General features: G+C 34.2%; 8 protein-coding genes across 11 annotated transcripts; 5 read left to right on the top strand and 3 right to left on the bottom strand.

The window, feature by feature from the left end:
- Nucleotides 1-2,421: 2,421 nt before the first annotated feature.
- Nucleotides 2,422-3,093, bottom strand: LOC129941650 (uncharacterized). The gene is made up of 2 exons (XM_056050342.1): nt 2,940-3,093; nt 2,422-2,862 (listed from the first exon to the last, which is right to left on the bottom strand). Exons 1-2 carry the CDS (start codon nt 2,956-2,958, stop codon nt 2,579-2,581), a joined length of 303 nt encoding a protein of 100 aa, XP_055906317.1. The 5' UTR covers nt 2,959-3,093; the 3' UTR covers nt 2,422-2,578.
- Nucleotides 3,094-8,623: 5,530 nt separating this feature from the next.
- On the top strand, nt 8,624-9,162 carry LOC129945298 (uncharacterized). Its single transcript, XM_056054954.1, has 3 exons — nt 8,624-8,857; nt 8,915-9,112; nt 9,154-9,162. Exons 1-3 carry the CDS (start codon nt 8,726-8,728, stop codon nt 9,160-9,162), a joined length of 339 nt encoding a protein of 112 aa, XP_055910929.1. The 5' UTR covers nt 8,624-8,725.
- Nucleotides 9,118-13,888, top strand: LOC129940695 (uncharacterized). 3 transcript variants are annotated; one of them, XM_056049118.1, is made up of 6 exons: nt 9,118-9,550; nt 12,121-12,247; nt 12,314-12,510; nt 12,612-12,836; nt 13,053-13,167; nt 13,239-13,888. In XM_056049118.1, the coding sequence occupies exons 1-6, from the start codon at nt 9,173-9,175 to the stop codon at nt 13,355-13,357; spliced, it is 1,161 nt and encodes a 386-aa protein (XP_055905093.1). In that variant the 5' UTR covers nt 9,118-9,172; the 3' UTR covers nt 13,358-13,888. The 3 variants fall into 3 exon arrangements, with proteins under 3 accessions (XP_055905093.1, XP_055905092.1, XP_055905094.1); XM_056049117.1 differs by having other exon boundaries at nt 12,121-12,253; XM_056049119.1 differs by lacking the exon at nt 12,612-12,836 and having other exon boundaries at nt 12,121-12,253.
- Nucleotides 13,889-21,263: 7,375 nt separating this feature from the next.
- Nucleotides 21,264-22,005, top strand: LOC129941529 (uncharacterized). Of its 2 annotated transcripts, none has more exons than XM_056050199.1 (2): nt 21,264-21,412; nt 21,498-22,005. In XM_056050199.1, the coding sequence occupies exons 1-2, from the start codon at nt 21,397-21,399 to the stop codon at nt 21,770-21,772; spliced, it is 291 nt and encodes a 96-aa protein (XP_055906174.1). In that variant the 5' UTR covers nt 21,264-21,396; the 3' UTR covers nt 21,773-22,005. The 2 variants fall into 2 exon arrangements, with proteins under 2 accessions (XP_055906174.1, XP_055906173.1); XM_056050198.1 differs by having other exon boundaries at nt 21,268-21,412; nt 21,495-22,005.
- A 12,704-nt stretch (nt 22,006-34,709) lies between these two features.
- LOC129940929 (tetraspanin-33-like) lies at nt 34,710-36,785 on the bottom strand. The gene has a single exon (XM_056049457.1). The coding sequence runs from the start codon at nt 36,458-36,460 to the stop codon at nt 35,585-35,587; it is 876 nt and encodes a 291-aa protein (XP_055905432.1). The 5' UTR covers nt 36,461-36,785; the 3' UTR covers nt 34,710-35,584.
- Nucleotides 36,786-38,699: 1,914 nt separating this feature from the next.
- On the top strand, nt 38,700-47,144 carry LOC129945288 (zinc finger protein 260-like). Its single transcript, XM_056054947.1, has 9 exons — nt 38,700-38,991; nt 39,061-39,875; nt 44,859-44,993; nt 45,062-45,172; nt 45,248-45,337; nt 45,814-45,866; nt 46,554-46,710; nt 46,779-46,889; nt 46,965-47,144. The coding sequence occupies exons 1-9, from the start codon at nt 38,863-38,865 to the stop codon at nt 47,053-47,055; spliced, it is 1,692 nt and encodes a 563-aa protein (XP_055910922.1). The 5' UTR covers nt 38,700-38,862; the 3' UTR covers nt 47,056-47,144.
- Nucleotides 47,145-55,872: 8,728 nt separating this feature from the next.
- Nucleotides 55,873-57,238, bottom strand: LOC129939849 (transcription factor Ouib-like). Its single transcript, XM_056048023.1, has 4 exons — nt 57,017-57,238; nt 56,393-56,955; nt 56,185-56,319; nt 55,873-56,115 (listed from the first exon to the last, which is right to left on the bottom strand). Exons 1-4 carry the CDS (start codon nt 57,131-57,133, stop codon nt 55,890-55,892), a joined length of 1,041 nt encoding a protein of 346 aa, XP_055903998.1. The 5' UTR covers nt 57,134-57,238; the 3' UTR covers nt 55,873-55,889.
- Nucleotides 57,239-59,276: 2,038 nt separating this feature from the next.
- On the top strand, nt 59,277-68,085 carry LOC129942804 (transcription factor Ouib-like). The gene is made up of 6 exons (XM_056051879.1): nt 59,277-59,478; nt 59,571-59,738; nt 59,802-60,178; nt 60,262-60,396; nt 67,709-67,819; nt 67,901-68,085. The coding sequence occupies exons 1-6, from the start codon at nt 59,365-59,367 to the stop codon at nt 68,016-68,018; spliced, it is 1,023 nt and encodes a 340-aa protein (XP_055907854.1). The 5' UTR covers nt 59,277-59,364; the 3' UTR covers nt 68,019-68,085.
- The last annotated feature ends 605 nt before the right edge of the window (nt 68,086-68,690 follow it).

The raw sequence follows: 68,690 nt of genomic DNA, 5'->3' as shown, positions 1-68,690 counted from the left end.
TCATTCTTTGAACTTAAATTTTGACCAAGACAACTAGTTGGTCAAGTGTCATGGATTTCAAGTTCAGAACTTAGTTTAATAATTCACTACATTCATTTGATCGTGCAAAAACTACCAAAAACAATTGTCTACAAACAATTTCTCGGGCAAGCTAAAATTCAATCTTGGCTTAAATTTGCATTTTAAATAAATATTATTTTCTCTTTTTCCAATTTGACAAGGAACCCTTTTCTACAAAACATTAAATGGAATTGTGCAGAAAATAAATAAATTTCAGCTTTTAATTAAATAAAAAAAACATGATCAACTGTCATTTTGACATACATAAGTAGGCTTGTGTTGATAGTTAGGGAGATTTTTTCTTCTTCTAACTCTCCACTCAAACCTTCCAATTAAGGCAACTTTAATGAAAAGTTGACTGAAAAGATAGTCAAAAAAAATCTCGTGTCTATTTCTGTCAAATTGACAGTTGATCATATTTTTTCATTCAAGTGATAGCTGAACTTAATTAGTTTATGATTTATTTATTTTCTGCAAATACATACATACAAATCTTACATATGTTGTCTGAACCTGCCCAATGGTTGCCTAAATTGGGAGCCAATTTTTTGGCAGCTGGCCAATCAGATATTAAAAACTTGTCTTACTTTCAAGTCCGGTTATTACTACTGTTTACATGTTTATATTTAAAACAATCTGCGAGCTTTGGAAAATAGGGAAGGATTTAAGAGGAGATACCGGCGCACATTTAGTCTTAAATATCAAAATGGAGGGAAAACAGAGTTTGGTAAAGCATTAAACATTCTTCTTGTGCGGTTAAAAAAGTATATACATATACTTGACAGTATGTGCGAAATTGAGATCAAGGGTAACCTGATGGGAATGAGGTGCGAGTATGGCGGCTTTTATTTTTGAGGGTGGGAATGTAGTTGATGACTAATTCAACAGAACATTGTTAAAATATCGATAAAACATACATAAATATAAGCGTTATATTTAGGTTAGGGACAATTCAAGGCTTAGTATACAATTTTTTGCATTGTTGAAGGAATGCCAAGCTTAAGGTTTTTGGTTGCAAGTTATACTCATGGAGAGTGGCATCTGAGGTGGATTAAGCTTTAAAGACATGAGACAGCATTGAGTTTTTGGAGCATTAAATTCTACACAGTTAATTATTTCCCAATAAACAACGCTGTCGAGATCGGAATTAAATGAATGAACGATCTAGAAACGAATATGCAAAGCTGAGGGTATTGCCGTCAGCGAAACGGTTTAATATATTAGAACTGGCAGACAAGAGATTCTTTATGAATGTAAGAAATAGATTCGAAGAAAAAACAGAGTCCTGGGGAATAGCACAATTCATTTTATGAATTTCAGACTTGAAACCACCCAACACAACTTGTATTGAACGGTTAGGAAGGTAGCTTCCAATCTTAATAAGATTAGAGCTTGGTGCCAAAACTTTATGAAATGCCTTTGAAATATCAAGTTCAATAATCTTACTGTTCTATTAGATAAACCATCAAATCACCGGTGGACTTATTACTAAGCAAGCTATCCTCGTGGTCATTAAGAAACTCTAGTTCTTCGAGATATTTCTTAAGCTGATGGTAAATCAGCCTTGGAAGAAGAGCCGTAAGTCAAGTTGGACAATAGTAAGAGGGGAAGGGACAAGCTAGAAAAATGCTATTTTCAATCCACTCGGAAACAAAGCTTTGTCTGACCAACGTGTTTTGATATAAACCTAAGGAATTTGTATCTACATACATTTATTAACTATTTTCGTTTGTACTTAAGGCGTAAGGTCTTTTCGTCGAAAACCATATCGACCAAATTAAATATGTCACAGCACCCGAAACAATTTTGTTAACATTTTGTTGCTGTACGATTTGGAAAACAATAAATGAAAAAAATGTCAGATCGTCCAACACCTCGGAACGTGAAGAAACCGTACTTAATATTTTTGGCTTTATTTCAAAATAAGGCCAATTTTCAAAGTAAAAAAAAACCGAAATGGTTTGCTTGTTCAGAGTGTGAGCACCTAGCATCATGGCGTATAAACATGAACTATGCATGAATGCTGCCCCCCCTGCAGCAGTATGTCTTCCCATACATACCTCACTGCTTATACGCGCCACAAAGCACAATCATCCAAAATATTTTGGGCGTTATGTCATGTCATTTTATGATAAGGGTTATTATGTCATTGGGTTATAAAACAAAAGAAACGATAGAAATCATAAACTTTGTAATGTCGAACATAAATGTGACAAAGCCTAACCCCTAAACAAGCTTAACAAAACGGCAAAACTAAAATTTAGACATCAGTTCCAATGGAATCGTCGTCTTCAACACCAAAAATGTTTCAAAAGTTTTTAAATAAATAAAATATCTGTTTATCACATGAAGAACACTGAATACGATTTGGAAGTATTTTATTTAAGAAATTAGCTACACATCAAGACTCGAGTATAAAGACATAACATATTAATTTGCATATCTAATTTTTGATAATTTATAATTTGTCTAAAGTTTGCAGCAGTAAAAAAATTATCATCATCATCAGCACCATACTTTACAATTCGGTGTGCTGAGATGGAAATTTCTTCAATACAGCTTGATACAAGCTGTAGAAAATATAAAAAGCTACACTTATAATTCCAATTAATGTAGCACCAAATGCAAAACTAAGAAAGTTTCCATCAATTATTCCGGTCGATGATCTTCGAGCTCTGGACCATATTTCTTCAGTACTTGCTGTTGAAGATGATTTCTGGCTGTTGCGCTGTTCTGCCATCAAACGTTTCATTGAACTCAAACGCTCTCGCAGGACTTCAACAGATTCAGAATCTAAGTCTTCTGCAATAAAATTCCAATTCCATTCAATTTGTGTTTAAATTAATTCAAAATAACAATATAATATAAGTTTAACTTACCTGATACAGGTTCAGGCATATTAATTGATGAAATAAATAAATTTATACAGACGCGAAAAAGTAGAACGTTGAAAACAATGGTTTCTCGAAACTCGAAGAAAAAATATAAACAAATTCCTATAACTTCTATCTATGTAGCATCCATTGCGCAGAAACGTTAATAATTCACAATCAGCATTTAAAAATGTCTCTCTTTCATTTAGCAATTATATAATTTTAAATACTACACAATTTATTGGGGTTTAATACACTTGTACAAAAATAGGAGACATTAGTTCATTTTATTTTGTACAAGCACAAAAATCTTCTTATTTTGTTCGAAAATAAATTTAACTGTTTTAACTTCCCACAGGAAGTTATTGTAATGTGGACTTGAGAATTTTGACATTTCTCGACGTTTCAAGGTCCCTAGAGTCGAAATATAAGATTTTTAGAAAGTACGTACGTTCGCGATGTTTTTTTCGTCGTTCATAACTCTAGAACCAGAAGAGATATCGACTTGAAATAAATTTTGTTACACAGATAATAATGTAGAAAGATGCAGAAAGGACTCTCAAGAAAATTGCGTGGGTGGTTTTTTTTAACATAGTAGTTTAAAAAAATTTGAACATTTTTATTAACCCTAAATATCTCACGAACAAATAACTCTAGAGACTTTAATTAATTTTTTTTATTATATATTGTAACGTGATACCAAACAAATATATTTTTGGAAAAAAAATCCAATTAAAGTTTTTTTTATAAATCAAAACAAAATATTTGTCACCTCAAACGTTTCACGAATAAAAAATGATTTTATCTCCAAAACAAACGTTTTTAACATCTGGTAAAATTTTGAGAAAAATCAAATTAACAGTTAAAAAAATAAAAACCTAAAAAAACATTGCTCAAAGTTACTAAAAATTCAACAGTCCGTTTTTTCGTAAAAAAAATTAAATATACAAAAACTACGAGTAACACGCAAATTTGATAAAAATTTTTGTTCGGCTCTTGATATCTCTCAATTTGATTTCATTCGTCAAAATTTTAAGAAATGCTACTAAAATATATAAACATTTGTTTTTGACTTAAAATCTATTTAACAAAACTAGATTTTAAAATAATATTTTTGGGTTGGGTTCGAATTCCTGTATTTAAAATAATGGATCTCAAAATACTGTATGTACAAAATACTGTATGATGAAAATACTATAGCTTAAAATTCTGTATCTTAAAATTCGGTATACAGAAGTTCTGTAATTCTTGGGTTGGGTTCGAAATCCTGTATGGATCATAATACTGTATTTAAAATACTGTATCTCAAAATACTGTATTTCAAAATACTGTATGTACAAAATACTGTATGATGAAAATACTATAGCTTAAAATTCTGTATCTTAAAATTCGGTATACAGAAGTTCTGTAATTCTTGGGTTGGGTTCGAAATCCTGTATGGATCATAATACTGTATTTAAAATACTGTATCTCAAAATACTGTATTTCAAAATACTGTATGTACAAAATACTGTACGATCAAAATACTGTAGCTCAAAATTCTGTATCTTAAAATTCTGTATATAGTCATGTGGTTCCAATTTATGTTATTTAAATGAAACACACATTTAATTATTTTGGAACTTTTATTCACTTATTTAAATTTTATAAATGTAAACAATGGCGGATCCAGAGGGGGGAGTCGTAGGGATAATGACCCCCCCTGGGAGATAATTTGTTTGCTTTTTCGTAGGAATTCCCTTCCATTTAAAACTAATTGTATTGTGTTAATGGATATGACCCCTATTTTATTTTCAATTATTTATTTATTTTTTTATATGAAAACAATATTTGTATTTTACTTCCTTAGACTTTGTTGCTAAAAGTACAACTTTTAGCTGAGGACTGGACCAAGAACATAATATGAATCGGAAATTCAGCATAATTCATCAACTTTTGACCAATTGGCGATCCACGGGGGGGGTCATATGAGCCATAAATCTTATAAAGTTAAGTTGTATAAGTAAAGATTTCAGCTATATATTTATTAGTAATTTATCGACATTCACCAAAAAGTGGTTTGCTGACCAAAATAACTAAAATTTTTGTTTTGAAAAAAAAATTTATTTTTTAATTATTTTTATAAAAATTGTTTCTAAGAAAAAGAGCAAATATTCAGGTTCTTAAGAAGAAACCTTGAATAAGAGATTATCAATTTTATATCAAATATGACATTACGACGGTAGATAAGTCGAAAAAAGTGGGTACCCCCGATTTCATCCGTCTGTTTGTCTTTCCTGGCTCCTACAGTCCAAACAATTGTGTTGATTGAAATTAAGGATTTCAGCCGATTAGCGTAAGGCGTTTAATTATTAAATTAAATTAAATTAGACGTTTCAGAAACTCTTTTCACTTCAAATCTTAAGAGATTCAAAGCTTGTATATCAATAGATATGACCCGTTTATTATTTTCAATTAGTCATTAGTTTACCAAAAGTGTCACTTTTGCTGTTTTGGGGACATTTATATTATTGAAATTCGTGTTTATATATTAGTTCTAGAGCATCCAAAGCTCTAAATCTTCTAAGATCTTTTGTATTCAACAGAAAATCAATTTTGAAAGCAATATAATGCACGACTTGGTCGCTAGAACTGGTTAATTTCTTCAAAAAAGTCTGTTTAAAAATATTTCCTATATTTTAAGATTTAAAAATGTACCTGCAAGATAAGTTGTTTTTGTTTTTAAATTTAAATGCCATTTTATTTCTCAAAAAACCAATATTAACTTAATTTTTTCGAAAATCATTATAGTGGGGTTTTTAAATGTACAATTTTTAAATTTTCTATTTAAAATATTTTTGGTATGCAGTTGTTTAGTGCTTATAAATGTACATTTTACATTTAAATATCGTTAAAAATTTTCTCTTCTTTCTGAGATATCAAGTTTTGTAAATAATGACATTTTTGATCATCAAAAATCATAGTCAATTTGTGAATTACTTAAAACTTAAACTTAAAAACGAAATAACGGCCTTATGAAGGGTACTCTTTTAAGCCTAAAATTTGTATGGCGACTGCTGTTATTTTTCGTATTAAAAAAAATGAAACAAAAAACGCCTTAAGCTAATCGACCGAAAATCTTAATTTCAATCGGCACAATAGTTTAGTCTGTAGGACGGAATGGAAGGACCCACTTTTTTCAACTTTTCTATCATCATAATGTCATGTTTTATTCAATACTTGCCATTTAGTTTCTATGTGTCGTAAATAAAATTACTTCAATGTTCACTATTTATGGGCATCAAAAAAATAAGATGGAACTGAAGGCTAGTTTCAGGAATTTAAAGGCAACTTAATATAAATTGACGAATTATTCAAGATTTATTCTTAAAAACCTGAATATTTCCTCTTTTTCTTAGAAACAAATTTTATGAAAATATTTTAAAGCATTAAAGCAAACCGCTTTTGGTGAATGTCGTTAAATTAAAAAAAAAAATTTTAGATCTTTACTTATAAAACCTACCTTTATAAACATTATGGCACATATACCCCTCCCCCTGGATCTTGCATTGGTCAAAATTTTATGAATTTGTGGTAAGATTTTGGAATAGGGCCGGATTTCCGATTCATATTATGTTCTTGGCCCAGTTCTCACGTAAAAGTGGTGCTTTTTATAACAAAGTTCTAGGAAGTAAAACAGAAATTTTGTTTTCATATTCATTAACTCAATACGATTAGTTTTGAATTGAAGGGAATTTCTACAAAAATAAAATTGCCAACTCAACTCAACTCGTAGTCGTCCCAACAATTGCACGTCTCACTCTCGTCGTTGTTAAACAGTATGCATAAAGACTTGCATTTACACGCTTAAAAGGCGCAATTGACTCAACAACTAAAGCCTCTTGTTTGCCATTGCGTCATCAATGGTTAGATTGCTTAATCCTGTGTGAACTAGGATCTCGCGCAAGACTTGCATAAAGACTTGCATTTACACGCTTAAAAGGCGCAAGTGACTCAACAACTAAAGCCTCTTGTTTGCCATTGCGTCATCAATGGTTAGTTTGCTTAATCCTGTGTGAACTAGGGTCTCGCGCAAGAAACTTCTCCATCTAGCTCGTTCCCTAGCTAGATGTCTCCAGTTGCGCACTACAAGTTCCGTGAGGTCACTTTTCACTTGTGTTTCCCAAAGCGCTGGTTTCTATACACTCTACGTGACCCAGGCAACTCAGTCGTTGGTCTTTAATCCTTTTGGTTAAGTCTACGTACAGACCGTACAGCTCGTCGGTCTATCTCCTCCTACACTAACTTTCCTTGCCAACGTGGTCGTAGATTACGCGAAGAATTTTTCTCTCGAACCAATCCAAGGTGGTTTCAGCCGCTTTTGTTGTAGTCCATGCTTCTGCACTGTATTGTAGAACGGGGATGATTGTAGAACGGGGATGATGAGGGTTTTATATACCGACACTTTGTGAGCTCGAGAGAGGGCTTCTCTACTCGTACTCAATTGCTTTCTTAGCCCAAAGAAATAGCGGTTAGCAAAGGACATTTTTTGTTTGATTTGAGCACTTGGTATTGTTTTCAGCGTTTAACGCGGACCATAAACAGACAAAATCCTTTACGAACGTCGTCGGTGTTGTATGTCCTTCTTGATGACAGCATGCACTTTGTTTTGCACCCATTAACCGCTCTACCCATTTTTGCTTCCTCTTTACATGAAGCTGAGTTCCTCAGATTATGTCAATGTCATCAGCATATGCTAGTAATTAGACAGACTATTTAAAGATAGTGCCTCTAGTGTTGACGTGAGAGCTCTGGGACTATTCTTTCAAGGATGGTGTTAAGGAAATCGCATGACAGGACATCATTATTTTGTCTAAAGCCTTTTTTGATATCAAACGGTCGAGTTTGGCAAGGATGCCAAAACTAGACATGGCTCTATACAGTTAGTCTCAATAGGACGGTACCACTTGCCACACAGCTAAAGAAACAATTGCCCTTTTTAGCGTAGTATTCAACGGCCGTGTTATCCTACGTGGTGGCTATGTCAACGTGATTTGAAACTGTTGTATTTCTTTCTTTGGAGTTATTTGCAAAAAGGTGCACGTCAATGACCCAACAAAAAAACTAAATGATGGTATAATTTGTCACACGTCATAGAATCTCAATTATGCCTCAGCGTCATGCAAAATTTGGACCATCGGATGAAGGTGTGCGGCGAGGTCGCGAGTTTGGTTTCATACATTATTGAACCATACCTATATTATCATAATAAAAAGAAATGGTGGTAATTTTCTAAATAATTTGGTTTTATTAAAATCAGCATCGACACTTAGAATCTAACGCAACCGATATGACGTATAAATGCTTCAATGTTCGCTTCCAGTATGCTATTTAAAGCGGACTATTCGCTTTAGACATAAGCCTTAACATAGCTCCACAAAAAAAATCTAGATTTGTAGAATTGCACGTTCTATATAGACCCAAGAAGATGTTTGACACTGACACGAAACGTGCTTTGCGACCTGGTTTCTAGGCCTTTTAGCTCTAGAGTAAATGCGCCCCTGAGTACATGCTTTTTTAACATATATGTAATATATAAAATACATATGTACATGCATTTACTCCATAATTGTTTTGAATAATTGTTTCTTCTTTACAACAAAACAAAAGAGTGATGAATGAACATCTTTGTTGGGTGTGTGCGAAGATGATGTCATAACATTCTTATCTTCGTTTATTTTACATTTTCAAAAAGCAGTATTGGATCATAAATTCAAAAAAGCCAAAAATCTAAAAACATAAACGACTAAAAAATGTTGAATAAATTAAAGAGATCTTTCAAAGCCAAAAAAGATCCTCAACAATTTCTTCAATGTGGAATTGGAGAGAATAAATTCAAAATGATTTTGCTGAATGAACCAAATCCCCAAATTAATGCTCCTGAGGTAAGAGTTTTTTTTATGATTTTGTATTGTGTTGTGTGCAGAACCTAAACTTTATAGGAGAAACCACATTTCCTGCCATCTGGATTCAAACCAATATCTGCATCGACTCCAAAGAGATCTCGAGAATCATTTAAAATTATTGAAGAACCTTCACCAGTATTAAGTCGAGTATCACCAGCACCACGTCTTAAAATGTCACAATTTATTGGTCAGATTCCTCAAAAAAATGCTAGATCATCATTTACGTCATCACCGGCTTCATCGAATAGCTTTGAAAAGCAAAATATTTTAAGGAGTTCCATTAACAATTTTCATATGAAACCTCGTAGGCGGCCGAAGCGTAGTGCTTCCTGTGAATCATGGGATTCTTTTCAAAAGCCGTTAAGACATATTTTGAATAGGACAACAGTTAGAGATTTAAATACCACCGAACAAATCTTAAAATTAATTTTTGACTTTGATGTAAATTCGAAAAATAACGACAGCATCGATGAAGCTTTTCAAACGTTTCAAAACTACATCAAAGTGCAAGCTTTAAGAAAGGCTTCGGAAACCGTTGTTGATTGGAATACGTTGAAACAAACATTCTTGATGGACACCTCTCAGACCGAGGAAAATTATGTTGATAGAAACAGTGATGTTGTGTTATCACCACCGCCACCGCCGGAAACGAAAAGTGCTGGATCATTTGAGGTGAGTATTGCATGATGAAGCAGAATAAGTATAATTTTATATGTAAGTCCCATATGTAGCAAATTGACCCCTGCTCGTATATCATTCAAAAGGTTTAAAAGAATGCAAAAAGTTATATAGTCCAGTCAAAATATGCAACAAATTAATCAAAACTAGAAATATTTGCACATCGATCAAAATGAAAATTGGACAGACGCTAAGGACATCGTTCATGGGCAGGTTTACCAACTATTCTTTGAACATACATTAATTTTGACAAAGACAAGTAGTTAGTTTTAAGTGTCTTATCATTCTCTTAAACAACTGTTCAGGCAGCATTTCTAGGAATCGAACAATTAAGAAGTTGTTTGCATAAAAAACGAAATGAAATCTCGAATTAGAGGAATTGACAAAGCCTTAAAGAGTAATTCCTTGTTTCTAAAAATAATAATGTAGGTAGTTCTCTTATATACATTGCAACAAGCAGACTAAGACTGACCCTTAGACTTAGACTAAGACTAAGACTAAGACTAAGACTAAGACTAAGACTAAGACTAAGACTAAGACTAAGACTAAGACTAAGACTAAGACTAAGACTAAGACTAAGACTAAGACTAAGACTAAGACTAAGACTAAGACTAAGACTAAGACTAAGACTAAGACTAAGACTAAGACTAAGACTAAGACTAAGACTAAGACTAAGACTAAGACTAAGACTAAGACTAAGACTAAGACTAAGACTAAGACTAAGACTAAGACTAAGACTAAGACTAAGACTAAGACTAAGACTAAGACTAAGACTAAGACTAAGACTAAGACTAAGACTAAGACTAAGACTAAGACTAAGACTAAGACTAAGACTAAGACTAAGACTAAGACTAAGACTAAGACTAAGACTAAGACTAAGACTAAGACTAAGACTAAGACTAAGACTAAGACTAAGACTAAGACTAAGACTAAGACTAAGACTAAGACTAAGACTAAGACTAAGACTAAGACTAAGACTAAGACTAAGACTAAGACTAAGACTAAGACTAAGACTAAGACTAAGACTAAGACTAAGACTAAGACTAAGACTAAGACTAAGACTAAGACTAAGACTAAGACTAAGACTAAGACTAAGACTAAGACTAAGACTAAGACTAAGACTAAGACTAAGACTAAGACTAAGACTAAGACTAAGACTAAGACTAAGACTAAGACTAAGACTAAGACTAAGACTAAGACTAAGACTAAGACTAAGACTAAGACTAAGACTAAGACTAAGACTAAGACTAAGACTAAGACTAAGACTAAGACTAAGACTAAGACTAAGACTAAGACTAAGACTAAGACTAAGACTAAGACTAAGACTAAGACTAAGACTAAGACTAAGACTAAGACTAAGACTAAGACTAAGACTAAGACTAAGACTAAGACTAAGACTAAGACTAAGACTAAGACTAAGACTAAGACTAAGACTAAGACTAAGACTAAGACTAAGACTAAGACTAAGACTAAGACTAAGACTAAGACTAAGACTAAGACTAAGACTAAGACTAAGACTAAGACTAAGACTAAGACTAAGACTAAGACTAAGACTAAGACTAAGACTAAGACTAAGACTAAGACTAAGACTAAGACTAAGACTAAGACTAAGACTAAGACTAAGACTAAGACTAAGACTAAGACTAAGACTAAGACTAAGACTAAGACTAAGACTAAGACTAAGACTAAGACTAAGACTAAGACTAAGACTAAGACTAAGACTAAGACTAAGACTAAGACTAAGACTAAGACTAAGACTAAGACTAAGACTAAGACTAAGACTAAGACTAAGACTAAGACTAAGACTAAGACTAAGACTAAGACTAAGACTAAGACTAAGACTAAGACTAAGACTAAGACTAAGACTAAGACTAAGACTAAGACTAAGACTAAGACTAAGACTAAGACTAAGACTAAGACTAAGACTAAGACTAAGACTAAGACTAAGACTAAGACTAAGACTAAGACTAAGACTAAGACTAAGACTAAGACTAAGACTAAGACTAAGACTAAGACTAAGACTAAGACTAAGACTAAGACTAAGACTAAGACTAAGACTAAGACTAAGACTAAGACTAAGACTAAGACTAAGACTAAGACTAAGACTAAGACTAAGACTAAGACTAAGACTAAGACTAAGACTAAGACTAAGACTAAGACTAAGACTAAGACTAAGACTAAGACTAAGACTAAGACTAAGACTAAGACTAAGACTAAGACTAAGACTAAGACTAAGACTAAGACTAAGACTAAGACTAAGACTAAGACTAAGACTAAGACTAAGACTAAGACTAAGACTAAGACTAAGACTAAGACTAAGACTAAGACTAAGACTAAGACTAAGACTAAGACTAAGACTAAGACTAAGACTAAGACTAAGACTAAGACTAAGACTAAGACTAAGACTAAGACTAAGACTAAGACTAAGACTAAGACTAAGACTAAGACTAAGACTAAGACTAAGACCAAGATTTTAGTCGTAATTATGATACACATTAATTTGTTTGTTTTATTTCAATTTATTTTAAAATTAAATAAGTAAAACAATTAATATCCTTTTAAAGGTTTTGGCCACATCACATTCTTCTAAGTCTCTTATTACACCTACTCCGTTTAATTGTGAAATGAAATCTATGGCAAATCACATGGAACCAACAACAACAACTGTTGATGGGAGTGTAGAACCTATTGGTTTGTGTATGTTCAAATATTGGAAATGCATAATATCAAAATTCATAATTTTATTCATTTACACAGTTGGTGATTCTAATTTAACCGAAAATAATATCAGCATCAACTCTGTTTTGGATTTTAATTCTTCCTCATCAACTGAAACTAACGATGATTTGAGTATATTTAATAATGTTGACCCCATCAAAAGTAATGATTTATTAATGTTTTCAAAGAATTTGGAATCATTTAAGAAAAGATGTGAAGTGCGCAAACTTAAGACGGTAAACTTAAAAAATTATATATTTTTTGAAATTATAGAACTTACTACATACAGTCTTTTAATATATTCTGGGAATCTGATGCAACTCTATTTTCGAAACAGAAAAAACCAAAAAAGTCGTTTTTCAGATCTAAAAAAACTAATTTCAAAAGAACAGCTTCTCCCTTTTTGAACAACGAAACCTTTTTGAAACTAAAGAATTTAAGCAAGAATAGCAGACGTTCTTGTGGTTCAAGAACGAGTCAATTTGAAGAAGATTTTCAAATGAGTAAATTTGAAGAGGATTTCCAACAATTTCTAAAAACTTCCATACAACAAAAAAATAAGGTATTAGAAGAGGTTTGCCAAAATTAATGCAAAGATTGAATTCGCCGTCATTTTGTTAATATAAATTTTGAAGTGTTGATAAGCAATACCAAATTTTTAATCATCCAAAACTGTCAACTTAACATTTTTATGTTTTTAAAATTTCCAACGTTTAATAACAAAAATGACGTCAAAATCATTTAATTTTTTTATTTATTTTATTTTTTTATTCTATAGGTTCCCAAAATACAACTTTTTACACAAGCTAAACCTTCTTCAAACAATTTAGAAAAACTAATTTCAAATGATATCATAACAAGAGAAAATGTTAAACCTCAGCCAAGAACTTCATGTAAGCTTTACAATGTTTTTAATTATAACTTAAAGCACTTTCTGTTTAAAATAAATTTCAAAACTTACCAGTTATAGAGTCATTTGAAACTGATAACATCTTGGAGTGGTTTGAGCAGTACAACAAAAAAGCCGAACAAACGGTTGATGATTCCAATTTGTTTTTGAGAATATCAATTGATAGTTCATAATAAGACAGAAGTATTTGATAAATGAAGAACTACTTACCAACAAAATCAAGAAATACAACTTTTTCCTTATACTTATTAATTTCGAATAAAAATGATTGAAGAAAGAAGTATTATGAGCCTATAGGCGACTTGATCAAATGACGACCTCTGGGGGTAATCATGATAAAAACTGGATGATTTATTTAAGTAAATAAGATAATTGCCATTTTGAAATCATGATGACCATTGCATAACAACTTTATTTCCACTTGACTTAAATCAGATGAAATTCAAAAAGAAGATTGTTTAAGTAGAAAACTATTGGATGTGGTGATCAAATAATGAAAGTAAGAAGCTTGTTCTAAATTTGTTTATCTTTGGTTAATTTTATATGCAGGTCATCTTTGAATAATTTTTTGTATTATTTTGCTTTTTTTTTTTAAATAAGAAAAGACTTTATTTAATTTAATTAACATTTTCAATATAATACATATTGGTTTTTTAAAACTGTGAACATTAAGTGATTTCCAATAAAAAAATGATTAAACTGTATATTTTTTTTTAATATCGTAATTCGTCTAGAATTTCAGAGAAAATTTGTTTCTGTTAACTATAAAATAATGGTTACAGTTGGGTTCATGGTCATTCAAAATAAGATGTCCAGATTCTCTTTTTAATCTATTAAACTCTTAATGTTTTTGGCCTCTGATATTATTATGCACGAATTGAAAAAAAAAAGAAATTTAAAAAATACCATTTTCCAAAACAGCTGACAACGTTTGCTTATCACTCCAAGAATCTCAAAGACTAATAATATACTACCGAAATGTAAAGCGTGACTTGTGGACTTTCAATTGCAACTGAAGAATCAAGCCCTAAATAAGACTCCTACCAAAACTTTTGGTGCAACCAAAAAAATAGGGTTCAATTCCAAATCAATCTTAATACTTCCCTTCAAAGTTATCAGCAATATAACCTGAGTCAGTTAGAAGACATCATGCCTCTTATCCGAAAACGTTGTGCAGCATTAGGAAAATACTAGAAAGCTTTATAGTGGTTTGATCTAGAGTGTAAAAAGGGCAGAAAATTATCATTTGAAAGGAGCTTATTGTCGCTGAAGCGATGATCTCAAACACCTATTATAAGGTTCCCAAAAAAAATAAAAATACTTTGAGACAGAAGCTAGACTGTTATCAAATTGTATGAACTCGAAAGACTTCTGGAATTTGGTGAAAAATTTGAATGCTAAAACCTTTAAAATCCAAAACAACTGACAACGTTTGCTTACCATTCTAATAAGAAATCGTCTAAGCCTTCGATAAAAAGAGCGAATAGGCTTGGGCTCACCGTACAACCTTGTCTAACGCCTGATTCCGTTCTGAACCATTCCGACCTTCCTGCACCATTTCAAACTGCTGCTTTAGTATCCATATATAAGCTTTGCATGACTCTTTCAAACTTTAACGTAATTCCCATACCAAAGAGCTTACAGAAAAGACCTTGTCTATTCACCGTGCCAAATGCAGACTTTGAAATCTACGAAAAGCACCTATAACTTTTTCCTTCTTCTTATAAATGAATCCGCAATGCTTTTCAAAACAAAGATATGATCGATTGTTGAGTAACCGGATCTAAACCCTGCCTGAAATTCTTTCAACAGCTCGTTTTTATCAATCCATTTACTAAGCCATGTTTGCAGAATGGCTCTAAATATTTTATAACACAAAATTAAAAAAGATATTCCTCCATAGTTCGACATTCCTTTTTTATGGATCGGAAAATGCTTGGTGTGCTAAATTCGTGAGTAGTCATGGCTGTTTCCAACACCTGGTTGTAAACTGTAGTAAAATTGCTTATTAACTCACCGGTTCCATACTCAAAAAATTCCGCTGGTATCCCATTGAAGCCTGCCGCTTTTCCAACCCTCATTTTTTTTTATTGCTGCATCTACTTCTTCGTTGGTTATATCTGTGTCCAAAACTTCATTATAAATACCCGAGTGCGTAAAATTAAAGTTTTTCCTTCATGAATTGGGTTTAGCAAATTTTTAAAATGTTCTGCCAAAAGCATGGGGCTCGACTTGGGATGGATTTTAAAGGTTCTACCATTCAAATTTTTCACCAAATTCCAAAAGTCCTTCGAGTTCATAGTATTTTGATTTTTTTGGGAACACAAGGTCTTTTGGATAAGATTTGTTCATGATCTCTTCTAACTGACTCAGATTATATTACTGATAACTTTGAAGGGAAGTGTTAAGATTGGTTTGGTATTGAACTCTATTTTTTTGGTGTCACCTTAGTTTTGGTAGGAGTCTTATAAGGTTTGATTCCCCAGTTGTCATTGAAAGCCCACAACACAAGTCACAAGTAATGGAAGTGATCCGAAAAGGGGACATTTTTAAATTTAAACTCAATTATTTGGTCGTTCCAATTACCAATAATAATAATTGGCTTAAACAAAATATGCCAATTTGTGTTTAAATAAAGATTCCATTTTAATGAATCAGTTAATAAATATTTTCAATACCAAAATTTTCCTTGTTAATTCAGTTAATGAAAACACAAAATCTGACAGTTTTTATATAATTTTGTGTAAACATAATAAAATTATTTGTGATAATGAGTAATCCATTGTTATAAACTATAATAAGATGTTAAATATTAAGTATAAAATTTCATAACTAGCGTTAGTATTAACGTTTTCAAATAAATGACAAAGTCGCTTTAAATAAAATGTTTTAAAAATAAAGTGTGAATTCATAAACGCAATTGTTCAAAGTCAATTGTTCACAAACGAAAATGTTTTCGTCCCCTTTCACCTCAACTGTTCATTTTTGCAACGACGCATAAACTGATGCGCAAAAACTAAACAAAAAAGCCTCAAGCCTAAGAAAGTGATTAGTTATTGACGCTCGCCGTTGATTTATTTGGAAGTAAGAAGAAGGTAAACCAAAGTAAGAAATTTAAGGGGGTATTCTGGTCTAGAAATAAAAAAAATCGATTTTTTTTTCTTTTCATATTTTCATAGTTTAACTATTTAAGAATATGTCTACGAGAGGATTTTCCCAAATTCAAACTATTTTCGGAGAAATAAGTATTTTGCTGAGCAGCCATCTAAATCGGTTGCGCTGCAACTAATAGAACAAAAGACATAATGGGGTACTTTAAACGCGTTTTTCTCAGAACTGTCTTTTTGAATCTGATACCCACGATTTCTCAGGTTCTGCCGAACCGATTTACTTGAAATTTTAAGAGATTCTTCTTTAGGGACTTGTCTACGTCCGGAACTACGGCCATCCCCAAATTTTCATTTTTAATATTTTTAACAAATCGAAGAATGTTCAAAAAAATGGTAAATTTTTTATATTTTTCTTTAGACAGCCGCCATTTTGTAAAAAGAAATGTTTGTAACTTTTCCGTAGTTCCAGACATTGCGACATTATTGTAGATTAATAATCTTTTTTAGTTTTTGATTTCAGATTTCTAGGAGAGTTAAAATCGTGGGTATGGTCACGCACCAAATTTTTGAGACGCACCACTCCATGAACTGATAACTAACGGAATTTTGATTTTTTTTTTACTTTTTTATTTTTTTTGTATGCTTCTAACGTGAATAAATAATGTATAAAAAAATGTATGGTAAAATTGTTGCTTGCTTTTTTCTACAGCACTTCAAAAATTACCTAAAATTCATGTCTCTAGACCAGAATACCCCCTTAATAGCAAATATTTATTGATGCTGAATCACTTCACAAAAATTTTAAGCTTGTGAATTTACGCTTTATTTTCCTTTTTATTGGATGCAGAGATAATGTCACTAACTTCTATAGGTGTTGCATTTCCTTTGAACCGGGTAGGTTTCAAAGGCCTATCAAAAACCCAACCACAATCTTGCGGTCTTAAATTGACGCAGCATGTATCAGTTGCATGTAGCCACATAGAGCTTACGAAAAATCTGCGTACAATTCTTTCTTGGAGCGATATCCAGTGTAGACATCATATTGAAGTCAATAAAAGGACAGTAAATTCGTGGATGTAATTCATTTTTTCATTGATAAAAACATCTACTGCATCATTTAAAGACGCAAATATTTTCCGTATATCTTTCCTTTTGACAAATATTTTGAAGGGCTTTACTTTGCCTTTGCTATTAAATGCAGCCTTGTATTCACATCCCTAAATGCGTGGAAAGCTAGGTGATCGAGACATAGGGTCGTATGCAAAAAGATGAGATCAAACTCTTTACTCACTCTTTTGAGAACTTTCTTAAGGTTGTATGCAAAAAAAAAATTACTGACCGAGTTAGATCTCACTTGGTGAGTTCAATCTCAGAGGGATGAGATCGATCTCAAAACGAAAGCTAGCCATGAGATTGTGCTCGTTTTCATATGCAAAAAGCTGAGTAAACACTTGGTTACATGAGATCGCTCTCACAAATTGTTAAGCATGGATCAAGAATTGGATTATATTCCAACATACTGTGGAAGAAATGCTAGAAGCGCAAAGGTTATGGAGCTCGAAGTACGAGTTTCCTTATGCAATTGGTGCTTTAGATTGCACTCATGTCCAAATAAGGAAACCTTTGATCTATCATGAGGAGTACATTAACCGTAAGGGATACTACTCCATTAATGTTCAAGCTTCATGCAATGCAGAAGAAAATTTTACAAGTGTTGAAGTTTGCTGGCCAGGATCCGTACACTCCCCGTATTTTGAAAAACTCTTTCCTATACATTCTTTTGTACATAGAATGCTTGAAAATTTTTACCTGGTATTTTATTCATCGTTGGATTAGGTTCTGCGTCAATTAAAATTAGTAATTCTTTTTATCAGTCTTTTAGAATTGTTTTTTTATTTCCTGTTTTGTTGACATCTATTTTATTTTTTAAACGGGACTTCATATTTGCCACTTTTTTGGTTATTTGTTTGTCGTTGATGTCAATTCCAAATTGGCTTTTATAAGATCTAATTATTTTGAAAATGGCATCACTCTTTTTCTCCTTATGAATAGACAACTGTGATTTTTCCAACAAAATTTTATTGTTTTTAAGTTCCTTAACTAAAAACTTATTAAAATTTTCCGATTCACTATTGATGCATATATCATTTTCACTTTCAGACGACATTTTTTTTTCACTCGCCTTACATGAAGAAGAATCATAATTAAGCAACGAAAAGAGCTTTGAGATCGATCTCAATTTCAAAGAGTAATAGCTGTTGAGCTTGAACTCGTTTTTTGCATACAAAACTGAGTCTGAGTTCCGCCCTGCTCGATCGATCTCTAAAAGATGATGCTAAAAGATGATAAAGTTCTCAGAGTCAGAGCTGACGAGCTTGAACTCGTATGTGAGATCGATCGAGCAGACTCGGACAGATCTGACTCAGTGATATAAGAACGATCTCAAAGCTCTTTGTATCCACTTTGACTGGTTAAAACAGTAGTTTCTGTGCGGTCAGAAAATGAAATGTAATTATAAACAATAATGCTGACCATCTTAGTGAATTTCTAGTAACTGAAACTAAATAAAGTTTAACTGGAGAAGTCGCAGTTACCAGTTTTAAAGGCGAGAACATAAGTGAAAAAAAAATTACTAAAAAAGTGTAAAATATGAAGTCCCTCTCAAAAAGGAAAATAGATTAAAAAAACTAAAAATAAGAAAATAATTCTTAAGGACTGGAAAAAAGAATTGCTTATTTTGATGCTTGTAAATTTTGCATCCGCGTTGCCTGTACATTTATTGAGTAGTATCCTTTGCGGTTGACGTACTCCTCCTCGTGGTGAAAGAGTGGTTTCCTTATGGACATATGTGTACAATCCAGAGCACCAATGGCTGCTCCATAACCTTTGTGCTTCTCCTATTTCTTGAGAAGTTTGCAAGAATATGATCCAATCAGTTGCCACAGCTTGCAATTTTTGTTGTAACTTGTTTTACCACCCTTGATATCGCGGAAAAATCCTCATTTTTTCTTGATGAGTCAAAGCACCACCGCGTGTTTCCAGGGTTGAGCCCAAAAACTCATCTGTCAATAATTGCACACCTATCAAACTAAATCTATACAATTTTCGAAAACCTTTACCAATTGGACATTTTTAAAAGCACGATTTGTATACAAATTATTCAGAAACTCGTCCTTTTTGATAGTTGTTTATCAACTGATATCGATCTCATGCAATCGAACGTTTGCCCATCTTTTTGCATATCAAAACTAGAACTTCCTCACATAGAGCTTTCGTCGAGAGATAAATCTGAACACTTTGAGTTCGAACTCTTAGCTTGAGGTCGATCTCGGTCTCTGTACTTTTTTTTGCATACCACTCTATGGAAGTTCTCAGAAAAGTGAGTAAAGAGCTTAAACTCATCTTTTTGCATATGACCCATAGTGTAGGCTTTAATTTTAACGCCATCTTAGTGCAGTTTACACATTAAATATAATTTCTTTTATTTTTGTTTGATAATGAACCTGCCAATTGGTAAGTAATATTTTTAAAAAAAACGGTATAGTTTGCACTTACCAATTTATTTGAACTAGGTGGTGCTTTCGATATGTGAAACATAATCCGCATATCTTCGCGCTGGCATAAGTATTAAATTATATCTTTCTTTAAAACCCTATACTGTTGGAAAGAGAATTCAATATTCTTTCATTTAACACCAAGACCGAATTCATAGCACATGGGAACAAAATTCTACACTTCAAATCAAATAGGGTGGCGCAACAGTCCGTTGTGAACCAGGGCCTAGTGGCTTACAACTCTCAACCATTCCTGTGTGCGAGTACTGTTGTCAGGAATGGAAGGGACCTACAATAAATTATAAATAAATTAAGGTGGCACAGGCAGGGGTTGAACCCAAGACCCCTTGCATGACAGTCCAACGCACTTTTTTTTTTCTTCAAATTCATTTTTATTTATTCAATCTTAAACCTATCTTAAAGCTAGACAAAAATTTATAAAACTAGCCTAATTATCCATAACTTACAACTAACTTAATGGTCCCATACGGACACTCTAAGTTAAACTAAGTCCAACGCACTAACCATCATGCCACGGGTACTACAAATTCTACACTTACCAAAGACTTAATAATGCAGGGAACCCTGGGTTATGTCAACTTTTGTTTAGGCAACCGTTTGCTATCAGGCGGATATTTGGAAGCAAAACAAAAATCGACTCAATTACGTAAGATCCTCCTTTCAACCTATCTCTCCCTTTCCTAGTGCTCACAGACAGTGAGTAGGCGCTTATTATAAAAAAAAATAAGAGATCAAAGTGTTAAAATTAAAAATACAGGAAACCCTAGGATAGGAAAACTTTTGGTAAAGAAACTCTATACTGTTAGACACACAATTTAATATAGTTTTTCATTTAAACGAAAACCGACTTCATATCACATAGGTACATTTTCTACACTTACCAAAGACTTAACATTTCAAATGCAGGTAACCCTAGGTTATGCTCGGTTTTGGTAAGTCAACACTTTATTGTTCGAACCAGAGTCAAATAACCTTTCATTTGACACTTAAATCAAATAAACTACACATGAGGGTATATTTACTAAGCAGACCTACCTCTTAAAGCCAGGCAACCTCCAAATAGGGCCAGGAATAAGTAGGCAACCCTAGACTTTTTTCATCTTTGGGACTTTAATCATATTATCCGATTTTTGTAAATAACAGACTAGGGTCAATATTTGCACCTTAGGGCCAAGCGCAATTCCAATTGATATCTTTGATAAAATATTAGTTATTAGCAAATAACAGATGAGGGTAGATATTCCTTAAAGTCTTTAAGGGTTTATGTGTATTAATAAAAAAAATTATCAACTTTTCATATTTATTGTGAACTAAGAAACAATACATCTTAGGGCATCATTGTGAGCGACTCAAAAAATTATTGATTCGATTCCTGCGCAATGGATGTTGATGTTGCATTTCACTCCCAGTTTCAAATTTAAGAAATAGATTTATCATATTAAAGAAAGAATAAAGTTGTGGTATTGGAGTTTTTGCATCCTAGAAAATTAATTTAATTTTTAAAAAACATACATAGCTATAAATAAAATGTCTGAATCTGCAGGTGTGCTTAAGGAGTAATCTTTTGTTTTACAAAATATTATCAATAAATATTAATATAAAGACCAAAATTTATATTATTCCAGAAGATATCAATTCAGAATCCGTAGAAGTCCTTCGTGAACGTCTTAGTTCCATGAAACGACTAATGGCAGAACGAAATAGTCAACAATCCTCGCCAGCTAGTACCGAAGAAATTTGGTCCAGAACTCGTCGCACTTCGACTGGAATAATTGATGGAAATTTTCTTAGTGTAGCCTTTGGAGGTGCTTTGCTAGTGATTGTCACTGTTTCGGTTTATGCATTCTATAATTTATACAATGCGATTTTAAAGAAATTTCCTTCACATCACGAAGAACTATAAAATTATATTTTTGTTTAATTTTTATATTTTTCGGTAATCGAAATAAATTAATATTCCAAAATAGTTTGCTCTGAATCAAGCAATTTAATTTGATTTGTATTAAATTGTGTAAATTATTTACTTCGGTTAATATCATTATCTTTGTAATAGAGAAAAATATAAACATGTCTGTGTTCTTGTAATTTTTTTAAAGACGTAATTTTTTTAATAAAAGTTGTTAAAAGCTCAATCAAGATGCCAAGTTATGTCTTCTAAGAGTAGCTTTGGATACAAAAATTATCATTTTTTTATTTTAAGAGTTTCGCATTAAATGGGTTGTTGTTTATCACAAAATTTAAAAGAAGGCGTGGTAGGTAGTTGGTGAATTTCTCATAAACAAATATATTTGATATTGCAAGAAATCTTAAGGAACTATAACTTACAATTCCCAGCCATTCCTGAGTTTCCAGTGAAAGTAATTGCAGTAGTTCAAGGGGTCCTTCACTTTCTTGTGAAAATAGGAAATCTGCTTTAAAAAAGTTTTTACCAAAAGCAGCGACCATGAATAAATAATTAACTTTAAATTAAGCATAGTCTTCTAATTTACGAAATCACAATTAGCCGTCTGCAAGGTCGACAAGATAAAGGGGTATGCTCATTTTCGGCCCGGAGTGTACACCAATGAATTTGGTATCAAATTAAAGGTTGTTTTAAGCCGGATTTATCTGCAAAAATATTTTGTCGATAACTTATGGGAGATCCGAGATATTTGAGATTGAAGTTCGAAATGCTAATATCTTTGAATATAGAAAAGCTAGGAAAATCAAAAAGATATTAAAATAAAGGTGTTAAAAATATCTTTCAAATGAAACTAAAATTACATTTCTATGATTTATATATTTTGAGTTACTTTTAATCAAACCTTTGAATAACAGCATTTTTTAGGCAAACCTTTGTTTGACACCTTTATTTTAATACCTTTTTGATTTTCTTAGCTTTTCTATATCCAAAGATATTAGCATTTATGTCGAAAAAGTGCTGATTTTTAATGGTTGGACATTTCGAACTTCAATCTCAAATATCTCGGATCTCCCATGAGTTATCGGAAAAATATTTTTGCAGATATATCCGGCTTAGAACAACCTTTAATTTGATACCAAATTCATTGGTGTACACTCCGGGCCGGATGTCCCTTATAAAATGAGCAATCCCCTTTAATGTCATAATAAAGCTTTTAATGGTTGCATTAAAAATCAAGAATTGTTTAACAAAGAAAAACAAAAAACATATCTGTATATACATCTAATATATAAAAAATTCCTGTCACAGTGTTAGTTGCCATACTCCTACGAAACGGCTTAACCAAATTCAATGAAATTTTGCATATATATTCGGTAGTTCTGAGAATAGGTTTTTATCTATTTTTTATATTCCTCAGTGCTATGGTTTAATTGCATCAACATCGTAGACGATGAAACGATCTTACGATAGTATTCAGTGACGCTTTGTAGAATGAAGCATTGATTGCTATTGAGGATCTTTGCATTGTCATTGCCAACTTAACACTCAGAGTGCAGATAAAGAACCATTTATGACCACATTATGCTCGCAGTTTCGGCACGACAAGATGGATTCTTTTTTTGGATGCAAAAGTTGGAACTGGCAAAACATTCATTATTTCGCTAATCCTTGCTAAAATAAGATCAAATAATTTTTTCGCATTGGCTGTTGCATCTTCTGGGATTGCGGCAACTTTATTGGATGGAGGCAGAACAGCTCATTCAGTACTTAAACTGGCCAATAACCCAGACGCGGTGTGCAATATAAAAAGCAGTCATCAATGGCCAAAGTGATGAATGCACTATGGCACACAAACATTCGCTTGAGGCGTTGAACAGGACATTGAAAGATATAAAAACAACGACAGACTTTTTAGCAGCACTCTTTTCAGATGATTTCAGATTAATACTTCCCTTTATTCCACGTTTAACGTACGCTGATAAGATCAACGCTTGCTTAAAATCATCGCCACTGTGGCGTAATGTTGAAAAAAAATACTACTGAATGTAAGTATGTTCAAGTGCTTCAAGATCCATCCGCTAAAACATTCTCAAAACAACTGTTTGAAATAGGAGACAGAAAAGTTACTGATTCACAAGATTAGCAGCAAAAATGTAGATATGAACGAATTAAATCCCAAGATACAACATTTGTTACCAGAAGACTTGGTGTCATACAAATATTGATACAGTTTGTGAAGCTCTAAATTATGCAACTGAGTTTTAGAACTTATTGGATTTACCAGGCATGCCACAGCATAATATACAACTGAAGGTTGGATCTCCGGTAATTTTGCTTCGTAATTTGAACTCACCACGGTTGTGCAACGGCAGTAGTAATTACAAAATTAATGACAAATTTTATCGAAGCCGAAGTGAAAATATATTATTTTTTTAAAAATATGAAAATGAAATTTTTATTATTATTTTTTTAAAATCATGAAATGAAAATAAAAATAAATCAGCATAAGTGTTCTTATATGCGTTTCGCCCCGAGGTAATGGTTGGGCTCATCAGAAGATGACCATTACACCTTGTCTTGACGCATATTTTCTCGAAAAAATCGAAATTCCATATAATATGAGCTACATAGAGCTACTGTGAATTATATGGTTGCTACAAGTCTTCAGAGAAGATAAATTGTAGCTATTTTTATTTCCTTGCTATGGAACTTTTACAGATGAAATGTTTGAATGTTAACAGTCGAATTTTTTGTTCCTGAACACCATTACATCGGGCGAAACGCATATAAGAACACCTATGCTGGTTTATTTTTATTTTATTTTTATTTCATGATTTTAAAAATAAAAATTTCATTTTCATGATTTTAAATCATATTTTTTAAAAATTATTGGTGTTCAGGAACAAACAATTCGACTGTTAACAGTCAAACATTTCATCTACAAAATATATTATTACCGCGAATCCTTTTTATACGCACAAATGTGCAAATTCAATACAAAAGCCTTCAATTTCCAATTAGATTGGCATTTTTAATGACTATCACGGCCAAACGATGTTTGTCGGCGGCTTAAATTTGAGCAATTCATGTTTTTCACACGGAAAATTAAACGTGTTTGTATTAACGAAAGATGGAATCATAAAAAATATTGTTTACTCTGTTGCATTAAGGAATTGATATTATATAATTTAAAAAAAATAATTTTATTAATTAAAAAAAATTTGTTGGTGATTTGTTATTTTAATATTTTGTTACCGTTTACAGTGTTTTATATCTCTCCCACTTATAAACCACATCCTTACACAACTAAAATAAGTTATTTACTGCGAGCAAAATATTCATTAGACATTTTTTATATGACAAAGCAACGTTTGTCGGGTCAGCTAGTTATGTATAATTTAAAACCAAGATAAATTTTAATTTCTATGTATTTTCAGAAGCTTCCGCAGATTATTCTTTTCCGGTAAGTTTTAGCCACTGTGCAGTAAATATAGAGTTTTTCCACCTTCATCTCATTTAAAAGTCTTAATTAGATCCAAGGAAGGCTCTCCTACTTTCTGCTAGCAGACGGCATTTTCCTTAGAAGTGTTAAACATCGTCTCTTTCCCTTCGGTTACATAAACTGCATTGCCCGGGTCGATCCTCCCTATGCGGTATATAGTTCAGATGCAGGAGCTCCCCTCGAAGTCTCAGCATCATTAAAATAACCTTCACACTGCGATGACTTGGTACGGAGCATGCACCAACTCATCTGCAAAATATGGTCGGAAGAAAGCATGCCCGATGAGTGGAATCTCAGCATAGTGTGCCCGATACATAAGAAAGGAGACCCTCTAAACTGCGCCAACTACAGAGGCATCAGTCTCCTTAACATTGCGTATAAGATCCTCTCTGCCGTATTATGTGAACGTCTGAAGCCATTCGTTAACAACCTGATTGGTCCTTATCAGTGTGGCTTCAGACCAGGAAAGTCCACTATCGACCAAATATTCACACTACGGCAGATCTTGGAAAAAACCCAGGAGCTTCAAATCGATACCCACCATCTCTTTATCGATTTTAAAGCCGTGTATGACAGCATCTATAGGGAAGAGCTCTACCGTGCAATGTCTAGTTTTGGCATCCATGTCAAACTTATCCGTTTGTGCAGAATGACGATAGAGAATGCACGCTGCCCTATCAAGGTCGGAAAAGATCTTACCGATGCATTTGATGTCAAAAAAGGTTTTAGACAAGGCGATGCACTGTCATGCGACTTCTTCAACATCGTTCTGGAAAGAATTGTGCAAAACTCAACCGTCAACACTAGAGGCACAATCTTCCAAAAATTCATCCAATTACTCGGATACGCAGATGATATTGACATAATTGGAAGATCAAAGCGTGATGTCAGTGGAGCGTTTTTGAGCATTGCGACGGAAGCAAAGAAGATGGGTTTAGTGGTCAATGAGGGCAAGACCAAGTATATGCTGTCATCAAAAAAGGACACTGAACGACGACGTCTTGGACAAAACGTCACCATGGACAGCAATAACTTTGAGGTAGTTAAGAACTTTGTCTACCTAGGCACCGCTATTAATGCAGACAACGACACCAGCGCTGAAATCAAACGAAGAATAACTGTTGCAAATCGCTGCTTCTTTGGACTTAGAAGGCAATTGAGAAGTGAAGTCCTCTCTCGAGCATGTAAAATCACTGTGCCTTACCAATAATCAAATTTAGTGACGACTTAAATATTTAAGTGGACTCTAAATAATGAACCATACCAATAATCAATTTAATAGTCAGCTTAACGCTAAACGTCACTCTAAATTTTAGAGTAGAGAAACGCGTGTTTAACTTCGTGATTAAGGTTTAACGTCATGTTTGTGCTGTCATTCTGGCAGTTGGCAGGAAAAGAAATTTTTCGTATGTTTCTTTAATCTGCTGCAAATTTATTTTTGGCTGTGACCGTGAGCTCATAAAAATTAGCAATCAAAATAAACAAATAGATTAATTTCTTTTTATTTAAATATATAAGTAACATTTCAATTTATTTCAGAGTAAATTGTTATTCCAATGGCAATAAAGCAAAGTCGGGTCCGTTAACGGACACCAGCAATGAAGGAGTTGCTGGTTGAAGCAGTAAAGCCGTTTTCTATGACAGTGGAGAGTAAACTCAAGGATGGAAAAACACTCAAAGCTAAATTTGAAGCTTGACAGAGCATTCAGGAAATGCTAAATGCCACTGGCTATTGCCTTAAAAACGCAAGCCAGGAGCAAAATAAGTTTAGTCGGTTTCAGAAGGAAACTGGTGAACACCCCCCAAAGAACATTGAAATATCTGCAATGTTGTCAGTGGACTTCCAATTAGATAATGCGAGATTTGATACCGATGCAATTCACTCATATGTCTGTTTGGCAACAAATGTAGTAGATAATGTAATAGAGCAGCGTTTAGTTAAAGACGTGTTTAATTTGGTTATTGGTTAACACACAAATAAACTCGTCTCTAAAGTTTAACGTGGCGTTTATCTAAACGCTTGTTTAGGCAATAATTATTGGTAAGGCCCACTATCTATAAGACACTCATCATCCCGGTTCTCATTTATGGCGCTGAGGCCTGGACCCTGTCAAAGAAAGATGAGAGCGTCTTAGGATGCTTCGAGAGAAAAATTCTTCGGGTGATTTTTGGTCCCATACGCATAGATGGAGAATGGAGGAGAAGATATAACGACGAACTGTACGGGCTGTACAGCGACACTGACCTAGTTAGCAGAATTAAAGTCCAACGGCTTAGATGGGTAGGTCATGTAGAGCGCGACTCAGGTGGCGCACGCAGGTGGGAGAGGACCTCAACCAACTTGGCGTGCGAAACTGGAGACAGCTAGCTAGGGACCGAGCTGGCTGGAGACGTTTGTTGGTTGAGGCCCAGGTCCGCCCCGGACTGTAGCGCCACCTTAAGTAAGTAAGTACTGTTCTCATCTCTAAAATAGTTATTTGGATCAAGGTTATGACAAAGATGTTTATAAATTAATCTATGAGTTGAATTTGAAGCGTCTTCTATACAGTGACTACGGAGGTTTTCACCAACCCTTGCATTATATTTATACAATTTAATCCTGCTATCATCAACGCTACCGAAATCCAGATCCAGTGACATTTCACACCACAAAGCTAGCACGTGCCATTCTGCGTACCAACTAATTCCTTGATTGGTTGCATAGAGGGCTGCTTTCTTTGATAACCTTCCATTGTGCATTTGCAGAACTTTGATCATGTACATATAGTGGTAGTCTATATTTAGTTTTAAGGTTTGAATAAAAAGCGGCGATATTACAGTTTCCAGCAAAACTATGTAATTTGGTGTGTTGTATAGGAGGTGAAATATTCTTTTAATAAAGAATGTTAGCAGTTTTTCCAAACTTTAGTATTGTGGTGCGTAAAGCATAATAGATCTAGACGCTGCTTTAAACACACGAAATTTGCTACTATGTGCTATGTTCTTGTTTGAGAAACACTTCGCTCAGAAAGTACCGATTGCACTTTTTGCTTTCATAAGTTTTTTACTAAGATGTCTTTCCATACTTAGATTCTTTGTAAAGCACACTCCTAGGTAATTGAATTCTCTCACCACCTCAATCAAGTTCGAATCGTAGCTCCATTTTTCATTTGAGCAATTTCTTCCACCTCCGTTCTGGAATATCATTATTTTAGGTTTACTTAAATTGACCCTAAGATTCCACGTTACACAGTTCCTACGGAACTGGTTTATCATTGGTTACAGTGATTGGAGTGAATTAGAAAACAGCACAATGTCATCGGCATAGAATATCGCTTTGATCGTTGTCCTGGCGAATTCCACTCCTCCACCAATATTGTCGGTAAGGTCGTTCCCAAAGAACGCAAATAAAAGAGGACTCAACGAACACCCCTGCCGGACGCCTGTTTCAGTCTAAAACCATTTAGAGATTTGCTCTTCATTCCAAACCGAGGCTATAGTATCATTGATTAAGAATTCGAAAGATTTGATAAAAGCGTTATAAAGTTAAGTTTTATTTGTATATGAAAAAATCGTTATAGTGTTTAAGTTTTAGTTGTATAATGAAAAAATGTTACCAATTAGGGCTTGCTTGAAAGATTTGTTCAGGCCCGCCGCGGCGGTGGTCAAACATTAAGATGGAAAGATTAAAAATTGTACTCGTATATGGCAAATCATCCAAATCAAATGCATTACAATATTATTGGCCTTACATGAGGATTAAGAGAATTACAATTTGTTTGCTTCAAGCAGGGTTTTCTAACAATGATGATATTAAAAATAGTTAAAATGGAATGAAATTAATAAAATTAATTAATGATTTGAATTTAAATTTAGTTTGATTAATCCTGAACGTTCAAAAAACTATTCCATTATAATTGTCTGGGTTTTGAGTACTTCCTTTTTTGTGGATAGGAAAGATTAAGGTTTTCTTAAACCCTACTGGTATAGATCCACTATCCAAAATATGGTTAAACTCCGAAGTAATTTTATTTATCAGCTCATTGGTGCCGTACTTCTAAAATTCAACTGGAATTCCGTCGGAACCCGTATCTTTTCCATCCTGTACATTTTTTAAAGTATTTAAAACTTCTGCAGTAGTTATTATCGAATATTGGTGCTTGCCGGATAAGCCGATATTATGCAATTTGCAATAGCACTCACGCCAGAATTGATTGCCCGACTTAGCAAAAGGTTAAGGTTTCTATGATTGCGAGTATTTCTGTGCAGGAGTTTACAAGTGCGATCTTTTAAAAACTTGTGTATAGAATATACAAAAGAGTGTTGAAAATAAGTGTTTTAATTTAATTTTAAACAAATATGTGCTACGGAAAGTCTTTGACAGCTGTACATAAAGATCAAAAATAGATGATTCAAGGATTTAGGACTCTCAGGATGTGAAATAGCAAGGAGTAGACTAAATAGAAGCAAGAAAGTTATAATCAATCAACTTGCTGATTCACAAAAATATGGGAAAAACGAAAAAGGTTACAAAGCTGAAAAACAACAACATTCAAAAATGGATTAATTCTGCGGTTTGACTCCAGAATAATGAACGGGAACAACTATAAACGTTTGCTGATCTCTGCCTGGGATTTTATAAAAAGACAATGCCCTTATCATCATCATCAGACGTAGCTACCATATCAACCGGACTTCGACAATAACGTTTGGTCATGGCTATCTCGTAAATATATGAAGGTGGCAGACAATTTGAAGACTAGGACACCTTAATTGAAGCTTTTTGTGATTCCTGATCTCAAATTGCCTGTGATTATTTAAAAAAAAAACTAAATGTTTCTATTCAAAAACAGACATAATCATCAAGTATGTACGTTATAAACAAATGTTATAAAACAATAGGATGTAAATATTTCAATTACTCTTTTCGTTTTTTTTTTATGAAATTTTGTATTTGGCCTCATTCCTGTGACGCATTTTTGTATGCCCTTTTTAAGAAGTTTTTTATTTTGTTGATCTTGGGGAAACACTCGTTTCCAATATACCCTTTAATTGTATAACTTTTAATGCGTAGCTATCCACATGTACGGGGGTTCAAAACTTTCACCGGCTATAGAAACCGAAAATCAATTCAAAAATGTATGGCATTATCCTAGTAGTTGGCAGTATAAAGTGAACAACAAGTGCTATCCAATATGTGGGGTGATTTTTTAAAGAGTATTTGTGAGGTCCCTTTCTGAACTAATCATAGCTCAACAGCTATTTGTAACTATCCTCCTATTGCTAAATTGTCTGTTATTTCAAAACTGCTAGGATCTATTGTTTGTGATGCTCTTCCTTTAATTCTTCTATTTTCTGTGATAACTAACATGGATTTATAAAAATAAAATCTACTGTAAAGAACTAGTTAAATGTACAGCATTTTGTGTTGATACTTGAAAAACAATAAGTTGACTGTGTAATTACAGATTTTACCAAAGCATTTGACAAACTTAGCCATAAAATACTTTTAAGTGAATTAACAAATTCCTAGCTTCAATATCATCTCACCCTACTGATAGACATTATAGTTTTATATTTAAAAATTGACATTTCTAATTCGTTTATTGTTAATTCTGGTGTACTGCAAGGTAGCCACCTTAGTCCGTTGTTATTTGTTTTGTTTATAAACGACTTCTCCCCTATCATAAAACCAAAATCGATGACATTAATATACTTAATATATTTCGAACAGTAAATTCCTTAACAGACTGCGAATTATTACAAGAGGATCTACTTTGACTATGGGATTGGTACAATACAAATAGCTTAATGTTAAGTATTGGCTAGGGTAGAAAAATAAGTTGACTATGAATATATGTTTGATTCTTCGAACATAGAAACACTCTCTAACTTCTCAGACCTATGTAGGTAACATTTTGAACTGAAAATTTACTTTTACTGATATTTACAAAAAGCTAATAGAACTTTAGGCTTTATAAAAAGATGTGGAAGGGAATTTTAAGATGCCTTATATCTTTTACCTAAGCTTCTAACTTGCCGAATTGTAGATGCTGAGTAGGGTAAATGATTTTCGAAAAATCTTCTCCAGATAAGTCCTGAAACAAAAGGACGCTTTTTAACCTGACACTCTTTCACTAATTTCCTCCGCTCCCACAGATGAATAGCAAACAAGCCATCCATTATTTCCAACAACGCCTCATACGTCCTTCCAGTACTCCAGAATAGTATAGGTACTTAAACGGTTTGATTTTTTTACTCTCTTTCTCCTTCTCTTGTTTCTTTCCTAAAATCCCAATTAGATTGGGACAGTCAGTCTGGCTGAGCACCAGCTCAATCACTAATGGACTATACGGATGTCCGAATCAACAAATCTTATCTGAATATACGAATTTCTGTGCAGATGGACCCTCCTTTCCCCGTTACTATTGGTATTAGAATTGATTTTTTTTCTCGTTGTGTTGATGGTAAGTTGGAAACATCAAGATCGGCCTGCAGTGCAGTCGTCTGCTGCTTGTCCTGTTTCCGTTCGAGGTAATAGAACGGTGGGTTATTTTCATCAATAAAGAGTCTCTTGTTCCTCTAGCGCAGACCAAAGGTTACGTCTGAATTCTAAGAACATCATCCTTAGGTTGTACAAAAAAACGAAGTGCGTGCTCCAACACTCCATCAAATCCATCGTTCGAGGACTAGAGACTCAATAATACTACTTGCTGTATGCATCAGCTTAAAAAGAACCCAAATCTGGTACCGATCAAAGCATTTTCCTAAGGAAGGAATGGAAGTGCAAAACAAAGAAATCTTCGTTGGATGCTTTTATACAAAGCATGTAAAGATGCGGGTCACGTAAGGGTTAGAAAATTCTTTGGACCATCTTTCAACAAAACCCAAAACACAGTAGGCCTTATGAATTACTTCGCCAATGTGAAGTAGAAATTTCAATTCACGGTCACATAAAAGCCCGAGTTTTTAGTAATTGTTATATTATCATTGGCAGTTTCTTTAATAAAGGACAAGGAGGATGGATACATTTCAGACTTTTTTTTCCGATTAACGAACTGAAAGAAGGATTTGGGAACGTTGATAAGGTTAGTTTGAGTTTATGTAAATATTCCTGATAAGGGAAATTGTATAGATCGTTGAAATGAAGATAAGCAATAAGGTACTTTGAGTAGTCAATCGGACATTGAGAGCATAGGAATATTTCCCACAGCTTGTTCTTTTGGTTAGACAGGGATCGAATTCAACGATTATACCAACTCTACATCGGTAGGAAGGGACATGCAGTGAAATTAAATATTGTATTTCATTGTTAAAGAGGCAACATACATATCTTCAAGATAAAATGGAACTCTGGTAATATAATCGCTAATTTGGGAAAATTGGACTTTATGAAAATAATACGAAATAAAGGTGTGAAGTGGGAGTAACTTTTAGGTACGAGTTATTGTAGGACGTTAGTAGCAAGGGGCTATCAATAGCTTAAAGTATTTGGAAGCAGAGAGTGACTGATGTGATGAGTTACCTGGGTTAAGTTACCTTAACTTATAAGGTCAAGTTGATCTACAAAAAGATGTTCTTTTGCCGAGGAGGGATAACAAGTGTAATTTGATTCGTGGTCTGAAACTGTCTCTTTAAGGCGTAGAAGGTTGAAATCCCCAAAAATTAACAATATGTAGAAGCACATACTTTAAACAGATGTTTAAAGAAGTTTTATTTTAACTAAACAAAAAGTCAACTCCTCTGCAAGGAGAGCCAATGGTATACTGATCAGCATCACGATACACATTAAAAGAAAAGGGAAACATCTCTACGCTACTGATACTAGGGATCTGATTAGTTTTAGTCAAAGCGCTGACATCAAAAGGAAGCGAATGTGATTGGGCAGGTTCAGTTCAGGCCAACATAAGGGAATTTCATTCTTTGAACGTTCATTTCGGCAAAGGCAACTAGTTAGTTTCTCAAGCGTCGTGAATTTCAAATTCAGAACTTTACTTCGCAAACCTCTACGAAACGATTTGTATTTTGTATTGTAAGGAAATATTTGTTATTTCTTTTCAAAATTGACAAGGAACCCTTTTACAGAAAGCATTAAATGAAGATGTGCAGAAAAGAAATAAATAATAGGATAACAAAGTACAGCTTTTAGTTGAATAAAAAAACATGATCAACTGTCATTTTTCCAACTTTCCATTAAAGTTGTCTTAATTCGAAGGTAATTTGTTGGCAGTTGGCCAATCAGATACTATAAACTTGCCTAACTTTCAAGTCCCTTATGTCGTCTGAACCTGCCCATTGTCTTAAGACTTGGTCGAATTTAGACCGGAGAACTCTTACATTTTGATAAAAGATAGTTAGAGAGAGTTGTTGACTTGTTTGGAAGGAGTTTTGATTAGGAACGAAAAAACGGTTGTGATCATTTCTGTTGAGTTGCCTATGATTCGCTTGGATTGTTAGTATTAACGCCGGATGGACAATATCCATATCATCCTCTACTTTTCATTGTACACAATTAGCATTTTAGTAAACGCGGTAAGTCCAATTATTGTTCAAATTGTTTATCTTATAAAAAATCCAGGTTTTCTACCTCTAAGTCTGAACACAATATGACATAAAATCAAAAGTCGATATCTTTCAGGTATTGCCGATTTGCTTTTCAAAATACCTCCATAAAATACAATACAATCTTTTAAAATAGTTTAGTTTTTTTTTTTAATTTCTTTCAGTTATAGTTATGTGCTGCACCACTAAACCATTTTGTGGAATGGAATGAGTTACTAAAAACGCAACTAAGTGCCTAAGTTTTTTCTAACGATGCAAGATTTTTTCCCCGTCTGATCTGATTATAATTAACGAAGCTTTAATTGATCCGAAACTAGAGTATAATTGTAATATTTGGGCTGCTTCAATAACGTACTTGAGTCTTTTGAATAGGATTGAAAAGAAGGTCTAAAAATTATAGGCTATCGTTTTCTTTCTAAGACATTTGCTACGCTTTAACACTGTCGCAAGGTTTCATGCCTTTCATTGTTTGATCCTTATTTTCATAATTTTGAATGCTCTAGTGAAATAATCAGATGCAGTTCTCCCCTTAAAGGATTCAACCGTAATACCCGTACTTCTGACAATGCGCATCAGTTGACCCTAGAGGGAAATTCCGGAAATTCTGTTAAGCGCTGGGATCATTAATATTCACACTACAAAAATGTAGAATGCTTTACTAGGTTCAATATTTCCATTCCATGAGCAGACATTCAAAACTAATGTGCATCGGTATCTCCTTTCTAATCCTATCACCCTTTCCTAATCGTTCGAACTTATAGGGATATTCATTTCCCCTTAAGGCGCGCACAATTTAAAAAACTCAAAGGCAATTTATTTATAGTCTTTGTCTCTTTGAGGGTGGAACCTGTCCGTTCGTAGATTTAATGAAAACAAAAATGCTAAACAATTTGGGACCTAAATATTTTATACTTTATTATTGTTTTTGTTTTTTTTTTTAATTATTTTTTTTTCAATAGGATGATACAATTCTTATTTTTATATATAAAGTTTTGGAGATTTTTGTAGGTATCTATTTTATTTGTATGGATTTATTCTGCCAACTATATTTTCTTAATTATTAAATGGTTATAAGTATAATGAATTTCTTTTATCTTCCATGTAAGTATGTATGTTTGTTGAGTAATATTTTGTTTTCTTTTTCTGGTTCATATATATACATATACATGAGTATACAATAATAATTGTGTATAAAATCACAAAAATATCTATTATTATTTTTGAGTAATGTTTTTGTAGCATTTTTTGTTTCTTAATATTTTGATTATAGATATAAATAGTGGAGTAAATACATAATATAATATAATATAATAAAATATAATAAAAGAAGAGAACTTGTTTGTGTCGATAGCACTCAATAATCAAAACTAAAATTTCAAGCTAATGCGCTCACACACTATAAATTCGAAGAAACAAAAATTGTTTACAAACAATACAATTGTGTTGTGGTTGTTCTTTATCTCATTGTAAATGGCAATGTTCGTTTTGTTGTTTTGTTTTAATTATATTTTCTAGTCTTAAATTTGAATCTACATATAAATAAAAATTTTAATTTTAAAAAGAAACAAAATTTCGAGTTAACTAAACAAAATTTAAACAAAAAAAAAAGAAAACGTTATAACGTTAATGTAGAAAAAAGATCAGCCCTCTATTAAATCAGCACGTTAGAGTTGAAGCCAGTCAAGTCGTGTGTGGGACCCATTAATTGGATTTGCCGAGCTCGTTTATTATTTGTCATTAGTGTGTGCGATGTATTGCTAGGTTTTTACTCACGCCGCCCAGCGGGACTTCTGGAGGTCAATCTGGCCCTCGAGAGTCTTGGCCAGATAGATGACGAAAAGCTGAATGAGAGCAATACCCAGGGCCACACCAGCAATTGTATAGAGATTCCTTTCGGCCCAGACGCGAACGATTTCGATGCATCCACTGGTCCATATGCGTTTGCTAGCTGCTGCAACTGACTGTCCTTGCACATCATAGCCACACATAATGTTAACCAAACCGGAGCTTATGTCGGTAGCATTGATGCAGCAACTGTACGGCACTCCACACTTTTCAACACTGGGCGATGAGCAATTGAAGTATTCGTTCTTGCTCCAGTCCTGGTAGCCTGCATTGCTCAAGCCGCAGCACTTGAACTCCTGCTGAGCAAAGTCAATGAGATTCTGCAGGTCTGGATCGTCACGATAGGTGTGAATTATCTTGTCAGTGAAGGAATCCTCAAGAAAAGAATTCATATTGTGCGGGAAAACAAAGCCCATTATGGCAATAGCCATCTCGAAGAGGAAAAACAGAAGCAAACACATCGAATAAAACTTAAGCAGACAAGTATTCTCCCGCAGAGCACCAAGGCAGCCAGCAAAGCTGACAACAAAGATGACAATTCCAGCAATCATCATCACAAGAGAAATATTCAGCACAACATCGTAGAAGCTCTCCAAACGCACCCACCCAGTCGATTCCCATTTCTCTTTGAAGGCGTACAAACCAATGCCCATGAGAAGCCCCCCGAATAACCAAAATATAAAGTTCAACATGAATATCATGTATTTGACACATGAACTAACGTAGGTGAAGTTATGGGAGATTCTCGGATGCATATCGCGTACTTCAATTCCACAGTAGCCGTGACGATAATTACTCATTACTTATTTGGTGGGCTGGTTTGGTGATGATGGTGGCTCGACTCACTTCAAGTCGTTGATTGCGATAAAGGTTTTTTTTGTTGTTTCCGTGTTGTGAAAAGACTTTAAATTGCTGTGTCGTCGCCCTTAAAACTAAGTTAATATTCGAAAGATACGTGGATGCTTAAGTGAACATTATTTTAAAATTTATTCAATCACTTGATTGGATTGGAATTGGAACTTGGATTAGAAAATTTCAAAACTTTTTAATTGAGAAATATTTTTTCTTTCTTCTTGTTAACAACAAATAAAAAGCTGTCACTCAAACTCAATGAACGACAATCGAATTGAGTAGTACTCTGTAATCTCTACAGGGATGTCATGAATAAAATAAGAACTGTTCGATTGAGAGTTTGATAAAGCCAAATAGGGTTGTGGCTGTGGGCAAAACTAAATTTTAGAATGTTATACTACGTTTCCACCGGGCACTAAACCGAGAGTTAGCTAGATTTGTCACAAATCTCCTTGAAATCTCACAGATTTACAATAGAAATTTTAATCTCCTGAAATGAAGATTTCAAATAAAACTCATTGAAATCTACTTGGAAACATTAGTTTGCCAAATCAAACAAACTTTTGTTTCGGAGAATAATTGTAATAATTGTACAATAAACAACTCAAAAACGAAAACGAAAGAAATCAAAAACGAAATAAAATGTAAGTATACAAAAATAATAAATACATAGGTACAAGAATAAAATAAAACTAATTACGATTGGTTGTTATGACAACGTCAAATTAATCTGCTCTTCTTTGGTGGAAACACCTCATGATTTATTTTAAATCATTTGCCTTAAATCTCGGATTATTTTTTGGTGGAAACGTACTATTATGTTATAAGGAAGTAAATAGATAAAAATTAAATTATTATTTTAAACGAAAGCACAGACAAATTTTAATGAAATTAGAATTGAAAAGTAATTAAAATTGATATTATATAAACCTTTTTTGAAAGGAACAGTTTTCGAACTTTTTTGCAGCAGTTGGGGCCGTGTATCAGCAATAACGTGACGAATATTCTTTTCTAAGGTGTCTATCTTACTTACTTGAGGTGGCGGTACAGTCCTGTGTGAACTAAGGGCTCACTTAACAAACTTCGCCTTTTAGCTCGGTCTTTTATTAGACGTCTCCAGTTTTTGAGGTCTACTTGTGCGCACCAACTGATCCAAAATCTTCGATGCTGCGCTTTTCTGTCGTTGTGGATTTGAAAACATTCTTGGTCGAAGCATTGGTTTCCATGCGCTTTACGTTACCCATCCATCTCAGGCGTTGGATTTGTATCATTCTGGCTAATTAAACGTCACTGTACAGTCGTTCCACCTTCTCCTCCTTCTCAACTTCTATGCATACGGGACCGTAGATCACTCAATGAAAAAGCTCTATACAGTTCAACCCAATGTGGCTTTGAAAAAGATGATGAGACTGTGGGTGTCGATTAGATGGTATTAAAGCCATCTAGTCCAGCGACTTTGCTAGACTTTCGTCGTCTATATTGAATGAATCAATCATAGATTTCCATTGTCTCACGCTTATTTCCGTAAACAAGAGACTTCACATAACGCAAAAAAAGTGGAATACGGTGGTGTTAAATCACTCGTTTTTTGAGGCCACGCCACAAGCACACTACGAAATTTAATGCCCTAACAAAAAGTTTGTTTAATTAAATGCTTCTCTACGTGCGTCACACGAACCGAAATACTCTTTTGGTAATAAAATTGTAAGATTTTCAGATGTTGTTCAGGATAACAAACAAAATGTTTTAACAAGTTAATCTGTTAAAAAGTTGTTTCGATGGTGTTAAAAGATTCAAGAAATATTTAAAACATAAACAAAACTTATTTTTTTTTAAATACCGAATGCACTTTAGGAGTAAGCCTATTTATTATTAAATTTCAAACTAAACTGAGCATAAATCAAGTGACAACTGTCAAAAAGACCAACATCGATAAAAGTATAAAACCAACCATTTCATGCCAACCCGATTGCATTTAATGTTACAAACAAAAATTACAAATTACACATATTCGGTTTGTTTAGCAACAATCATTTTTCTTTTACAACATCGTTGAAGAACTTAACGATTTTAAAATACTTACTTTATCATCTAAGAGAACAAAGCGTAATCTAACGTCAACTATTGTATTTACACCCTAAGAATAAAGATGCTATTCTAACTCGATACTCGAATATGTCAGATTTAAAAGTCAAACTTGCAGCTCACAATTTTGGTAAACATACAAATTACAAATAAAAATAAATTTTATCGAAACAAATTTAATTTAAATCCTATAACTAAGCACTTAAAATAGAATTAATTTAATAAAACTTTCATACAGAGTAAAGATAATAAAAATAACTTTGAAATGGAAATAAGTATCAAATGGAATGTGTGTCGCATTTGTATGGAGGAAGAAGGTAAACGCGTCGTGTTGCATCCAATCTTCGAAGTTCCAACGCTACCAAACGATATCTTTCTATGCTCAGGAATAGAGGTAATTTTCAAATTGTTTAATATCATATTTTCAAACATATCCTAAATAATTTTAAAAAAATGTTTACAGCTTAAAAGAACCGACAATTTACCAGACAAAATATGCCAAAGATGCCTTTCAATTTTGAGATATGCCACCAAATTCCGCGAAACATGTCAAAGGACCACAGAATACCTGAATCATATTATACTAAAAACACAAACTGCATCAAAAATATTTAAATCAAATAAAAACACTACAGAATCAGAAGGGGCGTTTGAAAATATCGACTTCCTTGAAGATGATCAGGCGACTATTGAAGTCGATGGCTTGACTATCGACAGCAATGACGCTCAATTCATTGATTCAAATGACATCCAGTACGTTATTCAAGATGTGGAAGTTATCCCTTCGCCAGCTGGTAATTGTTCGTCTTTTAAAGCCGGCGAAATAGATGAAATAAATCTGGTAGAAGAAGAAGATACAGTTTTTGATGAAAATAGCCAAACAAACGACTTGCAGTCTGATGGGATTTCTGTTAAGGGTAGCGAAATAGATCAATGTGATCAAGAGGAATATGAAATGACTTACATGTCGGAAGATGATATTAAACAAGAAATCATTGAAGAACGAGATGAGCATCGAGTTGGTGGTGATGATGATTCACAAAGTTTTGCTGAAACAATGAATCACATAAGTGAACTAATTCATTCCGAAGACAATAAACCTGATCCAACGGAAATTAAGGAGGAAATAAAACCAACCATTCGGAAGTATATTCAGAGAGCGAAACCTAATAAGGCAAATGCATTTATTTGTGACATATGTGGGAATCATTTTAAAAAGAAATGTCTTCTCAGTTTTCATATGAAAATCCATCGAAACGAAAAGAATTATGCCTGCGAGTAAGTTGAAAAATTTAAATATTAACTTTTAAACATATTTTTTGTTAAATAGATTAAATTATTTGATCTTTTAAAAAACATGCCAAGTAATGAAATGTTTAGTCAGACAATTTTCATTGAATTGGTAGTACACAAAGAAAAACTACCTGTTTTGAAGAGGAAATACGTATTTTCCCAAGATTTCGGCAAAAATGCATTATTGAGGTATCGTTAGCTAGTTTCGTCACAGCCCATTGTTCAATTAACACCTTAACAGTCCCATGTATCACATTTGATGCACACATTTACTTTTTTTAGTTCCGGCTACGTCCATATGTATAATATTTGATACATTTTGTAATTCGGCTTGACTGTTCCCATAAAAATTAATATTGAAATACTCACACGTCCACTTCAATACGTCCCATGTATCATTTTTCATACACATAATTATTTTTTTCATGTGTCATGTTTGATACATAATCAATTATCATCTTTATATACACTTTGTGTCATATGAATAGGTACAAGCTTTTTGAATTTTTTGTTTAACGATATTTCTTAAACCCTGAGATTTTTTAGAAAAAAATCCAATTGTGGAATGAATTAGGTATGTATTCACACTTATTGTAGTAGGCGTTTTTTTTAAATTGTCACTTTTTTGGAGTTTAAGAGTCTGTATTGCGTTGCTTAAACGCTATTATTTGCAATCCACACACAAACCACATAAACAGCTGATTATGAGAGATTGATATTCGAAAGAATAAATTCAATTTTAAAATTTAAATAAAACTTTTTTAGTTAAATTATAAAAAAGTCACAAATGTGTAGCATTGGACTGTTTATTAACACTTCTTACGTGAGCTTTAAAGAGGATAGATTAGACAAAAATAAAAAAAAAACTTATTGAGAGAAAGAAGAAGAATAAGATTGACATCAAATCCTTTACATTTACCAGACTAGAAGTAAGTACGGACAAGTACATACATACATCAAAGGATGATTCATTAGACAAATCATTTTATTTTGTTATATTTCAAGACATGTTTTGTACTTTAGGTTTAATAAGGACTCCTTTATTTATCTATCAATTGAAATTAAAGAGAAGGTACTGCAAAGACAAAGCATGTTAACGGTGCCACTAGTTTTAAAGCTTACAATGAACCTCATTCTCAAAGAAATGCTCGAAATTGTGGAAGTACACGAGTTGAATAAATTCTCACTATTTGGACGAAGAAAAAAGACATGCTTATACTTTTTTTTAATGAAAAGGCTGGGAATCCAGGAATAATTGGACATGTAGATGGCAGCCACATAAAAATTCAAGCACCAAACAAAGATCAACATCGTTTATACAACAGGAATAGCTTGTATAAAGGCTATCCTCTGGAATCCTTTCTAATAACACTATTCAGATCCGACCAAGAAGAAAACAGTAAATGCAGTTTTACTTTAAAGTTGACATCAAACCATACCTTTCGCCACTCCTTTACCGTTCTAAGCAGTGGCCCCAAAGAATTGAGGATGTTTGCAACAAGTTTTTGTTTGTGTCACACGGATAGAGACAATATCAAAATTTACCTATTAGAGTGTTTTAAATAAGATAAAAGTATAGTTTGATTGTTTGTGAGCTTAGTACGAGTATTAATTTAATAAAGTTAAGAAAGCCACATCATTTCAGAAAAAGTAGTCGATAGTGAGTTGCTTCAAATTCAAGGCTTTCCATTAGTAAATTCGAAGCGGAAGCTGGGGTAAATGCTAATAGATCGACTGTTACTCGGTGATACAGAAGGCAGACCATATACGACACCAAAAATTTAAGAAAAAACCACCACAGAATGTTGGTATAACGTCATGATGAAACAAAATTAATTTAGACGGTCCTGATGGATATAGGTACTATTTTTATGATTTAAGAAAGGAAGAAATCTATCTTAAAAAACCGCACAGCAAAGAAGGCGGTGCAATTACCAATCACGGCCCACGGGACAGTGGAGCTGGATTTTTAAAGCTCTTAAACGACAGCAATCGCTTACAAATCAATTTTGGAACAAACAAACAACAATGTACTTTCACAAATGATAATGCACCTATACAAACCGCACGGACAACAAAAGCCTGGATTCAGGGCTATATGTGAACCTATTACCATGTCCCCATATTAACCTGACCTGAACATCATGGAAAACGTGTGCGGGTGGCTTTCAAGAAAAGTCTACAAAGGAGGATGGCAATACCAAAAAAACTGAAGAGATTATTGAAGCCATAAAACTGTCCTAGGACCAAATTTCACTCAAATGTCTGACAGTACTCTATGAACCCATACACCACAGGTTACCTTGGAGTATTTCAAAAATCAGGAGGCAACACACATTACTAAAAATTATTCTTCGGAAAAACCGCCAAAAAAACTTGTGTTTATTCACTTAATCCAAAATGTTTGTTTGCAATACAAACTTAACACATACCTCATTCATTCACATATTTGGGTTTTTCAAAAAAAACTAAGGGTCAAAGAAATATCGGCAAATAAAAAACGAAAAAGCTTGTCCCTATCCATGTGACACGAAGTGTACACTGAGCTTCAACTGAATACGCACAAACATTTTTGAAAATGCTTTTTACATTTTTTTTAATCGGACATGTGTCGACGCTAACTACTCCCTTAAGATGTTATGAAAAAGAATTCAAAAACATTATCCAATTATACGTTAAGAAGAAGTTAAGCGAAATTCAATTTCTGATCTTACATTTTAAGATGGTGGATCTGCATGCTTTATCAGTGTATCAAAAATCAACTTGATTAGACACCAAGACCTTACCTAACGTGCAGGACCTTATTAAATTGGCCGCAGACTTCATGACTTTTTTTCTTACTTAAAATAAAGATTCGTACAGTAAAAATATTAAGGGAGGTAAAAAGAACAGCAAAAGCAGCAGTTTAAAAACCAGCATTTTTAACGTGTGTACTTGATTCTTGTGCAAAAATAAAACAAAAAATTGTCGTTAACGCAAGTCTCTCAACTAAGAACTATTAAAATTCAAACCATTTAAACGAATGAAACTTAAGATAAAACGAACAACGGAAAGTTATGCGATTAGAGTTTTTCAAAATTCAAATAATCTCAAAAAAAAAAATGTTTTTGTTTTTAAACGGTAAAATGTTTTTACTTCGGATGCCCTGATGTTTCAACCTTTTATGTTAACAATTTTTAAAAAACAAAAAGTGTTAAAAGCTTTATCACAACTGTGAAGAAGCTGTTGTTATATTAAAAGCTATGGTTGATGTCGTTGCTTACTTACTTAGGTCCTCAGACCTATTAAGTGCGTTAGGAACCCCTTTAGGGGCATAGGGCCTCTACTACGCCTACGCGCCATCGTGTACGGTTGCCAGAGATGTGTTTTAGCTCCCTCCAACTTTTATCTAGTGACACTGATTCCGCCTCGACTGTCCTGCGTCATATGCTTCTCGGTCGTCCAGCTCTTCTCCATTCTTGTATGAGCGGATTCCACTGTATTGCTTGGCCTGCAATGCAGTCGTTACCTTTTCCAAGTGTTACGAAAACATCTATTCACGAAGTTTTGCAACTTTCTTGTAATGGCTGAAGTAACCTTCCAAGTGCTGCACCCATAAAAAAAGCACAGATTTAACATTTGTGCGAAACAGTCGTAGCTTGCTGATGCAGCAGATGATTTCCTGTTCGGTTCCGCCTTCGATGGAAACGATACTTCCAAGGTATTGAAAGCCATTCAGTTTTTCCACAGTTTGCGAAAAAATATTTATTTGAAAGAATGGTCGTGTTTCGAGGGTAATCATTTTTGTTTTGCCGGAAATAATTATCAGCCCCACAACTTCTGCTTCTCTCTCCACATTTGTTGTCATTTTATGAAGATCCATGATCCTATGAGAGAGTAAGCAAACATCGTGTGCGTAATCCAAGTGCTTTAAATAAGATGTCAAAGCCCATTAGATCCCTCCGCTACCTAACAAAGCTGCGCGCAATACATCGCTTATCAACAACAAAAACAATATTGGTGCCAAAATACAGCCCTGTCTGACTCCGCTACGGATTTCAAAATCATCTGACAACCTACCATCGTGCAGAACGTGACACTTGGATCTGTCATATGTTGCTTTATGGCTGAATCACATACACGCTTCAGCTTCGGCTTCGCCTGACGTTTACGAGTTCAGCCATAGGAATTCAATGCATGCTATCACAATGTAGCTTCGACCTCACGTTTTGTTTGACAATCGTAAGGAAAAGAATGTAATGTAACGTAATGTGACTCCAAACGGAAGCTCTAGTTCAATTTTCTGAACATTTGCTTTGTCTGACAGCTCATCAGCAGTAAAAAAATGTCAACAAACAAAATATTTGCTCTTTGGAGGGATGAAATAATAGAAATGTCATTCAAAGCAACCTCGAAGCGGGCCTAACGTAACGGAGACGAAGCCGAAGCTGAAGCGTGTATGTGTTTCAGCCATTAATGCCTCTCCTCCGTAAAGCTAACCAGATATACTCCCTGTTAAAGCTATCAAAGGCCTTCTCGAATTCAATGAACAGCAGGTGTAGTGGTGATCGATATCCGTCATTTTAAAAAGATTCGACTCAAGCAATCGTTCATGATATCCAAGATTTTGTTATGTTAAAAATAGTTGATTTTAACATTTAAACAGAGTAACATTTTTATTTCCAAAGTATTGCCTTTTGAAATAAGCTTACAAGTATGTAGATATTAGTATTCATGGAATGAGGGATTTAAATAATGTTCACTTTGAAGAACGTTCGGTTCGCTATTATTAACGACAGCATTCTTTTCGTTTGTTCTTGGTCTCCAATTGTGTGAAATGGAGTTAAGTGTTCTTTCAGTTCTCAAAAGAGAGCTTAACTAAAAATAAAGTTGTGCATTCATAGGAGCTAGTTTTTTCTAAATTTTTAATCGAACATTAATATACATGTTGCGATAAAAGTAACAAGTTATGATTTATTTATATTTTAGAATATGCAGCAAGCGGTTTAACTCACCCTGCAATCTGAGAGCACACATAAGAGTTCACACTGGAGAAAAACCGTTTCATTGTCAGTATTGTGACAGAAAATTTGCCGATCGCAGCACACAAATAAAACATGAAAGGTATATAATATTTTTTAGTTTCTTTAATAATTTATTCTTCCTCGTTAAAACAATAAATCCTTTTAAAGAATACACACCAATGAGAAACCTTATAATTGTTCAACTTGTGGAAAAGCATTTTCCCTTACAACATCACTTAAGGCTCATGAAAAAATGCACACAGGAGAAAGGCCTTACAAGTAAGAAAAATAAAAATTAAATATAAAATATGTATAAATTGTGTTTTTATAAAAAAAAACATTCTATATTTTTAGATGTGAACCTTGTTCGAAAGCATTTACCCTGCCACATCAATTAAAGGCTCATCTGCAGACGAATATGCATCGTATTATAACAGAGATTTAGTTTATCTTATTTGAAGGAGTAGTTTTAATGTTAGAAAATAAAATCTTTAATTTAAGAATTAGTAATACAAATACAAACACCAAAGTGTATGCGTTTAAAATGTGTGTTTTTTATATTACACCGAAAGTTGGCAAGAAGCCAAAGTTTTAGATTCTTTATGAAATTGTTTCAAATCGAAGCCATGAACAATTCAGAAATCGCTGAGTTACAGTTGCAGTCGGGTTTTTGGGACAGCAGAAATATTTTTGAGGACATTGTCTCTAAAACAAATTATTTCAAAATATATCCTCAGAGTTTCTAAAGAGTGGAGACCAATTATATTACATCTATATTCCAATGAAGCCTATAAATAACCAGCCTTGTAAAATATTTTTGGATCCTTTCGATTCAATTTGAATTGATAGCATGATCAGAAAGCTAATTAAAGTAACGTGAAATTAAACCAAGTAAGTAATTTGTTTTTGCAACAATAAAGTCAATATGAAGAATATTATCAATGGAATATTATCAATGTTATAAACACAGTTTGTAGTTACAAAATTTGGGCGTAAAGACAGAAAATCACATTTGACAAAATTTATACCCGTATTATGTTTGGCGAATCGAACGTCCGAAGTGAAATATTTTCATTAGCGAACTAACACATTCGACATACCACGGTTGACGAATTTTACAATTCGAGTTTAGTGCTACTATACAAAAAAAAATAACGTCAACTCATGAAATTTCAAAAAAAACTGCTGTGTTCATTAATTGATGATTTTCATATTTAATAAAAGCTATCAAAAGCCTTCTCGAAGTCGATGAACAGCAGGTGTAGTGGTAATAGATATCCGTCATTTTAAAAAGATTCGACTCAATCAAGCGTTCATGATATCCAAGGTTTTGTTATGTTAAAAATAGTTGATGTCAACATATAAACAGAGTAACATTTTTATTTCCAAAGTATTGCCTTTTGAAATGAGCATACAAATATGTAGATATTAGTAGTCATGGAATGAGAATGTTCACTTTGATGAACCTTCGGTTCGCTATTATTAACGACAGCATTCTTTTCGTTTGTTCTTGGTCTCCAATTGTGTGAAATGGAGTTAAGTGTTCTTTCAGTTCTCAAAAGAGAGCTTAACTAAAAATAAAGTTGTGCATTCATAGGAGCTAGTTTTTTCTAAATTTTTAATCGAACATTAATATACATGTTGCGATAAAAGTAACAAGTTATGATTTATTTATATTTTAGAATATGCAGCAAGCGGTTTAACTCACCCTGCAATCTGAGAGCACACATAAGAGTTCACACTGGAGAAAAACCGTTTCATTGTCAGTATTGTGACAGAAAATTTGCCGATCGCAGCACACAAATAAAACATGAAAGGTATATAATATTTTTTAGTTTCTTTAATAATTTATTCTTCCTCGTTAAAACAATAAATCCTTTTAAAGAATACACACCAATGAGAAACCTTATAATTGTTCAACTTGTGGAAAAGCATTTTCCCTTACAACATCACTTAAGGCTCATGAAAAAATGCACACAGGAGAAAGGCCTTACAAGTAAGAAAAATAAAAATTAAATATAAAATATGTATAAATTGTGTTTTTATAAAAAAAAACATTCTATATTTTTAGATGTGAACCTTGTTCGAAAGCATTTACCCTGCCACATCAATTAAAGGCTCATCTGCAGACGAATATGCATCGTATTATAACAGAGATTTAGTTTATCTTATTTGAAGGAGTAGTTTTAATGTTAGAAAATAAAATCTTTAATTTAAGAATTAGTAATACAAATACAAACACAAAAGTGTATGCGTTTAAAATATGTGTTTTTTATATTACACCGAAAGTTGGCAAGAAGTAAAAGTTTTAGATTCTTTATGAAATTGTTTCAAATCGAAGCCATGAACAATTCAGAAATCGCTGAGTTACAGTTGCAGTCGGGTTTGTAGACGGCAGAAATATTGTTGAGGACATTGTCTCTAAAACAAATTATTTCAAAATATATCCTCCGAGTTTCTAAAAAGTGGAGATCAATTAAATTACATCTATATTCCAATGAAGCCTATAAATAACGCCTTGTAAAATATTTTTGGATCCTTTCGATTCAATTTGAATTGATAGCATGGTCAGAAAGCTAATTAAAGTAACGTGAAATTAAACCAAGTAAGTAATTTGTTTTTGCAACAATAAAGTCAATATGAAGACGAATCGTTAAGTCAAGAGAACAATTAGTTTTTTTTTGTCCAAATCCTTTTGCAATGGAATATTATCAATGTTATAAACATAGTTTGTAGTTACAAAATTTGGGCGTAAAGTTAGAAAATCACATTTCACAAAATTTATACCCGTATTATGGTTGGCGAATCGAACGTTCGAAGTTTATTATTTTCATTAGCGAACTAACACATTCGACATACCACGGTTGACGAATTTTACAATTCGAGTTTAGTGCTACTATACAAAAAAAAAATAACGTCAACTCATGAAATTTCAAAAAAAACTGCTGTGTTCATTAATTGATAATTTTTATATTTAATAAAAATACAAAATAAACCAAAATGATAAGCAACATATAATTGTTTTTTTTTTGCAGAAAACGAAAATTAAAGAAAAAAGTTAGAATGCTTCGACTGTGCAAGAATATTCGAGACAATTTTGTCTCTGCTATACTAAAATTAGCTTCTGCCCTTATATTTTCTGATAGTGGGAGTTATCAGAGCAACGTAGGAAAAGATTTAGACTTAGGCCTGTCACAATCATCGATTTCCTTAGTATTAAAAGAAGTTGTGTGTGCAATTGAAGACAAATTATGTCCAAGATGGATCAGTCTCAACATGCCATCCGATGAGAAACAAGACGCACGAAACTATTTATTTTTAACGGCCAGGTTACCAGGAGTAATAAGATGTGTTGACGGAACCCAAGTAGGAATCATTGCCCCGATTGACTTGCTTCATCAGTATTTTAGCAGAAAAGGATATTACAGTTTAAACGCAATGATAGTAAGTTTTTCCCTTGAGAGTAGCTTTAGGTTTTTAGTGCAAGTCTTTCAGGCGTGTGACCATAAAATGTGTATTTGTTATGTTGAGTCAAGATATACTGGATCAGCCCATGATTCCTTTGAATGGAATTCCAGTAATCTTAAGTCAGTTCTTTCGTGGTACCAAAGAGGAGAACGTTCAATGCTCCTTGGTCGTATTTATATTTTTATTTCGTCGTTCAATAATTTTTCTTTTCCATCGCGAATGAGTTGAGGGTTGAAGCAAATTGGTCCCAATATTCCTTTTTGTTTTTTTTTTTTGAAGAACCAAGCTCTCCAAAACCTCTCTCTATATTCGGGTTCGATTCCATTAGTTCGAATAACTTTTCGTACTGATTTTTATAAGCTCTCTTGAAGCAGAATAAAAATGCATTGATTCATGTTATTTTATAAAAGAAATGAAATATGAACGTTCGACAAATAATAACACGAATAACGTTCAAATAAACGAACATTCAATAACGACAATAGAGTGAGATCAATCATCGAAAAATGTATGACATTTAAGTGGAATCAACGATTCTCAATTCGCCAACGGTAATACAAATTTCTCACACTCACACGTTCATTAATTCGATTCGCCAATGGTAATAGGGGTATTAGAAACAACTGAGATTTGAGTTACACCAATCCGCTAAATTATTTAGCTCATTCCGAAGGAGAAGTCAGTCATCGTCGCATTTAATCCATCGAAGTATTTGTATGTCATCAGAGCACAATAAAAGGGAATAAGAAGATCTAATACAATCAAGAATATCGTTATGAGAAGTAGAAGAAGAAGTGGACCTTAATCACTTCCTTGAGGTACTCCAGAAGTCACAACTACAGAATCCGATATTATGTACTCATATATTGGGTACGGCTTTTTATATAACACCTTTATATAAAACCATGTCAATATATTGGAGTGAAAACTAACGGTGAAAATCTTCTCAATTAAAACTGTGTGATTCACCCCATCAAACGCCTTAGAAAAATCATTATATATTACCAACAACTAGGATGAGGTAAATTAAAAACGATCGTTGCAATTTTTTCAATATCAAATAATGAACAGCTAAAAAAGCGTATACAATAATGCTCCACTTGGATGCGGCTATTGGGGATATTTTCGTGCAGGAGTTTAAATGGGTGTTCTTGTGTTAAAAACAATTGTTTTGATTTAATTTGACACAAATTGGGCTCTGCAAAAACTTTGACAGCTACAGAAAGAGCAAACATAGATTCTTTGAAGAATTTAGGACGTGAAATAGCAAAGAGATTTAACATAAGCAAAACAGTTGTAAGTATTTATTTTGCGGATCCACAAAAAATCAAATTGGGTACGAGGTAGAAACAACAACAAAGCGGTTAATTCTATTTATTTATTTATTTATTTATTTATTTTATTTTGAACGCTTAGTAACTGTAAGATACAATATCTTATAAGGTAGTAACAAGCTTATAAATGAGAATGACAATGTAATTATTATAATTAAATGACATTTCAATTATTTATATTATGATTATTATTATAATATGAAAAGTTTAATAACTTTCTATACGGTCTATGTAAGTATGTAATATAATTTTAAATTGAAAAGTAATTTGTTAAGTCCTTTTTAAGTCTTGTTGTGTTTTGATTTTCTTTAATAAAGCGTGGAAGGGAGTTCCAGAGGCGAACTGAATTCTACGGCGGTTAATTCTAAAATTCCACTCTACCAGCGTCTAAAGTAAGGGGTAAAATCTGACTATCAGCCGGAATAACAACGGTTCACAGGATAATACAAAAAAGTGATACTATCCAGAGAAGAAAACTAAAAGATAAAACTATTTTGAGCAAGTACACAAAGAGCATCGAATTATTTACCAAGAGAGCAGTGAATGGAAACGCGTTATCTTTACGTGAAAAAAAAACTAAAATTTAAAAGTTATAACTTGTATTTGAACAATGAACTTTAAGTTTTTTCTACAATAATTAACTGGAAGAACTATAAAAGTTTGCTGGAACGGTGATTGAAATGCTTTTCATTTTTGGACCTCTGCCTTTTATTTTCTAAAAAAAAAGATTGTTAGAAGTTAAGTTCCAAAATTTGTGGCCTCATCCTAGTGGTTGGTACAACAAATGCTAGATGGTCACAAAGTACCACCTGCCTAGCAACCAAGCAAATATGGCCAAGTATTGACTTAAAACGGTCAAAAGGCTTGATATCACTGAGCAGACAAAGTATAAGCTCTACAATTGGAGTAATAACGGGACACTGCCTCATAGGAAGACATGCTCTGAGGCTAGGGGTCTACACAAATGACTTCTGTAGAAGCGGCATGGACGAGGAGGAAGAGGAAACGGTCCAACACCTTCTATGTACATGTCCAGCACTCTCCATTAGAATGAATAACTTTCTCGGTAATCCCTTCTTCGATAAAACCAGTGAACTGGCAACGATTGACACAAAACGTCTCTCTAACTTTATTAAAAGCACAAAATGGTTTGTTTAAATTCATTACTCTCCCATGAATAACCTCATTAGTGGTATCACAATGGACCCTTGAGATCTACGTGCGTCAATGACATCTGGACAGCCACTCCAACCTAACCTAACCTAGTGGTTGGTAGTGTATATGACACTTTGGAAACCATGATCAAAGTTTGTTTTTATTATTTCATTGGTTAAGATTGTTAAGTTTGTAGTAATTGACCTTCCATTAGCATGATTTTGCTGACCAGGGCAAATAATTTCCCGAACAAAGAATTTTAGCTTTTCGAAAAGTAATTTTTTTTTAAAATTTCGGGTTGTAGAAAGATTGATTATTTGACGGTAACTAGAAACACTTTGCCCAGGAACTGATTTATGAAACGCACCAATATACGATACCTTCCACCCATCTTAAAACGAATATTACACATGAGAAGCCGACATTGAATAGAATAGTTGAAAAATTATAAAGCAAATTAGATGGAGAATAAACCGATTAGAGAACATGTTGCAGGTTGTCATAAGGCACTTGATGCCGTCCCTGAACATTGCATTGAATTTGGAGTAATATTTAAACAATTCTTACTTTTAACGAAATTCCAAAAACAATTGCTAATTTTTTTTTAAATTTGATTCTGTGTGTGAGATCAAAGTAATTTTATATATAAACTTATTTAGTACATCAAATGTTTGTATAAGCGGTAAGTAAATATTTAGAAAAGTATTACTATTTTAAGACTGTCCGAACATTGTTTATTGAACCAGGCTGGTTTGGAACTTTTACGAATGATAACTTTAGAATGGTAAGATTGCTTCGCATAAATAGTTATCAAATATATGGTTCCAAATTTCATATAAGTAATTATCAATTGAGTTAAACTCACAGTTAGATAATTCTTTCATCAAAGGCTTAAAATATTCATAAGATTTAAATTTTAAACATGATGATGAATAGTGTTAGGAGGAATTGGACAAATATTTGTATTTATATCAGTGCGGAATTCTCTATGTCATTACCGAATTTATTTATTTAAATAAAGCAATATTCAGAAAACGAATGAATTAACGTTACTAAGATTAAAAGGCATTCGATTCTGTAGAACATGTTAAAATATGTCTTAAAGCAGCAAGGTATCCCACACAAAATTATTAGAATCTTATACATGAAGAGTACATCAAAAATAACAACTGAAGTTAAAGGTCCAACGTTTACTATAAGCAGAGGAGTAAGACAAGGAGATCCTCTTTCATCAGCACTTTTCTGTGCATTGTTGGAAGAACTATTTAGAGGCATAGACATTGAAAACCTTGGTTTGAACATAGACGGCGAAAAACTTTCTAATCTTCATTTTGCAGATGATATAGTTCTTTTTGCAGAAATTCCAAATGAACCCAAGAAATAATTACAAAATTATCAGAAGGTTGTAAGACAGCAGGGTTGGAAATGAGTCAAACTAAAACTAAACTCATGACTAACAGTGCAGAGACTCAAATAAACATAGGAAGTGATACATATTCTATTCGTACAAGAAATCTACTTGGTACAAAAATAAAAAGAAGAATTTCTAATAGTCGGAAGCAGGTATGGAACCTTAAGAACGTATTTGGATCAAAAATAAGTGAAACAGCAAGAAAAAATGTATTCGACATAGCTGCCCTTCCGATTTTAACGTATGGTTCACAAACCTGAAGCATGAACGTACAAAGTTTGAGGTTTATACTCTTCACATATTATGAATAAATATACAAGATAATAAATAAATAATAATAATATTAATAAGATAGTAATATTAATAAAATAATAATTACACAAATGGGCAGGTTTAGACAAAATAAGGGCCTCCATTTGCAGTCAACTGCATTCTTTGAACGTACATTTTGACCAAGGCAACTAGTTAGTTTTTCAAGTTTCATAAATTTTAAATTCAGAACCTTGCTTTACAAACCTCAACTGCAAGTTCATAGTACAAAAACTTATAAAAATATTATTGTCTACAAAACACTCCTCAAGCAAGCTAAAAGTAAGTCACGATTTGGATTTTGTATTATAAAGAAATATTACTTACTTCTTTTCCAAATTGACAAGGAAAAGTTTCACAGAAAGCATTAAATGAAGTTTTGCAGAAAATAGATAAAGAAATAAATAATAAAGTTCAGCTTTGTGTTCAATGAAAAAACATGACGAAATGCCTTTTGGACAAAAGTAGACTTGACTTGATATTTACGGGGATTTTTCTTGAATAACTTTCCAGCCAACTGTCCATTAAAGTTGCCTTAATTGGAAAGTAATTTTTTGGCAGCTGGCCAATCAGATACTAAAAACGTGCCTAACTTTCAAGTCCCTTATGTCGCCTGAACCTAAAATGCTATTATTAAGAATTTAATTTGTTAATTTTATTATGTAAACATAATACGTATATAATGATTGTATAATACTATGTCAACAGAGTGAATAAAGCTTTATATAATAATAATAATAATAACTAAGATTAATAGGTATGAGGCACAACTCACCAATAAATAGAATTCCATCTTCAGGAAAAGGATTCAAATAGCCTAGTACAATAAAGTTATGGTTACAGTTTGTAGCATTTAAAACAAATCGATTATTTCTATACCTTAATTGTATACATCCACATGACCACCTGGTGGTATATAATTCAATATAATTAAACCATCCATAATGGATTTATTTAAGGTGACACGTAGAGCTAATTGATCAACGTCGATTTGTGATGAGAGAGACGGTAGTTCAATTTCAAGACATGAAAACGATGAACGTAACGAAGAGCTTTTAAGACACCTTCTCCTCTTGTCATTTTATATTTAGCAAAAACTTAACGCTTATACGAACGCTTATTTATTTGGTTAATTCGAATCTTACTGCGAGCGAATCGTAATTAGGAAAGAGCGACAAGAAAGGAAAGGAGATGCTGATGCATATTGGTTCGAATATCTGAACATTGTAATGAGTGGCAAATATTAAGCCTGGTAAAGCATTGCACATTCGTGTAGTGCGACTAAGAAAAAGAATCTCTGTACTTTACAATACGTCCAAAGTTGGTGTTCAGTATAAACTGATGAGAATTTCTAGTAGTACAAGTAAATATATGGTTAAATTGTTTGAGGAGAGCAATGATCTTTCTTGTTTAACTAAAGCATAGGCCGATAAAGCCATTCTTTACTTGTTTCTTACCTCTGACCCTGGTAAGCACACTATAAGTTTTCTATCTCGTCTAAGCTCATCTGGCCATTGTGTTATATCTTCCAATTTCTCCTACTAAAACACTCCAGTTAAAGAAAGAGCTCTTAAGAGAACCGTTTGGCAACACGAGAAAGCCAACTGGGACGGTGTCAATAATTATTTCAGAATCTTTAACTGGTCAATATTCTTTTTCGAAAGTGAGTTTGATTCTCCTATTATCATGAACAGGGTTGAAAGCATCAGACCTTAGAGAAACGCATGGTTTGATTCAAGCTGAGGAAATTTGGAATAAGTTCAGGCTCGTTGTCAATGTTATTCCATTTCGCCGCCAATCCAACGCTACCAGTGAGTGTTCTGCCTGTCATTGAGCGCGTTAGTGATTTTATGGGGCCAGTCTATTTTTCACTTCCGTACTGAAGCAAGAGTCCTAAAAGATCTCAATATACATAAATTCGCTGTGAGGGGTGGTATCCCCGCTATTATTGTTCTAAAGAGGTGTTCCTCAACGATAGAAAAACCACTGTGTACGCTTTTTTATCTCTCCTACTACTTAGGCTACGGCTACAGCTAATCTCCAAAAAAGGCGAATCCTCCACACCCTCAAATTATTGACCGACTGCTCTTAGTTTTCTCTTTCCAAGGTCATGGAAACACTGATTTAAGAAGTAAGAAAAATCTCGAAGAACTAAAGCTTTTAATGACTGACAGAACGGTTTTCGCAATAATAGGTCCTCTAATGATCTCACAGTGGAGCAAATTTTTACATCATTGTGGAGAAAATAAAATTTGTTGGCTTCATATTTCAAAAGCATTTGATAGGGTTTTTCATTCGGATCTTTTATCAAAAATACGTGCTTTGGATTAGCTCGTATCCTTTCAGACTGTTCAATCGAAGTATTATTATATGTTTTCAAATCTGAAAACCACAAAATAAATGCTGGTTTGCCCCCTAGGAATTTTTTCTGTCTCCATCACTCTTTGCTCATTTTTATTTAAGACCCTGTGTTTGCAACTTCTAATCTAATACATTCTTAGCATATTAAATTTATTTTCAGACTCACTTCCCGCTTCTTTGGATGTGGAACTGCTACGGCAAAATAGTATAAGCTCATTAAATTCTGACTTGAATACCGCATGGGATTTCAAAAACTCAATCCTATCTTGTATCGTTAAAACGAGTTATATCCTTCTTGTCATTGTCCATGGATTGCACTTGCAACAATGAGACTGAACATCTCGATATTATCGGTATGTGTGTCACCAACTACCTCTTCTGGAACTATTACATATGCGATGACGCGTCTCCCCTTCTGATCTGGAAGTTATTTTAACGGCTTATGCTTAAGAGAAATAGCCAGATGCATTCCTCCCCTTGAATAGTTCAACGGTAATACTCGTGTTTTAAATGCTCATCAGTGTACCTTCGAGCTCAACTTCAATCACACTGTCAAGTACAGAGATTCGTTCTTTGCCTTTGCCATTGCAATATTCAGGAATTCAAAACCGACACCTCCTTTCAATTCCTTTCCTTGTGGTTAAACTGTGTCTTTGCAAATAAGGGTTGTAACATCCTCCTTAGTGGGCACTTATTATAAATAAGAATTATTTATAAGTACAGGAACAATACGAACTCTTGATCAAAAAACTAAATTTTGGATTGAAATTACATCAATTTGCATTGACTTCCATTAATAAATACATATCTTCCAAAATATAAATTCATGAAATAAATTATTTTTTACTTATGCCTGTTGTTGTTCCGTTGCTCTTGTCCAATTATAACTTTTTATCTCACCTTTTTCAAATTGCTCTTGGCCACGAAATAATTAAAAAAAAAACATTTTCTTCTTTTTTTATTCTAAACATTCAACTTTACTTCTTTCTTTTGCCATTTCTGCGTGCCTTATCGTTTGAAAATGTGCCTTCATTTGATGTGCCTCGGAGAAACCTTTGTCACAAATCAAACACCTAAACGGTTTTTCGCCCGTATGTACACGTTCGTGTTTTTTCAACGTCGCCGAATAGGAAAAGTGAGCTCCACATATTGTACAACCATACGGTCGTTCATTCGTATGAGTTCTAAAATATCAGAGATAAATTAACAAAATAAAAACTTTGTGTAAATTAATTTAAAAAAAAAAAACTCACCTTTCGTGGCGTGTGACTCCGCTTCGGTCGCGGAATTTGCGAGTGCAGTAGGAGCAAGCATATGGCTTTTCGCCGGTGTGCACTCGAATGTGTGCACGAAGCTCACACGTTTGCATAAATCGTTTCGAACAAATTCTATAGATAGACAAAATAATTCAATTAGGTTGGTCCAATTAAACAAAATCTAGTAAGACAAACTATAACTTACTCGCACTCGTATTTCTTATCATTTCTGTGTAGTTTCATATGATAGCCAAATGTTGCTTTGTTTTTGAATAAATTGCCGCATATATTGCACATTAGTGTAACCGGTGGCTTGGGTTTTCTGCACGCTCTGCCCTGGAAGGTTTTGATCAGGGGTTTGTTGTCGTTATCATCTTCATCTTCGTCCTCGTCCTTTTTGACTTCAATTGCTTTGTGTGTCTCTTCACCACACTGATCTTCTACAATTGATTCGTAGTTGTTGTCCTGATGGTCTACTTCATCAAGGTCATCTTCGAGTTGATGTTCATCCTGGACCTCGTCGGGATTGTAATTATCTTCTTCTTGCTGTGAAAATTCAATTCCGTACTCTAATTTGGGTTCAGTGGAACTGGAGACATCCTTTTCGACAAACAGATTTGTTTTGTTTTCAACCACTTCTATTGCATTTAGTGGGTCACTTAAGTACTCTTGAGACCGTTGGCACAGAACTCGAAAACCATAGGCTACATTTAGAATGTCGGAACACTTTTTACAAATTTTTGATGGCAGATTGGAAATGTTTGGGATCTGTAAACAAACGTTTTTGTTTTCTGGAATTTGTTTATTAATAATTTTGTATGTGATTTACCTCCACTCCACAACAGAGTTCAAGCTTATAGAGGGTTTTTGAATCTTCGAATAACTCTATCATAGCGTCGGCAGATTCTAGGCATATTCTACATTGATTGTTTAATTCAATATCCATTATAAAAACTTATTCTAATGGAATTATTTTAATTTGATTATGAAGATCACAAATAATTTCTTATTTTTATTTTTAATAAATGTTTTCTATCTTGTTCTTCTTGACAAAAACATTTTTGACAGCCGTGGCTTTCACAAATTAGAGTCTCCAACTCTGTTTTTTTTAAGGTGCGTTCAGACGTATGAAACATTAAGAAAACATTTCTGAAATGTTTCTAATAGCAGTTTCATACCAAACCCAAAACCGGGTTTTTAGCCAAAAAGTTTTTGAAAACCCGAAAATCGTTCACATTGAAAATTTACACGTTTTTATTTGACATTTAAATTTGTTTAACACTGGCTGACAAATTTTGTATTGATTGTGAAGATAAAATTCTAACCAATTCCAATTGATTTTAACGTAACACTAGCTAGTCTCGAAAAGAGTTTCAACAGATGTTCTGGGGACGGGACGGGAATGGCTGAAGCTATCCTCTTTGTTTACTTCAACCGGTCCGAACAATTCAATAAGGAGAAGGAAGAGAAACAAAATGTTACAATAAAAATTCATTTTATTTAAACAACTTTTTTTTCTTTCACAATAAATTCAATCCAAAATACTGAGCTTATGACTATTGCTTCTGCTGGCCAAATGTCCCTTCAGAGTCGCCATATATTGTGGCCGTCCGAGAAACTTATATGCGGGGTTGAGAAGATTCTGAACGATTTCGTGTTAATTCCTAGTTGCAGATTCGTACCAAAATCACACTCATCCAGAGCGATCACTGAAGCTGTTATGATGGGCTGCAATTACTCCATGACTATCTCTTTGGTTTCTTCCTTTGAGGATTTGCCTGGCTTGTCCAAATGACTTAGGATCTTCTTGATGTTGGCATCGGTGTCCGTCAAGGAGTGATAGCCCACTGTTGTGGTTTTATTTACTGGAACAACATTGCTCCCACCAGAGATTTTCTTCCATACTTATTCTCCACCACAAATGAACTTATCGCCTTTCTCATATCTTCCAAACACTTGTAATTAAACAGAGTTACCGGAAAGTCTTTCTCTAGGTAGTAAGCGAAAGCGTCGAACTAAAACGTCATTACGAACTATGAGCAAGTCTACCTCGTCCTTTGGGTTGTCACGCCAGGAGCCAAAGTGGATTCCGGTTCCTTTCTTAAAAAATAGCGTTTGAAACTCTGGAGGATAAAGAAAGATCCTCCAGTGTCGCAAATATTCACCGAGGCTTTTGTTCTCAACGTTTCTTTTGTTGCCAAGCAGCTACCCCCAAGTTTCCTATTTTTTGTTTCTTTTTCTTTCCACATTCTGTAAATAAAAAACAAAAAGCAATAATTTTTATACTGTAAGGAAATTGTAGAAGTAATATTACTTTTTGTGTTTCAGCTATTTGAAAATCCAAATGATATCGTCAGAGCAAAATTCATTTTCCCCCACACGGTCGATTTTTGATTGACTCGGGCCCATTTGGCTCCTTATCTCCATCCTGTATGGATGTATGGATAGCTATCGTGTATGGCCAGCTGAAGATTTCTCAGCCATCTCTGTCAATCAGCAGGCAAATAAAAAAAAATACAATTTATAACAGTTCGTAGAGAACCAGGATCTAGTGACTTACCAATCGCACCTATTCCTGTTTACGAGTAATTTCGAGGATGGATGGACCTACAGTTTATATGCCAAATCCTAAACTTAAGGTTCTTGGCCATTTCCAGCCTCGTCAATGGTCAAAATGGTGGCAAGAAATGATAACAGTGCATGACCAATTTTCGAAGAGAATCATCTTCAGAGGCATATTTTCACCATAGTGCATTTTCAATAAGCAGAAATCGAAAAACCAATGCATCCACAAAGGGTTTATGGGGTGGCGGCATTATCAGGCCGTATTTTTTTTTAAATAAAAAGAAATAACAATTATTTCCTAAATAATTACTGTTTTATTTAAAATCAACATCGGCTCTTAAAATCTATCACCCTTTTTAAAAGGTTGCTTTAATGTCTTATCGAAAAATCATAATGCATTTAAGTTTTCTAGTAGATGATAACTCGAAATTCACAGCGAAAAGTTGAAACTAACAGGTCCATCCGAAGCGAATTGTTTTGCCTCAGTACCATCCCTGTCCAATGCATAAAGTGACATTTTTCTTTTTAGCTTCTGGGAGAGATTTTTAATTTTTGTTTACAAATTTCAATAAATAAATTGTTTATTTATTTTTTTTAAATAAATCAATTTAAATGGCAGACCCCAAATTACTACCATGTAGAATTTGTAATTTATACTTTGCCCCTTCTAAGTTATTAGATATAAGTGCAATTGAACAACAAATAAGGCTTCTAATTGGCATTGATGTGAGTTAAAAGTGCTCATTATATATTTATTTTTTGTTTTTTAAATAACAAAAATATCCTAATTCAACAATTATTCGTATCTATTTTAAAAGCTAATAAAAGGAGCTGATATACCAACGTCTATTTGTAACCAATGTAATGTAGACTTTGAAACTGCCCGAGATTTTAGACGAAGGTGCATTGAATCAAATGAGTATTATGAAACAAAATGTGACAACGATCTTCTGAGATGTGATGTGATTCCTAAGATAGAACACATCGTAAGTATATGTAAATTAAAAAAGAAATCGCAATGTCTAAACAATCTATTGTATTTCATTTAGCCACTTTCACCAGCGCCAGTATCAGACAGTTCACTTTTCAAAGAATACGAAGAAGACGATGACCATCAACAGCACGACGATTCTGGAAATGATCATGACCCAGATTATACTTTGCAACAGGATAACGATGAGGATAATGAGGAAAACAATGAAGATGAGGATATATCAAGCAAAAGTTCGACGAAGCACAAAAAATCTGAAAACAAGTCGGTTAAGCGTGTTAAGAAAAAACAATCAAAACCAAGAGACTTGATGAATCGCAAACAGAAAGAACATCATGCTCTTGTTTGTGATATTTGTGGCAATGTATTCAAGGCTAGACACATCTTTGCGTTGCACAAACGAAGACATAGCAATGATAAACCTTATGTCTGCGAGTGGGTATTTTTTGTTCTTTTTCTTAATAATGACAATAAGTCGTCTTGTGGAACCGACTAAAATATGAGCCTTTTCTTTTCAGATTGTGTCCGAGTAAATTCTTTACAAATTCTGAGTTGAAACGTCACATGAGAAGGCATACTGGCGAAAAACCATACGAGTGCCAATATTGTCATAGGAAGTTTTCTGATTATGGAACTCATGTTAAACACGAAAGGTATTCTTTTTTTCAATGTATCCACAATCTTCTTTATAATTTATAGTTCTCAAAAAAGCTTGCAAAAAACGCAGTCAATGCATACAATAAAACTAAATACGAGATGAGAATCTTTCTACTGGTTATGTTGATGGGCTGTCAATTGATGACCAATTATTGGTGCCATTATTCTTTTCCCACCATGGTCTCTTGACTTGTTTCTTACCTCTGACCCTGGTAAGTACACTATTAGTGTCCTATCTCCTCTAGGCACATCTGACCATTGTGTCATATCAGCAAATTTCTCGTGTAAAAACTCTCCAGTTAAAGAAAGAGCTCCTAAGAGAACCGTTTGGCAATACGAGAAAGCCAACTGGGACGGTCTCAATAATTACTTTAGGATCTATAACTGGTCACTATGCTTCCTCGATAGTGACGTTGACGCCAGCGCTGATATGATCACAAGTTTGATTCTCCTAGGAATGAGAACTTTTATCCCGAATAGGGTTAAAAGCATCAGACCAAAGGAAAACGCATGGTTCGATGCGAGCTGTAAAGAGGTTATTAGGGTTAAGAAGGTAAGTTTCCGTTGTTTTAAAGCCAATCCAACTGAGGAAAACCGGAATAAGTTCAAGCAAGCCAGGAAGGCCTGCAACGCCCATATTCGACGGACCAAATTTTTACATGACCAAAAATTACGGAAAAAAATACTGCAATGTTCCAAAGGCAGTAAAAATTTTTGGTCATTTGTAAAAAATATGAGGAATTCTTCCTCTTCCTCGGTCCCTACGCTCGTTGTGAATGACACTCCATTTGTTAGCTCCTTAGAGAAAGCAAATCTCTTTGCTAGGCAGTTCGCCGCCAATTCAACTCTGCCAGTGAGTGTTATGACTCCGCCTGTACTTGAGCGAGTTAATGATTTTATGGGGCAAATCTTTTTTCGCACTCGTACCGTAGCGAGGGTCCTAAAAGATCTTAACATACACAAATCTGCTGGTCCGGATGGTATCCCCGCTATTGTTCTGAAGAGGTGTTCTTCATCGCTGGCAAAACCACTGCGTAAGTTTTTTCATCTGTCCTACTCCTCAGGTCTCGTTCCGAGCGGATGGAAAACCGCATTTGTCCAGCCTATTCCCAAAAAAGGCGAATCTTCCTCACCGTCTAATTATCGACCGATTGCACTTACGTCCCTTCTTTCCAAGGTCATGGAAACGCTGATTAATTATCAGCTCAAGAAATATCTTGAAGAACGGAAGCTTCTTAATGACCGACAGTATGGCTTTCGTAGCAATAGGTCCACTGGTGATCTCATGGTTCATCTCACCGAACAGTGGAACAAATCTTTACATAGCTTTGGAGAAAGTAAGATTATTGCACTTGATATTTCAAAAGCATTTGATAGGGTTTGGCATCAGGCTCTCTTATTGAAAATGCGTGCTTTCGGTTGGCATGAATCCCTCCTTCATTGGATTAGTAATTACCTTTCGAATCGTTCAATACAAGTTGTATTGGATGGATTCAAGTCTGAAAACCACAAAATAAATGCTGGTGTGCCCCAGGGCTCTGTTCTATCTCCAACACTCTTTCTCATTTTTATTAATGATCTCCTGTCTGCAACATCTAATCCAATACATTGTTTCGCTTTTCATATTCGTTTTCAGATTCACACCCCTCTTCTTCGGATGTGGAACTGCAAACGACAAAATATGATAATCTCATTAAATTCCGACCTAAACAGCATTGTACAATGGGGAATAAAAAACCGCGTGGAATTTAATGCTACGAAAACGCAATGCTGTCTTGTATCGTTAAAGCGAAATATACCCCCGCTGCCATTATCCATAAATGGCACTTGCATCGAGGAAACTGAACATCTGGATATTCTTGGTATGTGTATCACCAACCACCTTTTGTGGAACGATCACATACGCGATGTCGCCAAAAATGCCGCAAGATGTTTGGGTTTTCTAAGGCGATGCAAGAAGTTTTTCTCCCCCTCTGATCTGGCTGTTATTTACAAGTCTTATATACGTCCAAAGCTTGAGTATAACTCCCATATCTGGGCTGGTGCTCCTGCAACTTACTTTAGCCTCTTGGATAGTATTGAACGTAGAGCATTTAGATTGATTGGTGATATTACCATCATAAGATCATTTACGTCACTTGAACATCGTCGAAATGTTTCTTGTCTCACCCTGTTTTACCGTTATTTTAATGGTTTATGCTCTAGAGAAATAGCCAGCTGCATTCCTCCCCTTAAACAGTTCAACCGTAATACTCGCGCTTCTAGGAATGCTCATCAATATACCCTCGAGCCCATCTTCGGTCGTACTGTTAAGTATAGAGATTCGTTCTTTAGCCGTACTATGCGAATGTGAAATGCCTTACCACACTCTGTCTTTCCCAGCTATTGCAATATTCAGGAATTCAAAACCAATGTACACCGACATCTCCTTTCAACCCCTCTCTCCCTTTCCTAGTGCTCACACTGTGTCTACATAATAAGGGTAATATATCCCCTTGAGTGTGCGCTTATTATAAAAAAAAAAAAAAAAAAATTGCAGCTCTAGAGACATTGCTCTCGCTTGCTTCTGTCGATATATTCGTGATGGAACTGGCGGTCTACGTTACGTCTCATACAATACAATAACTGGAAAAGGGCTCCTTTTGGTCACAGAAACATACAAATCAATATTACCATAGAAATGGGCTCAAACTCAAAAAGGCTATTTAAAGCCGTACATAGATTTTAAACCAGTACCACAAACAGAAATTCTCAGAAGGAAGGACTGAATGGAAAACAGGTTTATTAAAAATAAATTACATATCTGTCTACGAATGCTTCCAAAACGGTGGAGGGTGTAGTTTCTGGCATCTTTACATATAATCCTCCCCTAGAAAGATCAGTAATACTTCCAGATTAGTGCAGTGTCTTTCAAGCCGAAGTAATGGCGGTTTTTAAAAGCCGCCAATGATCTTTCTTGACACAATTTGTATGACAAAAACATAGACATATTTATCGACAGCTTAGTAGCAATCAAGGCTAATTTAACAAAGTTAGACCTTGTACAACAATGCCGTAGGGAGCTTCGTTCACTCAGGAAAGCCAACACGTTTATCCTCTCAGTCCGATCCATATGGTATCAATTAGCTAAAGACTAAAGAACGAATCCACCAAAGTTTCATTGAAGGAATTTATGGCATTCTAACGGGTCAAACTCTTCAACCGAGCCAAAGCCGCAAGACTATTCTCTCACTGCGACGCTTACAAAGAATCCCTAAGAATTTACAAGAAGGCACTAAGGAAATCTGAGCGATCTTCTTGGCGATCCTTCTGTGGCACGATAGAAAGAACTTCCGAAGCCTCTAGGTTTCGGAAAATTCTTTCAACGAATCCAGCAATGCCAAGCTGCTTGAAAAATGCAGACGGCTCCTGGACAAATTCAAGTAATGAATCGCTGAACTTACTATTGGATACTTATTTTCCTGGTAGTTCTCTTACCGAAACTTGCAACAGTTATAAACGTTCAAGTCCTAATACAACATATCCAATAGGTCTGATCTCAAGGGACAAGCTACAATGGGCTCTCAACAGCTTCAAACCATTTAAAGCCGAGCTACAAAAGAATTCTGACATAATTGCACCAATCCTTGAGGCAGTTTTTACAAGCTGTCTTCACCTGGTCCATGTTCCCCCGGCATGGAGAGAAGTTAAAGTTGTTTTTATACCCAAAGTAGGTATATGCTCGCAATTCAATCCTTAAGATCTACGACCTATAAGTCTATCATCATTCCTTCTTAAGATAAAAGACTTCTGTATTCGTCTCAACATGACTATTGTAAAGGCAAATCGGTGGAAACAGCGTTACACACTTTAGTACGCACCATCGAATATTCCCTTCATCATAAAGAGTTCACTATGGTTGCTTTCCTTGACATCGAAAGTGCCTTTAACAACGTGGACACATCTGCAATCACATCTGCACCAACATCTCTAAATGTAAAGAGTTCGGTTCCAAAGTTGATTCATTTGATGCTGACTAGCAGAATAATCATCTCAAAACTAGGCAACTCTTCTGGCAGACGATTCGTTAGTAGAAGGACACCACAAGGTGGTGTTCTATCCCCTTTCCTCTGGAACCTAGTGGCGAATGAAATCCTAACTAGTCTGGAGGCGGAGGGTTTTAGAGTGATAGCCTATGCAGACGACGACGTTGCTATAGCAGTTTCAGGAAAGCATCTTAACATCCTAAAAGAACTCTTACAAAATGCCTTAGACAGACTAATTCTTTGGGCTGATCGGTGTGGACTGGGTGTTAACCCACACGAAACCGATTTAGTCTTATTTTCGAGGAGGTACAAAATTCCATTTGTCAACCCTCCCTATATTAAAGGAATCCAATTAAAATTCTCAGACGGGGCTAAATACCTGGGTCTTGTCGAAGATAAAAAAACTAAATTGGAAACGCAACGTACAGGAAAGAGTCAAAAAAGCTAATGTAACTCTCTTTTATTGCAAAAAAGCTGTCGGTAATAAATGGAGCCTACAATCCAGAATCACGCATTGGCTATACACATCGGTAATTAGACCGATTTTAATGTACGGTGTGGCAGTAAAGTGGACTGCTTTAGAGAGAGGAATAAACCGGGATAAAATAAATAAAGTCCAACGTTAAGCTTGCTTATGTATAAGCATATTGCTTCTCACGACCCCATCTGCGGCACTGGACACCTTACTCTACCTAACACCTCTTGACATTTTTAGCAAACAAACAAACAGCAAACAGCTGCTCTGCTATTCGCCTCAAAGCTGCATCGCGGTGGACTAACAACAACACTCCGAAATTTGTAGGAATTTAGAATCAAATCCAAAACACGCAGACGACACCATCCCCTAACTACAATTCGACAGAAATTTCCAGATTTCTATAGCTCCCAGATCTTTTTGGAAGGATAGGACATTCTTGGAGGATGATTCAATTCATTTTTACACAGATGGGGTTGGTGGAGGTGTGTACTCTGAACGAATGAAATCAAGTCTCTCATTCCGCCCTCCCAATCATTGTAGCGTGTTCCAGGCGGAACTTTTAGCGATAAAAGAATTCTTGTCCTGACTTAAAGAAACAGTGATATCAACATCTGATATCCGTATTTTCTCAGATAGTCAGGCCGCTAACATATCTCTGGATTTTGTCTCTACAAGCTCCATAACAGTCCATAACTGTCGATCATCTCTAATGGAGATGGAACAACAGTTTAATATTCACCTATGCTGGGTGCCGGGCCATAGAGACATTCCAGGTAACTGTAAGGTAGATGAACTCGGCAGGAACGGTTAGTGCAGCCCATCCTACCACGTTTGACACGTACTGGCATACCAATCGTTATTTGTAAATTGTTGCTAATGCAGGACGCTGTGAGGAGGGCAGGCACTAGGTGGAACAACATCACCACGTGTCAGGTCACAAAAAACATCTGGCCAACAGTGGATTTAAAATGTTGAAGGTGCGTGCTATCTCTAAGCAGATCGCATATAAGCTTGATAATAAGTGTCATAACCGGACACTGTCTAATAGGAAAGCCACTCGACTAGACGTATTCTCAAATGCCTTTTGGAGAAGCTGTATGGACGAAGGAGAGGAGGAAACAGTTCTTCATCTTCTCTGTACATATCCTGCTCTAGTTCAAAAACGCAAGAATTACCTAGGAGAATTCTTCTTTAACGATCTAAATCATATCAGCCTCTCACGTTTCGTAAAGGACTCAAACTGGTTCCATTGAGCTTAGGAGGAAGCCTCAAGATTTATGTGGTATCACAATTGGCCATTAAACTGGCCTAGTGTGTCCGTTTCCATCTTGGGCAGCCACTTTAACCTAACCAACCTAACCTAACGGGTGACAACTCATTGGGTACCCTGAACAAAACAGGATGGGTATAGGCTCATCGGATTTATTTAGAGGATGTAATGACGGCGACACTGAGAAGATACCTTTCACTTTCTATGAGAAATTCTTAAATTTTACCAGAAATCACGATGGTTCAGGGAGATGTTTTCTCAAACTGTACAGATGCATCACCCCATACAAATTTCCTAACCTAGCCATTGTTGACACTATCGCCACACATGGATCAATGTAGATCAATTGTAAAAGCCTGAAAGTGTGTGATTAAACTTATGATGTTAATAAATTCTCTTGTTCTATCCATTTAGATCCGGGTCCCTCTACTGCGCTGTTGTGGGCATGGATTCGAACACTTTTTGTGCCGAAACATTGGTTTCTATACGCTCTACATCACCCAACCATCTCAGTCATTGAATTTCTCTCCTTCTCGCTAAGTCAACGTCGCTGTACAGCTCGTTGTACCATCTTGTCCTACACTCACCTTCTATATATACGGGACAGTTGATCAGAGCAGAGCTTTCCTCTAGAAACGATCCAAGGTGCTTTCATCCACATTTTAAATTTGTACGTGGATAAAGAGGGTCTTTTATAGCTACACTTTGGTAGAGGGCCTTACTACTCAATAGAGGACTAGGTAGACAAAGTCGATGTTGGCATTTTGACCGAGAGGTCGGTGTTTTAGTCCCTTTCAGCATTTAGTTCGTTTTGCCTCATGACCCGCTGAACACATTTAAGATGCTTCTTACTTTATACTCACCAAAGTCCCATTCACATCGAGCTGAGTTCTTCCAATAATGTCAATGTTCTTATCACCACATGTGAGTAATTGGACGTACTTTTGACAGATAGTGCCTCTAGTGTTAACGTTAAAGAAATTACAGGACAGCGCATCACCTTTTCTAATGGCTTGTTTTGACATCGAAAGCTTTAGTTAAGTTGTTTCCAACCTTTATGGAGCAGCCTTGAAACCGAAGAAGAGATGGTGGGTGTCGATTTTTTGTTCTTGGGTTTTTTCCAGGACATGCCGTAATGTGAATATTTGATTGACCGTCCACATTTCCGGTCTAAAACCACGTTGATAAGGACCTATTAGGTTGTTGACGATGTGCTTTAGACGTTCACATATTACGGCATAGAAGATTTTGTGAGCGCTGTTAAAAAGACTGATTTCTCTTTAGTTAATGCAATTTAAAGGGTCTCCTTTTTTCTGTATCAAACAAATAATACTGAGGTTCATAGAGCATTCTTTCTTTCGGTTATATTTAACATGAAAACGTGGTGCTGGTTCATCAGAAAGTCGTAAAATAATATTGTAGGGATTCAGAAAAAAAATCACTAGTTCGTGTTGTTTGCAATTTTTTTGGCTAACCGTTATACGATGGTTTATCATTCCTTCCTGGTAATTTCATCCAAATTTTTTATTTCACAGAACCCACACCAATGACCGTCCGTTTTCTTGTCAACATTGCGGCAAAGCTTTTTCATGTGGTTTCGTTTTAAAAAATCACATGTTAACTCATACAGGCGAACGTAATTACAAGTAAGTTATTAATAAAATGACAACAAAAATTAATTATTGTTATTATTGTTTAAAAATGTTATTTGAATATTTTTTTTTCAGATGTACGGTATGCAATAAATCGTTTGGTCGTCAACATAACCTAACAACTCACGAAAAATCAATTTACCATCAAAATAATCTTCTTAAAAAAGAAAATTGCGATAAGTTAGATTCATAATTTTATAAGTATAGTTTAGTGTAATCATGTAAAGTTTTAATTTTAAAAATAAATAAATAAATTTAAATAAAGCTAAGTTATTTTTGAGCCGCAACGAGTGAAGAATTGAAAAATTTAGGTTTTAATAAGTCTCATTGAAAATTTGTCTAATATTGTGTCTGTTGCAGGTTGCAAAATCGAAGAACAAAAAAAAAGTCCGAAGTCGAGTTTTACGTACGAAAATTTGATTTGCCAGTCGTCGTTGTCAAAGGTGATAACCTGTGGTTGTATTTGATGGGTTGTAAATAAATAGACCAAATTTAAACAGATTGGAGAAAAAATGAAGTAAAAATTTCGCTGAGATAATAATCTATATTTCCAAGTGTCGTGAATGCAAATTTAAAAAGTCGCCTATAATAGGTTTAAAGGCAGATATAGTATTTTGAAACGAGAGAGGAGGGAGAGGTGTTTCCAGTAAGGCACCTCTTCTTATCCAGAGAGCAGCGGACGAATGCTCGAGATGAAATCAACGGTGGCGTCTACAATTCCAGTAAGGTTGAACTACTAAGGGAACACCTTCTACGACATATTCGGAGCCCAGGACTTTAAGGAGCGTTTTATCCGGCTCCCCGTCCTTGGAGTTATACTAAGGATGTGGGCATCCATGTTGGGGGTTGTGCCGTCGGGGTGACT

The sequence above is a fragment of the Eupeodes corollae genome, chromosome 1, assembly GCF_945859685.1.
Source record: "Eupeodes corollae chromosome 1, idEupCoro1.1, whole genome shotgun sequence".
NCBI classification, from domain to species: Eukaryota; Metazoa; Arthropoda; class Insecta; order Diptera; family Syrphidae; genus Eupeodes; species Eupeodes corollae.
The sequence above is the reverse complement of the archived record's forward strand: the minus strand, read 5'-3'. Positions and strand labels throughout refer to the sequence as shown.

Bases quoted from the DNA above. Each gene is read 5' to 3' on its own strand.
- LOC129945298 (XM_056054954.1), top strand. From the start codon at position 8,726: ATGTTGAATAAATTAAAGAGATCTTTCAAAGCCAAAAAAGATCCTCAA. The intron at 8,858-8,914 runs GTAAGAGTTTTT...TAAACTTTATAG, and splicing joins CCCAAATTAATGCTCCTGAG to GAGAAACCACATTTCCTGCC.
- LOC129940695 (XM_056049117.1), top strand. From the start codon at position 9,173: ATGAAACCTCGTAGGCGGCCGAAGCGTAGTGCTTCCTGTGAATCATGG. The intron at 9,551-12,120 runs GTGAGTATTGCA...ATCCTTTTAAAG, and splicing joins AAAGTGCTGGATCATTTGAG to GTTTTGGCCACATCACATTC. The intron at 12,254-12,313 runs GTATGTTCAAAT...TCATTTACACAG, and splicing joins TGTAGAACCTATTGGTTTGT to TTGGTGATTCTAATTTAACC.
- LOC129942804 (XM_056051879.1), top strand. From the start codon at position 59,365: ATGGCAGACCCCAAATTACTACCATGTAGAATTTGTAATTTATACTTT. The intron at 59,479-59,570 runs GTGAGTTAAAAG...CTATTTTAAAAG, and splicing joins GGCTTCTAATTGGCATTGAT to CTAATAAAAGGAGCTGATAT. The intron at 60,397-67,708 runs GTATTCTTTTTT...TTTATTTCACAG, and splicing joins ACTCATGTTAAACACGAAAG to AACCCACACCAATGACCGTC.
- LOC129940929 (XM_056049457.1), bottom strand. From the start codon at position 36,460: ATGAGTAATTATCGTCACGGCTACTGTGGAATTGAAGTACGCGATATG.
- LOC129945288 (XM_056054947.1), top strand. From the start codon at position 38,863: ATGGAAATAAGTATCAAATGGAATGTGTGTCGCATTTGTATGGAGGAA. The intron at 39,876-44,858 runs GTAAGTTGAAAA...TTTATATTTTAG, and splicing joins GAAAAGAATTATGCCTGCGA to AATATGCAGCAAGCGGTTTA. The intron at 45,867-46,553 runs GTAGTTACAAAA...AAAAGTAACAAG, and splicing joins CAATGTTATAAACACAGTTT to TTATGATTTATTTATATTTT.
- LOC129939849 (XM_056048023.1), bottom strand. From the start codon at position 57,133: ATGGATATTGAATTAAACAATCAATGTAGAATATGCCTAGAATCTGCC. The intron at 56,956-57,016 runs GTAAATCACATA...GTTTGTTTACAG, and splicing joins AACTCTGTTGTGGAGTGGAG to ATCCCAAACATTTCCAATCT. The intron at 56,320-56,392 runs GTAAGTTATAGT...GTCTATCTATAG, and splicing joins GATAAGAAATACGAGTGCGA to AATTTGTTCGAAACGATTTA.